Source organism: Lampris incognitus, chromosome 2 (genome assembly GCF_029633865.1).
Source record: "Lampris incognitus isolate fLamInc1 chromosome 2, fLamInc1.hap2, whole genome shotgun sequence".
In the NCBI taxonomy this organism is placed as follows: Eukaryota; Metazoa; Chordata; class Actinopteri; order Lampriformes; family Lampridae; genus Lampris; species Lampris incognitus.
Window position 1 is genome coordinate 139560088 of NC_079212.1, and position 72089 is coordinate 139632176.

A 72089-nucleotide genomic window follows, 5' to 3' on the forward strand; every position below is an offset into this window, starting at 1 on the left:
CTCCCCGCATTCCACACGACGACACCAAAAACACAGCCAACATTAGGCGAGGCCGCCGTCAGCCCGCCCTCATTATCGGAACTGGCGGTCTGCATGGGCTAGCAGTTAGCTTAGCCTGCCCCGCTTCCGTGTCCTGTCAGGCCGCCCTCGGTGTTTCCCCCTCGGGTACAGCTCCAGGCAGGCCCGTGCTCCCTGGACCCACAGGACAGCAGACCAGGTTCCCCTAGCCGATCCAGCGCCAGCTCTCCCAGCCATCAAACCAAGACACAAACTTAGACGCAGACGTGGACTAATACACTGCATGGACGGTACTGGGTGAACATAAGTTCACACCACCATCTTCCCACACCGGTACTGGGTGAGGATGCTGCAAACGTGAATTTGTGCTGCGAAAGCGGTGTCAAAAGAGGTGTCGAAAGGGACCACTAACCACAGAAATGTTTGGTAATAGTATGATGACACAGGCGTGTATTGTAAACAGTAAACTTGCGTAGTTAGCGGATTGGTAAATCATGAAAAAGAATCGAGGCCAGCCAGGAGTCGCACCAAGAACCTGCTGTAGAGACCGGCCTTCCAAGCCCCTGCAACCCACTTCAACCGGCCTTCCACCCGTTCCTCCGACTCTCACCTCCCAGATCTGCATACTTGGCTCTCTTCCTTTCTTGCGCCTCCTCCACAAATAGTTTTCCCTTGAGTGTATATCACAAGTGTGGACTGTAGTTTTGGCAGCGTGGTGGTGCAGTGGTTAGCGCGGTCAACTCACAGCAACATGGTCCTGGGTTCGAGCCCCACGTAGTCCAATCTTGGGGTGTCGTCCCGGGTCGCCCTCTGTGTGGAGTTTGCATGTTCTCCTCGTGTCTGTGTGGGTTTCCTCCGGGTGCTCCGGTTTCCTCCCACAGTCCAAAGACAGGTAGGTCAGGTGAATCGGCCGTACTAAATTGCCCCTAGGTGTGAATGTGTCCGCCCTGTGATGGACTGGCGGCCTGTCCAGGGTGTCTCCCCACCTGCCGCCCAATGACTGCTGGGATAGGCTCCAGCATCCCTGCGCCCCTGAGAGCAGGATAAGCGGTTTGGATAATGGATGGAGGAAAAATATACATTTACAGTTAGTGTGACATTTTTCATAAAGACATAAATACAAATGTGAACTAAATATTTACCTTTTTTCACATATCAGCGGATCTCCCATCATGTGAAGAGTCCACATCACATGATGTAAGGATCCATTTCCCTTTTTTAAATGAACACTTCCATGTTCGTAAACAGGATCGGGGCTATGTTGGCTGTGCTCTGATTAATAGTGTTCATTGCTGTTGTCAAAAGTTCCAAAATTATCTTTCATTTAAGGATTCTGTTGGGCCTGACAATATTGGGGGGGGGGGGGTTATGGAGCCATGCAGGACTTGTCAGAGTTTCTGCTGGTTGGCCTCAGAGACCGCCGCCTCGCCTTGACTGGAGAGGAGAGCGCCCAGATCACCACCCCGGGGCAGGCGTCGGGGGAGTATGACGAGAAGAAGACCGTTTACCCACCACGTCACCAAACCCCCCTAAAACAGGGGCGATTTAGGGCCACCAAGAAGATCGTAGCACCAGGTGTGGCGAGCACCAAAAGCTATATGATACATTCAGCAAACATAGAGGCTTGATTATATATATTATATATACTAGAAGAACCCCGCTACAATGTAGCGGTTTGGTTCTCCACCCCTCTAAATCTCCCTCCTCTTCATCCTGCCAGCTAACCGCCTTCCCCCTGCCCCTAAACCCCCCCCCCACTCCAACTCCCTCCCCACAAATGCTCAGAATCACCTGAAATGCCGAGAAAAGTGGTTTTTAGCCATTTTTAGAAAAATGCATATTTTGCATATTTATGCATAATTTTAATTTTCTGGGATTTTTCCCTTACTCTCTGGAGCAATACCTACCACCTCCAAAAAGAACTAGGATCATAAATGCTTTAGTTTTCGGTCCCGCTATCTACACTAACTAACTAACTAACACACACACACACTAACACCACACACACACACTAACACCACACACACACACATTATGAAAATATGGGAGTTTATATATATATATATGTGTGTGTGTGTGTGTGTGTGTGTGTGTGTGTGTGTGTGTATAAAAGGTTAAAATAACTGGAACTGGCTGAAAAATCATCTCCAGCTTGATCAGTTAAGTTCATTAAAGGATCCCCATTAGCTGACGTCTTGACGACCCGCTTATCTTCCTGGGATACAAAACACATTACAGAAGACATCCAGTAGCAGTTTAAACAATAACAAACAAAGGTTTGCGAGATGTGGGTATGTGTCCTGGGCGCTGCACTGCTGAATTCAATTCAATTCAGTTCAAAACTTTAATGCAGATTCAGGGTCCATAACAGACAGAGACAAATAGGTGAAAGACAAACCCCAAGACAATACACTGAGTAAACACAATAAAATAACATAAATGGAACAAGTCAGTCTTATAAGGAGGCAGCTGTACCAGCGGCCCCACTGCCGGGATTGGTAGCGTGTGGCACTGAGACTTAAGTTAGTCAAACTGTTGATGATTACATTATCAGGGTCACTGAGCCGGCAAATAAATTTATACATGAGATTTCTTAGAAGAGCCTGAAAGGTACTGACTCCTGCAGCCACAAACACTTCACTTGCACTACACCATCCATCCAGCCATTATCCGAACCGCTTAACCTGGTCTCAGGGTCGCGGGGATGCTGGAGCCTATCCCAGCAGTCATTGGGCGGCAGGTGGGGAGACACTCTGGACTCCTATCTAGGTCTTTTTAGTAGTATTCTCATAGCATCATTATAAGCTACTCGAAGCCTCTGTTTTTTGTAGTTTGACCACAGGTGTGCAGTATAGAGTGTTGTACAATATGTAGTCTGACCACAGGTGTGCAGTATAGAGTGGTGTACAATATGTAGTCTGACCACAGGTGTGCAGTATAGAGTGGTGTACAATATATAGTTTGACCACAGGTGTGCAGTATAGAGTGGTGTACAATATGTAGTCTGACCACAGGTGTGCAGTATAAAGTGGTGTACAATATGTAGTCTGACCACAGGTGTGCAGTATAAAGTGGTGTACAATATGTAGTATGACCACAGGTGTGCAGTATAGAGTGGTGTACAATATGTAGTCTGACCACAGGTGTGCAGTATAGAGTGGTGTACAATATGTAGTCTGACCACAGGTGTGCAGTATAGAGTGGTGTACAATATGTAGTCTGACCACAGGTGTGCAGTATAGAGTGGTGTACAATATGTAGTCTGACCACAGGTGTGCAGTATAAAGTGGTGTACAATATGTAGTCTGACCACAGGTGTGCAGTATAAAGTGGTGTACAATATGTAGTCTGACCACAGGTGTGCAGTATAGAGTGGTGTACAATATGTAGTTTGACCACAGGTGTGCAGTATAAAGTGGTGTACAATATGTAGTTTGACCACAGGGGGCAGTATAGAGTAGTGTACAATATGCTCTGGACAGAGACATCTTCACACTAACTGAACACGTGCCAAACTTGCGTGACAGAGTGTGTGCTTGCGCATACATCATGCAACATTGCCTATAAATATCATCATCGTCTGTCATTTGTTCAGTAATATAGTGCCCAAGATATTTCACCTTATTACACACCCCAAGATTATTATCAGACCATTTAAAACCAGGAAGTTTTAGATGATTGACCTCTTTGGTTCTGCAGATCATGACAACACTCTTACTAGCATTGCATTTGACATCGTGCTCCACACCGTACACACAACATATATCAAGGAGCTGCTGGAGACCAGCACTACAGGGCCTAAGGATGACAAGGTCATCTCCATACATAATATGGTTCACCAAGGTATTACCCATCATGCACCCAGTGTTACAGGCTTTCAGCTGCTTGGACAAATCATCAATATAGAGATTGTAGAGAACTGGGGACAGAATTCCCCCTTGTCTGACACCACTGCTAACCCCAAATGGGGCTGAAACACTAGTACCCCATTTCACTCGCATAGTCTGGCGGGCATCCCAATAAGCCAGGATTCTCACAGCGTATTTGGGGACCCCCTCTTTGACTCAATTTAACAAACAACTTCCTATGATTAACACGATCAGAAGCTTTAGAAGCATTAATAAAACACATAAGAACCGATGAGTTTTGGCCTCCGTATTTGTTAATATGAACGAATGAATGAGTGAATGAATGACCCGTCCAGGGGGGTCACCCTGGCCCGACGACTTCACTTGTGAAACAAATCTCTATATAATATAATGACAACGTACAATAGGAATGAGTCTTGTCTTTGGTGTTTTCTGAGTCTTGTCATTCCAGCTGTTAATTGGCTGGTTTCAACTCGTTGGTATACATACAGAATAATACGGGAAGCAAGACGGGACCGTAGCCTCAAGTGCAAAAATCGAAGGGAAGAGACGCCTGTCTCACGAGGTAAATCCAACAAAGTAGGACACTTCTGGACGAGCCGGTGACTCTATATACCTCTAGCAACAACGGATAAGCGGTCTCACTGCGGTGTCCTACCAAAGCTGCAAAGTGAGCTGATCGGTGTCACGATTATCTGCCTTCTCCCTCACGGCCACTAGAGGGCATCGGTGATCTTTAAAAATCCCATTTATTTATTTTTTGCTTTTGATCTACTTTTTTTTTTTTTTTTTAAATTCATAGCCAACCATCGCCAAAAGGATCCCTTGTGCTACCCAATTTCACAGCTTCGATTTTTTTTCTTAATCCTCCATCACACCTCGGTCCGCAAAATTCAGCGCAGAGGACAAAAGAAACCCAAACGTTTGCAGCCCAGGTCAGAAAGGTGCGGGGCAACGTTTCAATATAGGGGGATGTAAAGAGAAGTGATTTGCCTTATCGACCTCAACCGCTCCTCACAGTGTCATCGCAAGAGGACAGGAGGGCAGGCTGGTGGGTAGCCAAGTTTGAAAATTAGCCACAGCCCTATTTTGCAAGGAAAAAAAAAATATTGTTTTGTTGTTGTTGGGATATATTTTTGTATGCTACTCCGATTCGTCATAACTCGTCCCGGTGTTCGGGGGTCCGCATTTGTCGCATCTATGGAATAGAAGAAGCGCTGCTGCAGCTCGGGGAAGATCGGCTGAAGGTGCGCACTGCCGCCAGGACGCACGCATCCATCCATCCATCCATCCGTCCATCACCTATATAAAGCAAACCTGCGTTTCGGCGGTGCTGTTATTACAGGCAACCCATCATGTGGATTATTTTGAGCTTGGTTTTGACGGCGACCTACATCGACGGTGGCCGGGGATGCCAGCTGCCCCACGACTGGAGACCGCAGACAGAAGCGTGCCGCGCCGAGCTGGCCGAGATCATAGTGTTCGCCAAAGTGCTCGCCTTGCACAAGGACTCGTACAGCGTCTACAACTACTTGCCCTGGCAGTACGACACGGACCTGTTCTTCTCTGCAGAAATCGAGCTCTTGTGTGACCAGGCATGGGGCAGCATGCTGGAGGTGCCGGCGGGCTCCAGGTTCAACGTGACCGGCCTGGGCTACTTCCCCTGTTTCTCCTACAGTGTCACCGAGAACAACTCCTACTACTTCTTTCTAAGGTAACGACACGCCGACGTCTTCCACAGATAAGGCCGGACGTCCGCAGTCTGAACCCGCTCAGGGGCGATGCGCCGCTCGATTGCTCGAGTTCTGGGTCTGTTGAAAAACTTGCACAAAAAACGAAATCCGTCAAATGTGCTCCCTGATAGTACCAGGCTTGACGATATGTTAAAGGTCTTTATGCAGATGTGTCGACATTAATTGACGACCGAGACTATCTGCATGCCCATCTGCGGTGTCAGAATTGTCTTCGTGGCTAACGAGATATACCCACGACAGAAAGGCTGCAGCCAGCTATCACAAAAGAAGAGAGGGACACGACAGGATAGAGGAACGTGAAATGTATATCAAGGTGGCTTGAAAATCGGGGCTGAGAGCAGGTTCTCACACGCACACACACGCACACTGTCCCAGTAACAGGCCCACATAGTAGTGGAAGGGACTTTTAAAGGCATCGGTGATAAAAATAATAATAATAATTAAAAAAAAAACGAAACCAAGCAGGCAGAGTAGGCAGTTGTAGATTTATGGAGCAAATATCAACGCTAAGCCTCCTCCCGTATACGAGAAGCAGATGGGGGAGCGAGGCCGCTCGCGCCGGGATAGACGCTCGTAAGTTATCTCAGGTGTCCGTATCTGCAGGCTGCTTGCGGAATGCGAAACCGAGCGTTGCTGCAGAGGAGCGTGTGTGGGGAATTGGTTTTACCTGGACGCGTGAAGGCTGAAACGCGAGGTCGAAAACGACACACACACACATTTATTTCGCTATTCATTAAAGGTGCGTTTTCCAAGCACATCCATCATCATTGCACCCCCCCTCCCCCTCCCCCCCCCCAGCCATCAGTTGGGTATTGAACCCCTGCTCCTCAGAAGTGGCTTAATTCTATTTATTTACTTCTTCGGCTCCGTGCGGAGCCGTGTGTCTCGGCACGGTTCGGTTCGGCTGGGCACGGACATGGACTTCGGCCGACATTTTGTGCCTCTGATCAAAACGCATCGCCGCGCCGCTTACTTCCAGGACCACAATTTGAAGCCTGTAAGGACTTAAAGATGTGGGTGACCTCATGTGCTGTGACGAGGCGCACCACGTAGGAAAGAGCCGCGGGGCGCTGCTCTGCAGACGGGCGGGAGGAGGTGGCGGAGGGTTTCTAGCAGAGGTAGTCGTATAAGCGCGGGGGGCGGGCGGCGGCGGCGGCGGCGGCTCGGGACATTGGTCTCGGGGAATTCGTGGACTTGGCGCTGCGCTGTACGGAGTCCCTCGGGTCAGATGGACGCTAACCCTTTACAGGACACTTTCCGCACATGCGCTCTGCGGGTCTGTGCGTATTGGCCTCGGCGTGGGGACAGGTACGGCGCGGTTGCGCAGGAAGACCCCGGCTGCATTCCGGCAGAGCGTAATTACAGAGCAGGGCGCTTGCGAAGAATTTACACCCACGGCAACTAACGGCGGGTAGACCAGGGGGATCGAACGCGCGCCGACAGGCCAAAACCGGTGTTTCTCACGCTTCCCTGCCCCCCCCCACCCCCACCCCCACCCCCAGCAGATTAGCAGACGGATAAGGCCCTCTCCCCAGAACCTTGAGGCAGACGGCGGGCGGCTCACCGGCATGCGGGTGTGCAGCAGCGGTGCCAAGAACAAAAAATAATATCAGTGTTTGGCTAGAGCGCGCGCGCGCACACACGCGCGCGTGTGCGTGTGTGCGCGCGCGCGCACGCACAAGGCCCGCGAGGCAGCTGCAGAGGATGCAGGATGCGCCGCGATAAAATCAGTGCCGTTCAACAACAACACGCCCGTGGATTTCTTTGTCTATTCAGTGTGTAGTGGTTGTGATGCTGGGGGGGGGGAGAAGAAGAAGAAGAAGAAGAAGAAACCCCCCTCCCCCCGTCTGGGGTTTGGAGTTGGGGGGTCAAATTCCCCGAAATCACTCGTAAAGGGGCTCGATTAAAAACACAGACGTTCTGCTGCTTAAAGCGGTAAAAGCAAACCCACCCCACCCCCACCCCACCCCCACCCCACCCCCATCCCCCAAATAAGCCCAATGTAAGACGATAAAAAATGCCGTGTTTTTTTTTTTATTGGCTTACATAAAACCCGGAGAGGAGGCCCTCGTGTCACGCCAGCCGCTGCTGGACGGCGAAAAACAACGACTGGCCGGACTCACGCCTCCAGACGCTTTTGGGACTTCACCCCGGAGAGACCCAATCATAAACCTTTCACAGGCGAGCTCGGAATTCGGTTGTTGTTGTTGTTGCTGTTGTTGCTGCTGCTGCTGAGCGGTCTCCAGAACACGTTCTCGTCCCGGTCTCCGGCAGATTTCCGTTTCCTGTAACGGTGACCCCCGCAATCTTGCCCGAGAACAACACGTCCTCCCCCAAAATCAATCACGTGCATCAGCTCCCAGGGCGGGACGAGACGGAGCTAAGCACGGGGGGAGCGAGGCGGCTCTGCGTCCTCCCCTGGGACCTTTAAATTAAACACAACAGTCTGGGCGTGTGTGTGTGTTTTGTTTTGTTTTTCTTCTTCTTCTTCTTCCTCTGCTTTCTATGCGACCCCAGATAGCAAAACAGCTGTGGCCCGGACCCGTCCCGCACCCGACACTTTCATCCGGCCCACGTACCGCGTGGAATGATGGGCGCTTGCGCGGCCCGCTCCTGTTTGCCAGATTTGGGTCGGAACCGAGCCATAGCAATGCCGCACGTGCCACGTATTTGCTGAAGGTGGCCCATATTTGTTTTGGGATATTTGGGCCATATTCACCATTTACCCCACGGGCCACTTCAGGGTCACATCCAGATGACATGTTGGCCCCAGAGCACCGCATCTTTGCCCCAAAAAAAGGCCCACATGTGATTTGGTATATTTGGGCCATATTTGCTGTTATACATGTGGGCCACTTCAGGCTCACATCCATTTTGTCAGGGCCAGAAGAAGGCCGTCAGTGCCGCATCACCGCCCGAAGTGGCCCACATCCGGATGCTGTCTGGCCTGGGACGTTAAAATCTACGAAAACTCCAGCCGTCGTCTCGTCCCTTCGTGGAGATCAACGTCGATGTCGGAAGAAAGCGATGTGGAAGGCAAACGGCGGCGGAGTCTAAGCAGGCCCCCGCCACCGAAGAGGGCTCAAACCGCTACACGTTAACACATCACAGCCGAGGAAATCTGGTTCTTCGGACACATGAGATATACATCCAGCCTCTAAAAATAACATCGGTGAAACCATCTGTAGTAGTGTGGTCTGCACTGGGGGGCGGGGGGGGGTGAGGTGGGGGGGGAGATGTTTGTTCCCGCTGAAGATGTTGGCTGAGGCGGACCCTAAAACACACTCCGCGGGGGTCTGCTGCAGTCTCAAAAACCTTGTAGCCCGTCATAGTTGTGTGCAGTGTGGGGCCAGACTACTACATGACTACATGTGGGAGTTATCTCCCACTGCCGCCGGATCACATTTAATACGGTAGTCTGGTTCGGTTACTTTTCTGTTACAGCAATTCGTGAACCCCGCCAACGGACGTAAACCACCAGAGGCTGCAGGCTCTTCCTCTGGATCCACGGCTCTCCCTGAACCTCCGAGTCGATGCGCGGCCTCTGACCCCTCCCCCCCCGCCCTCCCCCCGCTGCCACAGCAAAAGCATCAATCTTTCTCGTGCACTCTCTCAATATCCCAGAAGCTCGAGCAACATTCATACGTGCACATGCAGGCAGTTGCTCACCCATGCACACAAAACTGCTTTTTTCTATACTCGTGAGGACCCCCCCCCCACATTGACTACATCCATTCCCTATAGCCCCTTACCCTAGCCTCAACCGTCAGAACTCCATAGTACCCCAACCTTAACCTAATCCTAATTCGAACCTAAACCTGAAACCAAAGTCTTAAACCCAAAATAGACAGACCCTTTAAAGAAGTGAGAACCAGCCAACATGACCTCACTTTGCAAATATGTGCTCACTGCTGTGGTTAAACATTCAAATTGGACCTCACGAATATGCACGCACGCACACACACGCACACACACACACACACACACACACACACACACACACACACACACACACACACACACACACGTGTATGCACACACATGCATGCAGGCACACGCGCGCGCACATAAAACACACCATTTCTGATGGACAGGGATGATCAAGCTTTTGATGTCCCTCATGGGACACAAGATGGAATCCAGATGCACGGAAAACATGCTGCTGCAGTTACTTCCTCCTCCTCCGCGCGCTTCGCACAGACGGAGGAGATATGAGCCCCGCGGAGTCTGTCCCTGTGTCCCGTAACTCGCTGATTTGACCTTGTCCACTTTGGGCTTCAATTAAACTTTTCGAGAACATTCCGGGTGCATCAACTCTGCATGTGTATGGGGAAGAAGCCAGAGGGTTTGTCTTTTCTTTTCTTTGCTATGTTCATACAGTCCTCCCAGGCAAAGTCGTTATTTCCCATGGCTTACACATCTCTCGAACGATGCGAAGATATCAGGGTACGTATTTAAGCCCCGGTGGGAGTTGAATTGCCTCCCCTTTGCCCTCCTCTTATATAGTATTTTTTTTTTTTTTTGCTTTCTCAAGGTCCACCTCTGGTTAAGCACCGCCATCTTTCACTACGGTAATGCTTGATATACGGGGAGACGTTTCAGTTCGTCCTACAAAAAACTTGTTTCACGTAAACGCGCGCGCGCACACACACACACACACACACACACGCACACACACGCAAGCGAGGGAAGTTACTTTCAGGCTGCCACATGTTAACTGGCTGGCTGCTTGTAATTATAGAATAACTCCAATCTGCCTGCTTAAGTCTGCACACAGTCATCAACATGAAGAAACCCATCCACCCTGCAGACGCAGATGCAGACACAGATGCAGACACACACACAAACAAGTTGGTTCATCGAGACTTATCAGCTTATTTGTAATATATCAATCCGAGGTAAGAGATGCATCTAAATTTCGTGGCTGTAGAACAAGACGCAGCCAAAACCCATTCGGATTTCCTGCACTTGAGCTCGTGGTTCATTAAACACACGCGTGACCATCAGCAAGGCCTCATGTTGAGCAGCCGAGGCCTGAGATAAGTTTGCAGGCCTTACGTGCAGTACGGAAGACAGCGATGAAATACATCGATCTTCTTTTGCAGCCTGCAGGCAAGCAGGACTCCGGGAAATTCAGTGCAAAATACATCTGCAGAATTATTCATAACACGTTTGTCTACATGCAAGCGTCATCGTTATTCCACTTCTGTGCCATTAGTGTCATTAGTAGCGCCCTATAAACCCGAACGAAGAAAACACACAGGCGGTGACAGCAAAACAAGTCCGGCAAAACATTTCACAGATAATGGTGACTTGTTGATATGGGAACAAACATAGAGGCAACACGGTTTCCTTATCAGTGAGCATCGGGTAGAATGTGCAGAAGGGCAATAAAACGCTCCGCTCACTCCACAACAGCGAGGCAGGCCACAGCGATGGGCTGCAAATCACCCGGCGTGCAGGAAACCTCAGCAAGTTACAAAGGGGAGCTTGCTGCTACAGTGACGTAGCTGTATCTGCATGACGATACTGGATGTGTTTTTAATTTTGTGGGGGGGGGGGGCGAATTTTCCCCTAAACATGCGGCCAATTTTGCTTTGTGCTCCAAATGTCCTACGTATTTCAGTGTAGTGACTATTTGTCGAAATATCTCCCCGTCTACAACAATGTTAGATGTCTGTGTGCAAATCTTTGTTCGTTTTGTAACCGGTTATTTTCTTGCCCGGTGCGGGATTCGATACGAGGTGTACTGCACCACAAGGCGACATCACTAACCGCTCTACTAATAAGACCCGTTAGCTAGGGGCTAACGTGTCTTATTAGTAGTTTACAGTTTGTTTGTCAGTTAACGGCCGTTTTGTTTTGTTTTATTTATTTATTTAGGACCCCCCCCCCCAACCTTCCGAATTGTACTTGGCCAATTACCCCACTCTGCCGAGCCGGTCGCTACCAGAGCCCTAGAAAGAGAGAGAGTTACGGGTCAGAACGCGAGAGGGCCACGTGGTTCATGTAGCCGCCGAAGAGTTCCAAACGAAGCTTGGTGGGTCATTTAAATGAACTGCTGACACGTTAGCCCCTAGCTAACGGGTCTGACCCTTTAGCCGAGCGGTTAGTGACGGCGCCTTGTGGTGCAGTATATCCCGTATCGAATCCCGCAGCGGGCAAGAAAATAACCGGTTACACTACTAACCAATATTTTCAGATTTTTACATTTATATATAGAAATAGATGTATTCCAACGTGACACATACTCTATGCGCATGTGTAGGCATTGACGAGCTGTCACGCTTTCAATTACATCGTTAATTTGATTCAAACGTGCTCGTAAAATGGTCACCGTTAAAATGTCAACCGCAGCTTCTTACCAGTAAATTAACCTTTAATTAATGCGAGAAACACGCCTTCGCCATAGAAATCCGCACTGTTTGGAGCTATCCGGGGCTCCCATGATCCGCCATTGCTGTTAAATAATCGGCCCATTGACGTCCACGGAGTTGACGTAACTCTCTCTTTCTCGGGCTCTGGGTCGCTAACCCTCCCGGTCGCTGCTCCGCCCCCTCTGCCGACCCGGGGAGGGCTGCGGACCACCACACGCCTCCTCCGATACACGTGGAGTCCCCCGCCGGCCGCTTCCTCTCACCTGACAGCGAGGGGTTTCGCCAGGCGGACGTAGCCCGTGGGAGGATCACGCTATTCCCCGCAGCCCCCCCGCCCGCGACTGACCAGACGAGACGCTAGAGGACTCCGAGTCCGGTGTCGGAAGATGGCGGCCTCACCCGGTACCGTCCATGCAGTGTCTTTGTCCACGTCTAAGATTTGTCTTCGTTTGATGGCTGGGAGGGAGGGGGGGGCAGGCTAAGCTAACCGGTTATTTTCTTGCCCGGTGCGGGATTCGTACGAGGTGTACTGCGCCACAAGGCGACATCACTAACCGCTCGGCTAAAGGGTCAGACCCGTTAGCTAGGGGCTAACGTGTCTTATTAGTTGCAGGCCGGCAGTTCCGACAACACCGAGGGCGGTTTGGCGACGGTCTGGCGTTGTTGACCGAGGTGTTTGGATGTCGTCGTGGGGAGTGCGGGGAGGTGTGTGGAGGGTGGCCGGCTGGGACGGCTTGGTCTGTTTCGTCCGGTGGGCCCGGGGAACCACGGCCCCTGCCTGGAGCCGCGCCCGAGCAGGAAACGCCCGAGGGCGGTCTGACAGGACGCGGAAGCGGGGCGGGCTAAGCTAACCGCTAGCCCGCGCAGACCGGCGGTTCTGACGTTCGTCCTGGCTGGCGTTCGCTCCCTTGCGCAGGGATTGCTTTTTGTTTAGTTTCGATATACTGTGTGTTAGTCTGGGTATGTGTGTTCTTGTGGTTTTTGGACGTGTTTTTGTCTTTGTGTCGTACCGCTGTGGGCTGGGGACGCCACTTCTCTTCATTTCATGTATGCAAATGCATGAAGCTAAATGGCAGTGTTCCCAGTGCAGCGGCCAGGACACGTACCCACATCCGGCTTCCCTCCCGCAGACACGGCCGGAGGTCACATGGGGGGATTGGAACCGGCGGTCCCCGTGTTGGTAGGCTGTGGTATAGACCGCCACGCTACCCCGGACGCCCCAAGGGTTGTTTTTATCTAGAAAAACAGGATAGAATTTGAAAGCCACATGTTGTACACAAGTGTGGAGAATGTGGAAAAGAATGGCTTCTTTTTCTGTCGCTGCCCCTTATTTCTCTACCTTACATGCAGCGGTCACATGGGACCAGGCCGTTGAAGTAATACTTGGGGTAGTATTGGTCGAGGATCAACGACCACACCGGGTTATAGGACTCAGGTTCAATCGTGGCTCAGTAGGCAGACGTAATAACCATACATGGTAGTGGTGTAACCATAATAACAGTCCGGGTAGTACATAACACCTAGTGTAGTTCCAGTGGCTATACATAGCATTATATCAGTGGTTCTCCACCTTTTTGGGGTCCTGGACCCCCTGCGTATTTTTGATCTACCCCGAGGACCCCTCCACCTGATCTTGGGGGGGGGGGGGGGTTGCAATTTGATAGAAACAGTAGAAACTGCATTTTAAATTGCATTATAGCATTTATTCACTCTTTGGGGCAAAAATAAGAGCTTTCAGTTGTAACTTAGATATAGTTAACAAAACAGAATTCTTATGCAGTAACTTTCAGATATATGTAACAAAACAGAATATGTATTCAGTAACTTTCAGATATATGTAACAACAGAATTTTTATGCAGTAACTTTTAACAATGCAAACGGGAGCGAGATCTCTTATTAAAATACAATAAATTACACTTGTGAAACAGATGTAATTAGAGAAAAGAGTCCTGTTACCCTTTATAGTTTAGGTAGATAAAGGTCTCAGTCACATTTGAGTAAAATAATCCTATTTCTATAAATGTCAGGATCTTTTTTTTAAAGATATTTTATTTTCACGGACCCCTTGCAATTACACCACGGACCACTAGGGGTCCGCGGACCCCCGGTTGAGAAACACTGCATTATATCACTACAGCCGTCAGGGCAGGAATCTGTCGCGGGGCCGTTGTTTAGGGAGTGTGACCATAAGGCTACCGTCGCTTGCCATTGGTTCCTTGTGGTTGTAGACACAGAAATTTACGCTTATTTTATTTTATTTTATTTTTCTTGCTGCAGCCGGTGTAAGCTGAACTTGAAATGCCGCATTTACTTGTCTCCATTTAAACATTATAGATGGAGTATCATTTTGTTTTTGTTTTAAGCAGCTCTGTGTTAACAGGCCCTGAATCATCCATTGTGTTTCTTGCAGTATTTTGTGGCTAACTTCAAGATTTTAATGAACAGTTGCTTTTGGCTCATCCCAGTTCGAAAAAAAGGAGAACAGTGCCAGTAACCTTGATATACCGAGTCTGCATTTTCCATCTGTGTCAACAGACGTGTTTTTTCACCGCTGACTTTCATTTTAATTCTTAAGGAAACACCTATGCTACAAGACACAGTTGGTCATTGGGGAAAAAAAAGATAGGCTCTATAACAAGGAGACAAATTGGGTGAAAGAGCTAAAGAAATAGGGTTGAGGATTACATCATTGCAAGTCATTAAACTCTCATAAATCCTCTTTCCAAACACACATCAGCTGACCATGTCTTTTTTCTCCTCTGTAGGATGGATGAGAACTACAGTATTATCCCTCATGGGGTTAACTTCCAGGACCCCATCTTCCCCGACACTGCAGACAACCACCGCATGTTCGCAAGCCTTTTCCAGTTTTCCAACTGCACACCCGGGACCCAGGTCCACAACTACGCCCCGGAGTGGGAGGCTCAGGAGGACAGTCGGGTATGAAGCCACATTAGCACCACCAAGCCAAGGCAAACGGCACAGTTTGGTACCTCTGTATTAATGAGAAGTCCAGCTATTGAGGACAACTCTTGCAAACCAGTGTAATGGAGAAATCATATGTATATTACCTGTATATAGTGAAAAGATATAGGGAAAAGAATGCATCAGTCCATAAAAATGCCTATAAGGCTGCTTCTGGCACATGAAAAATAGCTTTCAGCATTACACCCGATGGTCTTCAAAGGAAAACTATGACGATACCTGCAGGAGAAATATGCTCTCAGTGGTGCAAAGAGCATTCTGGGGCTGACTCAGACCAATAACTTATCATGTATAAGGGCCCTTAAGGCCGGCACTGCTACCCTGTTCAAAGCTAAGGGCATCACAGAGGTTAGATTCTGACATACCTGAGGTTTCTAAAATTTAAACCTTAATCCCTAGATTCATCCCTAATGCATACAACTGAGGGCCTGTCCATACTTTGCAAAACTCATTTGCAGCTAAACACCTAGGAGAAAACTCAAATGGCTATTCTTGAGTTAAAAAGTGTAAGTCTATTCTGTTGCCTACCAACACGGGGATCGCCGGTTCGAATCCCTGTGTTACCCCCGGCTTGGTCGGGCATCCCTACAGACACAATTGGCTGTGTCTGCGGGTGGGAAGCCGGATGTGGGTGTGTGGCCTGGTCGCTGCACTAGCACCTCCACTGGTCGGTCGGGGCGCCTGTTCGGGGGGGATGGGGACCTGGGGGGAATATCGTGATCCTCCCACGCACTACATCCCCCTGGCGAAACTCCTCTCTGTCAGGTGAAAAGAAGTGGCTGGCGACTCCACATGTATCGGAGGAGGCATGTGGTAGTCCGCAGCCCTCCCCGGATCGGCAGAGGGGGTGGAGCAGCAACCGGGAAGGCTCAGAGAGCGGGGGTGATTGGCCGGGTACAACTGGGGAGAAAACCAGGGTTGGGGAGGGGGGGTGTAATAGATTCCATTCCATTATTCAAGCTACTTATTGAGGTCGTGGGATGTTGGAGCCTATCCCAGCAGGCATGGGGCGGCAGGCAGGGAGACACCCCGGGCAGGCCGCCAGTCCATCACAGGGCAGTGTAATAGATCAGTTTGTGAAACGAACAAGTCCCACACCCCTACCTTCTCCATTTGAAAATATCAAAATTTTAATATCTTTGCATTTGAGTATTTTTTTCCTGTGCTAATAACTTTGTCTCCAATCATTTCCTGGCTCCTCTTAAAAGCGGTGTCGGTCATGGTAAAGAGAGTTAAGATATGGTTCATGTTTCAATTAATGGCCTGTGCTTTGGCCAGCTTTGTAATTAGAGTCACAGCGATGCAGTTAACTATCAGCGCTGCAGGGATTTAAGCTGGGTTTCTCACATCATTCGTATGATTAGGCTTCCTCTTTGCAAAAGAAAAACAGATTTGTTTTCGATAGCACTGCCCAACCATCAGCACAAACCCTGAGCTAAATGCTTACCAGAACATTTTGCGCCGCAAATATTGATTACGTATGACCTAAACAGATCCAACCATACATAGAACAGGCCCGTGTAATCTGCACATCACATCATGCAGCCTAACAGCAGTTCTATCAGCGATGAAAACTTTTTTTCCCAACCACATCTTTTCCCCATTGTTCTTGTTTTTGCGTCATATATATATATAAAAAATCATTTGCTTTGCCTTGCCATGAAAATCATTTCAATATACCCACTAAAACCCTAAACTCTATTGAAACTAATCTACTCCAAACTCCAATGAGTTGTTTTAATCGCATCTGAATGAATTAAAGGAATTGGTCAGCCTTTTTCTTTTTTCTTCTTGTAAAGTACAGGAGACATAGACCCTCATGTGTTTTTGCTCTCAAACATTCCCAGACATTCCTCTTCAAAGATGGGAATATGTTACAAGGCCAGGGCTCCGAGAATTGGACATAGTGCAAGAAGTTTCTAAATCTGATGTTTGGATTACATCAACGAAGAAGCATGAGCTCAATCAAAACGCTCAGAGTAATCCATCACGCACAATGTGTGCCTCTGGATAGATTTACTCAAGTAGACGCTTGGTGGACAAACTGCTGGAGCGCTGGATGAAATGACCAGGTTCTACAGTACACATGCCAAACGCAGAATTTCTCATCATTGTTGACTTGACCCAAAAATCAAGCTGAAGCCTTTTTTAGTGAGAGCTGCGTGGCTACGTAGTGGCAAGCACCGTCGCAAACTACCCCGGGTTTGATCCGAGTCCGTCTACGAGGACTTTGCGTGCTCCGTGTTCGGTCGGGGTTTTTCTTCCGAAATCCAAAGACGCGCGTGACTCAAAAGGGCCCATAGGTATGCCCGTGTGTAAGTGAGTGATTGTGGGTGTTTCGGCCCTGTGATGGACTGACGTTTCTTCCAGGGTCTTTCCTCCACCTTCCGTCCCAGCACCTGCTGGGCTCGGCTCCAGCCCATCACCACCTTGAATTGGATTAATGAATGAATAGGTGAAGCAATCAGACGAGACGTGTGCGGCGATGATTAGCGAGCTAGTCCTCTAGGTTATTGTTACTTCCATTCTTACCTGACACATGCTCTCTATTTGTAGTTTTCTTTTTTTTGGGGGGGGGGGTTTCCTCCCCCCTTTCCCTCACAATTGCACTTGTCTAATTACCCCACTCTTTCGAGGTGTCCCGGTCGCTGCTCCACCGCCTCCGCCGATTTGGGGAGGGCTGCAGACTACCACATGCCTCCTCCGATACATGTGGAGTCGCCAGCCGCTTCTTTTCACCTGACAGTGAGGAGTTTTGCCAGTGGGACATAGCGCGTGGGAGGCTCACGCTATTCCCCCCAGTTCCCCCTCCCCCCCGAACAGGCGCCCCAACCGACCAGAGGAGGCGCTAGTGCAGTGATCAGGACACATACCCACATCCCGCAGACACGGCCAATTGTGTCTGTAGGGACGCCCGACCAAGCTGGAGGTAACACGGGGGATTCAAACCGGCGATCCCCGTGTTGGTAGCCAACGAAATAGACCGCTACGCCACCCGGACGCCCTCCATTTGTATTTTTCTGTTCCTCAGCTGGAAGGTGTGAGTGATATTCATGCGGCAGGGAAGCTTTTCACTGGCAGAGGACGTCGATCGAGAGGCAGGGCCTCTAACTTGATGTCTGTGAGAAGTGGCTGATCAGATCTCAGTCTAGGCTCCAGACTTTTTCAAGGGTAATTACCCAAGTAATTGGCCACACTTGGTGGCCAGTCTGGTAAGACCCACGAGATGAGGAAATAGGAACCGAATATGGGTGTCTGCGTCTGCGTGAAAGTCACACCTGGCCCCGGCAGATAGGGAGAGGACCATTTTGCACTCTCCATTTTAGCTCGGTTCATTTGTAAATATCTGCACCTCAGCTTTGCCCTTCGCCGAGTATCAGCCCCTCACATCCACAAACCTCCCTGAAACACAGGTATAACAAACAACACACGTGAAAAACCGACGGCCAGTATTGCTGTAAGTAATATACAAAGCAGTGATGTTGGATGGGGGCCGGCTGCACATTTTTAACATTTCCACAAAACCCTCAGCTGTGGTTATCTGATGGCAGGGAATTTACATCAATGTTTCACTCTGGTCCATATGGAAGCGTTGGGATCTACAGAGGAAATCCACACTCGGGGTGGGGGGTGGGGGGTGGGGTGGGGGCACAGGTCCAAATATTCGAAAGCATCTGGGACTAATTTTTCACCTAAGAAGCGTCCGGCTCTTTCGGATACTCTTCTGGATCAAAGGTATTACGGATTTTAGGCACGTTCTTCACCTTGCAGGGCTGTGTTTCGCTGCAACAGAGGGAGCGTGTTGTATAACCACTTTCACTACTTTGCATTTGTGTCAGTTCCCACCCAGCGCTCCCATGTTTTATCTCCGCTTTTCAACAGTTGGCAAGTAAAGCCAATTACCCCAAAGAACAGACCATATAATGTGTGCTCCAACAGGTTTCCTCAGGGAGAAAACGACCATTTCATATATATTGCATGATAATTTACATTTAAAAAAAAAAAGTCTGCTACCACTCTTGCAGCCAAAGAAACAAAATTAAAAAAAAATAAATCTCTGCTCTTCTGGCTTACTCGTATGCAAACACTGGTACACGCTGAAAGACACATAAGCGGTTGGGACTGGCGGTCAAGCCGAAGAACATTCCAGAAGTGTTTTTAAGTTCAGCTAATGCCAAGAAAGTGTTGCTCCATTGATTACACCCATTCTGAAAGCGCTCCAACCATCCTGAAATGCCTCCCAATCTTATTGACACCCCGCCAAGTTATTTCAGTTTGGCGTCATGTTTCCCCAATATCTTTACATAGTGAGGCTGGACAACTTTTACTAATACTTCTTGAAAACTGCTGAAATGTATAAACACGGTTAAACTTACGGCGACATATTCTTTAAAATGAATATACATATATATATGTATGTATATATCCTTCAAGCTGTGTAAATGCTCCTTTATTTAGCTGTCGCTTGATTTATATTTGTCAGAAACCTCAGCTCTAGAACTGAGTTCAACATGGCGGCTCCTCGTTAGCGCTCATCCACTGTTTAATTCATTATTACACAATTATGTATCACCCTAACAATTTGGTAACACTTTATAACTACACAAATGAAGCATTAGTATTAGAAGTATTAGAAACTCCTGAGTTCCTCATTTGTAAAGCATTTGTAAAGCAAGACATGCACCAATGATTAGTGAGTTTTAATAGGTTTATAAATACTTATTAATACTGCAGTTCACGATTAATTCATGCACAAAATAGTTTGTTAATCATGTACTTACACTTTGTAAAGGCTCTTATGATGATCCTTTAGACTTGTGAGTCTCACACGGTACTGCCGGCCTTTCAATCTCATTTGTAAATGCTTTGTAAGACATATTAGTCGTGACTTTAGACGAGGTCATACAAAATACTTGACTAACAGCTAGTAACTACCTGAATCATTCCTGAATTGCAGCATTAATAAGTATTTATAAAACATCTAATTAACAACCTATCCATTGGTGCATGTCTTGCTTTACAAATGCTTTACAAATGATGATTTCAGTAGTTACTAATACTTAACCACTGCTTCATTTGTGTAGTTATTATAGCGTTACCAACAATTTAACTGTCAACGATACACAACGGAAGTGCTAGAATAGCTTTAATTAAGATTTAGACCTCTACTAAACGTTAACGTTTCAATCACTTTTCAGCCAGTTTTAGCCTCGACGGCACGTATAAGCTGTCTAAGCCGTCCAGTCTAGACGACGGCATCTAAGCGGAAACTTGGCTGAATGTGACTGAAAAGTTAAGTTTAGAAGCTGCCACCAAACCACTACCAAAACAAACACAATTACACATATTCTGGCACAATATATGGACTTTTATTAACTTTTCTTTCTTTTAATTTTTTTGATATCCCCCCCCCTTTTTCTCCCCAACTGTATCCGGCCAATTACCCCACTCTTCCGAGCCGTCCCGGTCGCTGCTCCACCCCCTCTGCTGATCCGGGGAGGGCTGCAGACTACCACGTGCCTCCTCCGATACATGTGGAGTCACCAGCCGCTTCTTTTCACCTGACAGTGAGGAGTTTCACCAGGGGGACGTAGCGCGTGGGAGGATCACGCTATTCCCCCCAGTTCCCCCTCCCCCCCGAACAGGCGCACCGACTGACCAGAGGAGGCGCTAGTGCAGCGACCAGGACACATACTCACATCCGGCTTCCCACCCGCAGACACGGCCAATTGTGTCTGTAGGGACGGGGATTCGAACCAGCGATTGCTGTGTTGGTAGGCAACGGAATAGACTGCTACGCTACCCAGACGCCTAAGTTTTTTTCTGTGGGTCTGCTAGTCTGCAACGATAACATTATGTTACCTGTCTGCAAAAATGATTTTCTCTCTCTCTCTCTCTCTCTCTCTCTCTCTCTCTCTCTCTCTCTCTCTCTCTCTCTCTCTCTCTCTCTCTCTCTCTCTCTCTCTCTCTCTCTCTCTCTCCAGCTTCTGTGCTCCACAGTGCAAAAGGCTCTCTTTGAGGAAGAGGAGCGGGTGAGGACTCTGTCTCAGAAGGTGCGTACTTTGGAGAAGGCCAACGGTCACCTGAGGGACAAGGTCAAGAACATGAAACGTCTCCTGCGCCAGGCCAGACGAGAAACCACAAAGGAGCAACAGACCCTCAGCCTCAAACAACTGTACGACCCAGATACCCCCCAAACCCACCCGGACCAAGACACCAAGCAGGACCAGAAGAGACCTCCGCTCAAAAAGGTCCTCGCCAAGAAGCTCAAGGACTAGATGGCTGCCAAGTTGATATTTAAAGGATAGTTCCATTGGGTCTCTTTTGTGGTTTTTGCCATCATGCATATCAGTTATGATGTAATTTTACATATCAATTCATATCATTTTATCCGCAGGCCTCATTTTAGACACTGCTAGACACAGCTTTACATGCCGGCAGCCATACCAACATGTACCCTGGTTCTGCTGGATGACAGAAGCTAAGCAGGTGTGGGCTTGGCTATTGCTTGGATGGGAGAACTCCCAGGAAAACTGAATTGCTGCTGGAGTGGTGTTGTTGGGCCAGTAGGGGGCAGTCTTCCCTCTGGTCCTAATAAAAACAACAAATAGCAAATCCCAATGCCCCAGTGCAGTGACGGGGACACTATGCTGTAGGAGATGCTGTCCTTCGGATGAGACATGAAAACGAGGTCCTGACTCACTGTGGTCATCAAAGATCCTATGGCACTTATTGCAGAGAATAGGGGGTCCCCTGTGTCCTGGCAAATTCTCCACCTGGCTCTCTCCATCTGGCCACCTAATCATCCCCCGTGTAATTGGCTCAATGATTCCTTCCTCTCCACCTCAAGCTGATGTGTGGTGAGCGTTCTGGTGCAAAATGGCTGCCGTGCATCACCCAGGTGGGTGCTGCACATTGGTGGTGGTTGAGGTGAGTTTCCCCCTTCAATGTGAGGCGCTTCGAGCGTCTAGATAAAGTCCTATATAAATGTAATCCATTACATTATTACAATGGCTTCTCATGGGGCAAATGAACACAAGCCAGCACAAACCGGACCTTTCACCAGACTCCTCTCCCCCCAAAAAAGACCCCGAATTTCTCAATTAGACTTTGTGCATGATTTCCATTATGTATGACTTCTCAGTTGTGCAAGGCAGGTAGTTTATTGATGCTGTGTGGCAAGTACAGTTTGCATATTCCTGCAAGTTGAACCAGGAAGTAGCTCCGCAGCGGGGTGGACCATTATTGATTTTACTGGACGTTTCAGTTACCTGTTAGCCTTCACTTTCATTTTCACTCCCAGATACGTAGTTCAGATAAATGGGTTAACTTTGACTTGTTTAAAACACGTCTGTTTCTTGTGTTCAGTCGTCCCATAAGACAACGTTGTAAAGCTGAGTCCACCGGTGGTCCCGTATCCAAAATGAAGCCGGTGAGTAAAATATAACCGATACACCTGATGGCAAAAAAAAAAAAAACCCCTACAAAATAAGACCCAGGTTGTAAAAAAAGGGAATTGTCCTTAAACTCCCTCCCTCTATCTGCCATCCATAGTATAGTAGACATCGCGTACTGTGTGTGAAGAGATGTGAGACGTGAAGGTAAAGCAGAGAGAATGGGGAGTTTGTCTGTCATACAAAGCAAAGGGATGGGCATCACTGCAGCAAAACCAGCATGCCGTTAATTTTTTTTTTACAAAAACATAACTTGCGTTGGTTTGTGCGCCCTGCAGTGGGAAAACTCAAAGCACCTTGATTCGTTAGATCACTTCCACTGGGCCACTACTCCTGTTGCACCCCCACAGAGTGTTCCAGTGCCATTTCATCAGAACCGCGCCGAGAAGACTTTCAGCCACAAACAATCTATTCGCGTCTTTCGACCGACTCCTTCATACTCCCCGAAGCGGTCGTTCGTTTGACATGCGCCATTTTCTGCCCCCGCCCGCCCGCCCGCCCGCCGAGCCGAACCCCAAGTTCACTCAGAAGGATGCACCGTAGCCCTCTCACCGCAGTTAAGATCAGTTCAGTTAAGTGAAAGCAAAGGATGTACTCACCTCCGACTCGCTGGCTCCATCTCCTCAGCCACCCCGTACAGTCAGTGCCGTGACTTTATATCTCGCTGTCGTTACGTTATCGTCACAGCCGTCCTCCCCCTACCGCCACGCCGTTACGCTTTGTGTTCTCCACCTCAGCTTTTACCGCTGACCCTCAGTAAAATCAATGGTAATTCGAACCGCGTACATTTTTTAGGTATTGTGCCACATAAAACTCATAGCCGGCAGATGGAGCGTATGATTTATTGGTACAATATGTGAATGATGTCAAAGCGTTTGAAAAATTGGAACATTCTTTTGTAAATTATTGTTTTGCTGCTGTGCTGGACACACTAATAAATTGTATGTAGGAGTTATGATTTAGCCGTATTTCTAACCGGGGAAAATTATTGTTACCAAAAATCCCCCCACTAGTGTTTTAAATAGGCACGGTTTATAGTTCTCAACTGGTAATTGTCAGAAATTGAAATTATTCGATGTGTCAGATTTAACTCCGCCACCCGCAGGAACATTAGAAATAAGTACAAGTGTGGTTTTATTGTGAAAAAAAAAATTGTCTCTTTGCATTTCGTATTTAGCGAGTTACAGGGGAGGGCTTCTGCTGTGTACTGGGGGTAAAGTGTGGAAGGTATGGGGCCCGGCGTCACATCTTGTACGAGGCCCTGTAGCAATTACCAACAGGGCCTTCCACGGCGAGGCAATCGTGTTGTTTTTAAAAGTCCAGCTGTTTTTCATTTACGTGTTTAATCCTCACCCAGAGAACGCCATCCCCAACGTTTAAGCGAGACTCTTTTGAAAATCTGGGAAACTTCATCCTAAAAGGGTCGTGAAACGTGTTCCCATTTTCTGAGTAGTTGGCCATAACAGCTAGTGAATGAACATGTAGTTTTGTTTTTTTGTTTTTTTTGTTTTGTTGTCTATTTGAAAAACAGGGTGCTGAGCACTCGTCAAGTGCAACCGCTATCCAGTGAGCCTGGCATGCTACAGGATTAGGCCTTTCAGTATTGGAAATATACGTTTTCTCTTACTTTAAATTCTAGATATCTCTGCCATTGTTATTTTGCTTTCTTTGAATAATAATGATCTTGTTTGCTTTGTCCATATTCCTTTTTATTATGATAACAATAAAAGATACATTTTTACATAACTTTGTATGTTCTCCTAGTATTCTTCTATGTAATCACAACCTTGTCATGTGTGAGAAGGCCCCCCCCTCCTCCCCCCCCCAATCGTATCCAGCCAATTACCCCACTCTTCCTGAGCTGTCCCGGTCGCTGCTCCACCCCCTCTGCTGATCCTGGGAGATCTGCGATCTATCACGTCTCCTCTGATACATGTGGAGTCGCCAGCCGCTTCTTTTCACCTGACAGTGAGGAGTTTCCCCAAGGGGATTTAGCGCGTGGGAGGATCACGCTATTCCTCCCAGTTCCCCCTCCGCCCTGATGAACAGGCGACCCGACCGACCAGAGGAGGCGCTAGTTGTGTCTGTAAGGACGCCTGACCCAGCCGCAGGTAACACGGGGATTCGAACCGGTGATCCCCGTGTTGGTGGGCAACGAAATAGACCGCTACGCTACCCGGACGCCTGATGTGTGAGAAGTTTGCATGACCCAGTGACCTTGGGAGCCAAGTTGTGGATGTGGTTTTCATGGGGTCACCTAAGGCAAACATGGCTTTGTCTTGAGAGTCCAGACCAAAAGTGATTGAACCGATTAAGACGAGTCACAGAGGATGAGGGGAAACTTTGGCAGAAACTCCTGGAGGCAGGCCAGAGAGTTTTACTCGTCGGCGAGAGCCTATTGACCCAATATCTCCGCGGGGCACTTAGATACCTTAAGAAGCAACACGGGGCCACCGCCTTGTGTGTTCAACATTTTCCAGACTTCCTTAAAAACCACGCAGTGTCCAGAATAAACACCATACTTAAACACAAGGGAGCTCATAAGTGGAGCTGATCCCGAAGCATGTCAAACTGAAGGTCGCCTTTGTAGCGCTTTCATCTGACCCCAAGCCTCATGTTCTAGACAAGAGAGCGGCTTAGCTGTCCGTGGATCAGCAGCTGGTAAACCCTCAAGTTAACCAGGATGTTTTGGAAATGTCTGCTGGAAATGTCTGCCCAGAGAAATTCCCCTTTTCCTTTGGCAACCAACTTCTCTCACATCCTGGAGGAGGTTGGAGATACGCGCTAAATCGGTTATGTTAGGGGGTCGAGGCTTGTTGCCTCATTTTTGGCAGTAAGTCAAGCCCGGTTAAGGTATCGAGATGATCCAGTTCAGTGATCTAAGGATCGCATTATTTCTGTTTGAGGATGATACCGTCAGTTTAGCTTATTGAGTCACAATCTCCAGTGTAGTGACAATTTACTGATGGTGGTGACATCATGGCTGGCTTGAAGGTCAGTACCTTCACATCTGAGAACATGGTTCTCTAGCAGGTAGTTTGTTTGCTCCCTTCAGATGGTACATTAGGAGTTTTCCCCAACTGGGGGAGTTAAGGTATCTGGAGACCTTAACGGTGTGGTCCAATGACAAATGTCCGATCGCAGTGTATTTTTTGACAGAAGGGTTGTTAATGTTAAGTTTCTCAAAATATTAGAACTGCTGTTGTGAAAATACGACTAGATTCCATCGAGAAAGTCCCGGTTGTCAGCATAATTAAACCGTTTCGGAGAGCTAGTCTGATTCTGGCGATGAATTAAACCAGCTAATACTGACTTTATTGGACAATCAGTGAATTGTCATCATCAGTTAGTTGGTCTGTTTTGAATAGTTGTCCAGCAACGTCATGCGAGTTAGCAAGCTGGCTAGCTATCAATGAGGAGTTTTGTGAACTCAACTTACTGAGAATTGGCCGTACTCAAGAGAAAGCTCCAAGACAGTCATAACAAATCAAATGATGTTTCTGAAGCTGGGGAAAACACACACACTGCTAACATTAATATTCCGCAGTAAAACTTGTCTGACTGAATTAAAATCATTTGACTGAATCTATAATCAAAAGGGATTTTGCTAGAGGCCGCTTGATAGGCGACTGCGGTGCTAAAAAAAAAGGTGCTGAGTGACACTAAAAAAATTCTGAATACAAGTCCAGTTTGTTTCAACCTTCGGTAGCTGTACGTTATGATACTGCAGGTACAAGTTGTACGGATTAAGTTTCTCATCAGGGGAATGGGGCTCACCCCCTCTGTGAATGGCTCAAAGGAGCTCAGCGAGCCTAGAGGATCTGGGGTAGTGACCCATTTTAGTGAAAGAAGTCAGTAGAGGTGACTTGGCAAACTAGTAAGGACACCAGCTGGGTGCTCCCTTAAAGGTACACAGGTTGGTTTTGGGGGGATGCAAGTGGATGTCGGATCCCCCCGTCAAACAAAACGACAAAAACCAACCCATTGTAAAACCGCCATCCCCCCCCTTTCCATCCTATTTGGGTTAAAGACACTGTCAGCTATTATTAATTTACTTTCTATCCCTATTAGAGATTTGCTTGGCTGCATCAGGACTTCTCCCTATCAAAAAAGTGAAAAGAAAGACGTGTCCTCAAAGTCTAAATGACCATTGTTATGGAAACTGGTTTTATGCTGTTGTTAGTAACAATTTTTTTCCGATCACTATATCCCTTTCTTAACACATAAAAAATCCCCCCAATTTGACATGCAGCATGTGTTATTTTGGCTTGAAATTCATGGTGTGTGGAATATAATGTTCTGAGGACATTGTAGTGAATAAATATCATAATAAAATGAAATTTCATCACAGTCGAAGTATGAATTACTGAAAACATTATGCCGTTATAAACAAGGGAAATCTAATCACAGAACTAAACCGTGACATGTTTCGTTTCTGAACTCCCACATAATCTCCAAATACATTTGGTGTTAGCAACTCTTTTTAAGAATATGAAGGCCTACTGCCAGAACCGGTCCTAACCTCCCTGGGGCCCTAAGCAAAATTCTGCTAAGGCCCCCCCCACCTGACCCGTGACCATGTAAACGTTCGCCATTTCTTTCCACCTTGCATTAGTCCAGAGTTGTAACTAAACCTTGTCTGAGATGCTAGATCATCATTAGTCGGTTTTCCATCCAAATGTATTCCAGATTTTAACCGAATTTTCAGTAAATCGGCAAAAGAAAATGCGAATTTATGCGCATTCCCATCAGTGGCGCCCCCAAGGGGTGGCCAGGGGTGGCCACGGCCACCCTGATACTATCCCTGGCCCCCCCGCTGGCCCCCCCAGCCACGAGTCGCATATGCAGAATGTGCTTCTGATTATGCATAATATGCTTCTATCTGATATATCTTACATTAGGTGCTGTTCATTTAAATCAATAATGTATATTTTTCTTAACTCTCATATTGACAGTTTTCAACTAGCCTATACAGTATACTGCAACAGCAGCACAGAATTCCCCAAATTCAGTCATGGCTTTTGGTTTTGGTGTGCCACCCCAAGATTTTCAGTGGCCCCATTTGCCCCCCCCCCATGAAAAATTTCTGGGGGCGCCACTGATTTCCATCCGCTACTGTTATGCGCCTATTAGGAGTTGGTTTCCAGAGATAAGCATTAGGTGGCGCTAATTCTCCAGTCAGGGGCCATTATAGCGCTGCAGAAGATGAGGGCGCGACGAGATGACGTAATTGAAAGAGCGCCAGTCACACCTCAAACGAAGGAAAACAAACGTAATGGGAAGCTTGGTGACAGAGAACACGCTGAGACGACGTTGCATTTGTAGGAGTACAGATAGTGGTTAGTTTAAAAAAAAATATCTTACATCGAATTTACCCTGCTAAAGAAGTATTTTAAAGATTTAAGCTAAATATGGATTATACTTGTGTTTTTTGTAATTCAGATAGAGAAACTATATTTCATTTGTTTTTTTTTCACTGTGCCCGTTCAAAGGTATTTTGGATTAATATGCAAGACTTTATGAATGGAAAAAATGGGTACGAATGTACAGATTAATGTATTTGATGTGCTTACTGTGCTTATCTCACTCGGGACAGTTTGGCCTATCGGTGGTGAGGGAGGCGGGGTTAGAGATGCGTGCAAGAGGAGGCGAGTAGGACCAGCCGGGGACTAAAATGTCCTTGGACGTATCTTCACCTTTTCCAGGGATACTGGACTGATGGAGCAGATATAGAGGACTCTTTAATGCAACAGTAGGTGGCGATAATGCTCCACCTGGTTGCGATTCACCATTAATCCAGAAAAAGAAGAAGAAGAAAAAGAAGAAGAAGAAGAAGAAGAGGCGGGGACTAAAAAAAGGCTGCGGTATGACGAATACGGTCCACGGCGCTGAATACGGTTTGGCTGCTAAGCGACGCGTGAGTAGTAAGTAGAGGGGTTTCGGACCAAGGCCCACAGAGTGTTGGTCCAGACGGGAGGCTAGCGGTGTAGCAGCTAGCAGCGCAACAGTGCAGCAGGCCGGGTGGCGGACCGACGCAGAGGGCGGTAGTGTAGGCCTTCTACAGGGAGGTCAAATTAAGTCACTTGTCGAACGGAAGTCGACGTAGCTATAATACTCTTTAACCCGGTAATAAATAATTGCCTGTGGAGCATGACACATCCGACCACGTCGTGATTGTCACGATTACAGAAACGGGAGAATAAAAGCGTAGTTAACGTCGGCTGCTAATAGGCTAGTAAGAATCATGCTAGTAAGCTAGTAAAGAATCATGCTATTAGGCTAGTAAGAATCATGCTAGTAGGCTAGTAAGGAATCATGCTAGTAGACTAGTAAGAATCATGCTAGTAGGCTAGTAAGGAATCATGCTAGTAGGTTACTAAGAATCAGGCTAGTAGGCTAGTAAGGAATCAGGCTAGTTGGCTAGTAAGGAATCATGCTAGTAGGTTAGTAAGAATCAGGCTAGTAGGCTAGTAAGGAATCATGTTAGTAGGTTAGTAAGGAATCATACTAGTAGGCTAGTAAGGAATCAGGCTAGTAGGCTAGTAAGGAATCAGGCTAGTTGGCTAGTAAGAATCATGCTAGTAGGCTAGTAAGGAATCAGGCTAGTTGGCTAGTAAGAATCATGCTAGTAGGCTAGTAAGGAATCATGCTAGTAGGTTAGTAAGAATCAGGCTAGTAGGCTAGTAAGGAATCAGGCTAGTTGGCTATTAAGAATCATGCTAGTAGGCTAGTAAGGAATCATGCTAGTAGGTTAGTAAGAATCAGGCTAGTAGGCTAGTAAGGAATCAGGCTAGTTGGCTAGTAAGAATCATGCTAGTAGGCTAGTAAGGAATCAGGCTAGTAGGTTAGTAAGAATCAGGCTAGTAGGCTAGTAAGGAATCAGGCTAGTTGGCTAGTAAGAATCATGCTAGTAGGCTAGTAAGGAATCATGCTAGTAGGTTAGTAAGGAATCATGCTAGTAGGCTAGTAAGGAATCAGGCTAGTTGGCTAGTAAGAATCATGCTAGTAGGCTAGTAAGGAATCATGCTAGTAGGTTAGTAAGAATCAGGCTAGTAGGCTAGTAAGGAATCAGGCTAGTTGGCTATTAAGAATCATGCTAGTAGGCTAGTAAGGAATCATGCTAGTAGGTTAGTAAGAATCAGGCTAGTAGGCTAGTAAGGAATCAGGCTAGTTGGCTAGTAAGAATCATGCTAGTAGGCTAGTAAGGAATCAGGCTAGTAGGTTAGTAAGAATCAGGCTAGTAGGCTAGTAAGGAATCAGGCTAGTTGGCTAGTAAGAATCATGCTAGTAGGCTAGTAAGGAATCAGGCTAGTAGGTTAGTAAGGAATCATGCTAGTAGGTTAGTAAGAATCAGGCTAGTTGGCTAGTAAGAATCATGCTAGTAGGCTAGTAAGGAATCATGCTAGTAGGTTAGTAAGGAATCATAGCTAGCGCTAATCGGAGCGGGAGACGGACGTAAACCGTCTCGCGAGCACGTGCTTGCAGCGTAGAGGAGCCGTGAGTGTACCAGGAGCCGCTAGCAGAGTCCCTGCCATCCAGACCAGACGTCATCTCAGCGACCCATCCTGCTGTACATGGTGTGAGTTACCTGCCCTACGCGGCCTGGCATTTGGATTTTTGTTTTTAATTTTTATCCTCATCAGAAACTGAGGTAAGTTTTCCTTTTCCTAATCTAAATGTGAACTGGGAATTTGAGGGAAGACCACCATCACAACTAAGACTGATTTGTACTAGTGAGCGGAGACCTGCTGAGAAGATCCGCAGGAACTGTGTGTAAAAAAAACAACAACCCCGTAACCGAATTAATTTAGTATTGGACACTTTAGGGGCTGTTTGCATGTTCTTTCCAACTTTGGTTAATTTAGTGAAAGTGAGTTTTTTGTAAACAGAGATTGTTTTTGGTTGCCGATAATTCATTGAAAGTGGAAGTGGGTTTGTAAACCAGCTTTGTGTGATTGGGAAACTGTCAAACTATTTTGTTTTACTAAAACGTGCTTCACCTGTCATAGGTTTATGGTTTATTTATACGTTTTGTGGAGTTGCTGCTGCCCTGGAGTAGCGGCGCCCCACCTATCTAGCTAGGTATAGGGAGGGGAGGGATGGTGCTAACCAAAGGTTCAAGTCCATACCTGTGATGGCTCATATAGGGTCAGAGAGCCAAGCCAGATAGGTAAAAACACAGTCTGTCATAGGTACTGGGGCTAATTGTACTAGGGGGCACAGACCTAGATCTGGCGTTCTTCTAGTAGATGTCCGGGGCAGGCCTATACTAATTACACCCCTACATAGTGGGGCTCCTTCCCCGCTATACATTCCTCATTGGTCCACACATGCCTGATGTTTTCGTCTACCATCATTTTTCATATCCTGAGTGGAGTGGAAGCTCGAGTGACATTTAAGTCATCCTTTTTGCGATATTTCGAGTTTTTTGAATTTTCACCTTTTCGCTCAGGTTTTATGCGCAAATTGAAAATGTGCCTAAAAACAGGTGGATGGAAATGCAGCTGTTGTCTTGTTTTGAAATTATGTGCACCTATGAGGAGTGCCATCACAACCATATATTGTCTGTCTGGACTGATCCCCACAGAGGTTGCTGCTGGAACGGAGAAATGTCTGGCTGACTCCTTCCCGAGTCACGCCCCCTCCGGCTGAAGCTCCGAATATTCACTGTTGGTTACTACTGAAGCTTCGGAGCCTAACAATTGGTATTCGGGACAGCCCTATTTGGGAACTCGAGCAACTGACCATCTAGTATTAAACCTTTTACTTATTACATTTATTACATTTAAGTGAACTGGATCGTCAGAGGTTTTAGAAGTGCTGTGCAGTGTAAACACTTAGTCGATTCCCTTCTTAGCCAGTTCAGAAAGACCGAGTATGTCAAGGGGGGGACATATTAAATCCACAGATTATCACCTCCCCAAGAGCTACAAAAACAGGGCCTCATATTCAGACTTGATAACCTCCCAGGCCAGGAAGCTTTCAGCATGTAAATCAAATAAATTTGTTTTATATTAAGCAGAACTGTAAAAGTCTTGTTTTTTCCAGCCTCACTTGGGGAGAAATTGTGGCAAAAATCATGGAAGATAAATGAATCAGTCAAATGTTTTTCCCCTTTGCTCAAATCCATGGGAACGTGGGGTTTGGCATTAAAATGTCTAAGTGGCTTCATGCGTCGAGTCTGAAACATTATCTATCAAGCTGAAAGCAGACTAGACTCAAAGCATAGTGGAAAAGCATTCAATAATTTGAAATACTATCCTCTGTAGGGAGAAAAAGCATTGCCTTCATTTAACGTTTTGGTAGGACAAAGATAAGATTATGATACATTTAACGAATAGGTAAGCGAACAAGTGGACGCCTTTCAGTCTTGGTCACAATTTAGGTATATCTGCAAACAGATTGACAGCTGTCATATGATCAGGTGCAAATGTTGTAGAAACCTGTACTTGGTTGGTGGAACGATAACATGGAAAAACCGGGACAAAACTAGTCTAAAGATCCAGAAATGTTACATACATGTGCACAATTCAGTGAACATGAGTATATTTAAAATGTGAAGCATCAACGACGTAGTGTACAAACATCAAAAACTGTTGAGTTTTTTTTTTTTTAACCTAAGTCTGTGCCATATTACTCTGTGTTAACCGGACTAATCTGGAAAAGTATTTGAAGTTTTTTTTTTTCCTAATAGTTTCAGTACTTTAGTCAGATGTAATTCTTTGTTTGTATTCCCAGATGTGGATAAATGCATTTCACCGAGTCTCCCAAAGTTTCGCCTTCTCTAGCTCATTTAATTTGAACTCTAATTTCAAAATAGATGTGACTAATTCAGAACAAAACGTGCAATTTGAAAAGTATGTCGTAAGGATAATGAATCAAAGGGAATTTTAAGCATATTCTTCACAGGGGTGAGTCAACTCAAAACCACGAATGTCTGCTTCCCACGGGATTATACACGCTTTCTGGCATTTACAATATTATCGATGCCATACAATGCCGATAAATCGCAGTTTTCAGAGAAAATGGTGCAAATTCAAAAGCACTGTCAGACCTGTGAATAAACCGGCCCATTTTTGGCCCTTTCCCCTTGAGCTTTTGTTCAGTTTGGGCATAGCTGGAAAAGAGCAAATGTCCGTTTCAGATGTGAAATAGTCTTGGCAGTCTGTATTTTCAACACCAGGAGAGAACTCAACCAAATTTCTTCCATATGGTGCATTGTCCCGTTAAATCAAGGCAAGGAGAGATGGAGTTACATGACAAGAAGAGAAACGGAAAAGATGGTGAAATTTTAAAACGCATTTTACCGTCCGTAGCCATTTTGCATTTTATAGAAACGGCACCTTTGTCTGAAATGCTGTACGAGTGGATGCGTGCAGGGGGACGTTTACAAGCCTTCTCTCAACATACTGTTTGACCTCTCAAGTACGGACAGAAAGTGTTGCGCAATACAGCTTTCCATACCCCTCCCCCCCGCCCCTCACCCGTCTTCTAGTCTTCACCTCTTTCTTTCCCCTCTGAAACTTTTGAAAGGGGACAACCTTGTCTGTAGCCTCCTGTCAGAGTTCCATGGAGTTAAGCCAAAGATGATATACACACACTGCTCAATCAACATAAACCACCATGCATGGCCCCAAACTGCAAAACAGATGTCAGATAATATGGCAGCACAGTGGTGGTCCTCTCTACGGAGACTCTGGCCTAATTGTCAACATGTTTATTTGTCTTCTTCAGCTTTGTGTTTTTTGGGATGTCATTGCTTTGTCTGGTCACTCCAGATTATTTATAAGTTTGTTCCACCCTGACGTTTTTGATAACGGAGAAAGTCTGATAATCTATATTTATATATATATATATATATATATATCCATCCATCGGAAATATTGGCATTTTCATCAGTTGTTTCGATTTTATTCTGGCTGTTGAAGGTAGTCATTTATTTAGGCGCTGCTTTCGACTCCCTGCATTCAGGAATCCGGCATCTATATGCACATACTGTCTGAACCGTCTTTACTCCTATCTGTCTCTGTTGATAATCACTTGGATATGCATGTGGAAAACTGATGTTTCCTTTAAGGCCCAGAAGCCTAGCACTTCATGTTTTCAATTAGTCACCCCTATTATTAAAAAAACAAAACAAAAACAGAAGACATTCAACACAGCAACAGTCTTTGGCAAAACAACAGGATCTTGCTTCATTCTTTTATAAATAAAAGCAAGCAGCTTGGATTCCTCTGATTTATTTAAAAAAGAAAAAAAAAAGGATCATGAATGCAGTGATGTATGCACAGTGTAATCCGTAATTCACCGTGTCCATAAGTCAATTTTCTAAATACATCTTGCATTGGTTTGTGAATAAAGTTTGAAGATGGGGGGGACTTTCCCATTCGACAGACACGCTTTCCTTAGAGGGGTCTGCACTTAAAAAAAAAAAAACCCCAAAAACCCAGCTCTCCAAAGCTGTCGTACCCCGAGGAGTCGAACCCCGCTCAGTAGTGATATTACCCAAGACCCGCAGGAGCTCGGCTCTGTGTCGGGTAGAAATGTTTCTTTTCATGTCTTCATGCTCCCCCAGCTGCTCTATGGTGAGGAGTGGGGGATTTTTCATGGCTGTCTGTCTGTGTCGGTTTTTACTAAGGATGACTGATGTGTGTTTTGCGTCCTTGGAGACTTTTGCCGTGATCACAATACCATACCCTCACCCTCAGCTCATACTGTAAGTTAAATATCGAAAACCAAGAGACGGAAATACATCAATACATACCTTGGCAGAGTAAGTGCTTTGAGCTCAGTGACCCCATTTACACTAGGGTTGGGCGATCGTCTCTGTTTTCATATTGTCTAATTGTGGCTACTCAAGATCGGCGATCTAATTCCCAGGGGGCGGCGGGAGTGGGTGGGTGGGTGGGTGGGGTTACGTCACAGCACGCCAGTTAAATGCCAGCATGGATGACTTATTTCAAATATCGGTGGGTCTGTGCTTGGTGCGATGATATCACAGATTCATATTCTGCTTAACCTTATCTTATCTTTAATATCACAATCCAGATCATATCCATAACGTAACCTACCCTTATGGAGCGCAGAGAAAAGTTTTGGTGAGCAGGCATATAGAGAGCGGCGATGCGACGTGTCGGATCCACGGAAGAGGCGGCAAACTGTCTTTAGGCATGCTCAATAATCCAGGTAAGAAAATCAAAGAAAGTTGAATCAGTTCATCTGGATACAACGTTCATTGAGAGAAACGTTTCATCACTCATCTAAGTGACCTCCAGTCTAAACTGACTGCAGGTATCCCCACCCTTATAAACAATATAGTGGCATAACAACTGAAAACGATCAGTTTCATGTGCAAATATGGGGGTGACCATTAACTAGAGTTACAATGGCCATGTGTACTATTCCCAGAGGATTTGAAATGCTTGCATTCACAGCATTGTAAGATGGCGACATTGTATATGGTCTAAGAGTACATCTGTTGCCAGGCGCGCGGGAAGATTTATTCACCCGGCCCGTTGTGGTGAAGAGGGAGCTGAGCCAGAAGGCAAAGCTCTCAATTTACCAGTCAATCTTCATTCCAACCCTCACCTATGGTCATGAACTTTGGGTAGTGACCGAAAGGATGAGATCGCGGCTACAAGCGGCTGAAATGAGTTTCCTCCGTAGGGTGTCTGGGTTCAGCCTTAGCGATAGGGTGAGGAGCTCGGCCATCGGGAGGGAGTTTGGAGTAGAGCCGCTGCTCCTTCGTGTCGAAAGAAACCAGTTGAGGTGGTTCGGGCATCTGATTAGGATGCCTCCTGGGCGCCTTCCTTTGGAGGTTTTCCAGGCATGTCCAACTGGGAGAAGACCCCGGAGTAGACCCAGAACTTGCTGGAGGGACTACATGTCCAATCTGGCCTGGGAATGCCTTGGGATCCCCCAGGAGGAGCTGGAGGGCATTGCTGGGGAGAGGGACATCTGGAGTGCCCTACTTAGCTTGTTGCCACCGTGACCCGACCTTGGAGAAGTGGCTGATGATGAGATTAGATGAGAGAGACCCGTGCCCCATCCATCGCACGACCCCAGCAGTGCTCTTTTATTCACACCGGCCAGAATGGACCAATACTGACAACAACGTAATGAGTGCGTCCCCCCCATGTCCCAAGTGGCGACATCAGTCACGGTCATACAGCCAGTTAGTAAACGGTCTCCTACTTAGTCTCAGTCGAACCCCCAAAACAACAACACAAGAATAACCACAGCATGGACACCACATCATTAAAACACAATTTTAAATCAAACGTTAACAGTCCCATCAGCCATTGTACTCCCCCAGCGCAGAACCACCGACAGTCAGAGCGACCACCTCCCCTGGTCGCTACAGTATGACGTCATTGTTTTGTTTGTAAGGTCTGTGTGTGTGTAGCAGATTTGGACCTGTGATGGCTTGGCGGCCTGTCCAGGGTGTCTCCCTGCCTGCCACCCAATGACTGCTTGGGTAGGCTCCAGCATCCCCGCGACCCTGAGCAGGATAAGCAGTTTGGATAGTGGATGGATGGAGGTTTACTCACATTATTATTAAAAGTGTACATTCCACGCAGCCTTAGCCCACTGTTTAAAATAAAGGTATGTTTTATTTGTTTGCAGTTGTAAGTTAGGAAGTTAGGCATACTGTTGGGTCTAAGGCTGTTACACAGCCACTACTAGGGTGGGGTGGGGGGCTGCAGCCCACCCCCCTTCCCACGCTAATGTCTGTCGCCATCGAGTTGAATTCGTGTAGTCTGAACCCGGCATTACTTTATGGGCTGTGACACAGACAGGTGCGCTCTGTAATAACCATATAGTGCTGGAGGGGACTGGTTCACATTGATGGTAATGGTAAAACCTTGGGCAATGACGCATAGTGGAGAAATCAGGTTTCACTATTGGTTTGGCTTTTCTAGAAAGAACTGTCCCTGTTCCCAATTTTTTGACGAGACTGGCTAAAGTGTAAGTGTTACCATAAACTGTGGTTACACTTCAATGTCGGACCGAAAATGAAACTCCCAATATTTTCTAGCAACACTTATGACTCTAATCGTCAAGTATTTTGTAATGCCTCATACGACTAAAAAGAAATTAAAGTATGAAGGTAGTATTCAGTTTTTCCTCCTTTTAAAAGAGCGATCCCTAGTCCGCCTTCTCTCAGCTGATGTTTTTTTTTCGATACACATGATGTCATCAGACAGACACTCATTTACATACAGCCAATCAGAACAAATCATGAAAAATGAAACCCCACCCACTCTTACCACCAACCCTTGCTTGTACTTGTCACTCAAAGATCAGGTCATGAATACAAGTGAGAACTAGACCAATCCCTCACCATTCTTGAATCAACATAGAACATTTGTGGATAAAGGTAAAGTAAGGACAATATTGGCCATTTATAAATTAAAAACATGTGGCTGAATGTTTTAATTATGCGGTCTTCAAGGTTTGTAGACATGAAAAGTTAACTCTGATGAATGATTTTGATCTGACTTTTGAGTTTATGTGTATGAATGGTGGTTAGGGCTCCATGTGACTGCATGGGCATTCTTGTGAGTAATTTTCCTATTTATACATGTATTTGTGGGTGACTGTAATGATAATAGATTACATTAATATAGCGCTTTATTACATTACATTACAGTCATTTAGCTGAGACTTTTATCCAAAGCGACTTACAATAAGTGCATTTAACGTAGGAAATCAGGAGAACTACTAGTCATCAGAGGTCATAAGTGCATCTTCTCTCTAAACAAGCATCTAAGAGCAAAACCAGTGCTAAAGTAAAAGTGCAAGAAAGAGATTTTTTTTTTTTAATGAGTGAATGCAATGAGTGCTAAGGGCAAGTAACAGGGTAGTAGTTCTTGAAGAGGTGAGTTTTCAAACTGCGCCGAAAGATGGGCAGCGACTCCGCTGTCCTGACATCAGTGGGGAGTTCATTCCACCACTGTGGGGCCAGGACAGAAAAGAGCCGTGACCGGGTCGATCGGCAGCAGAGCGAAGAGGTCGGGCGGGGGTGTAAGGCTTGACCATGGCCTGGAGATAGGAAGGAGCTGTTCTTTCCACTGCCTTGTAGGCTAGCACCAGAGTCTTAAACTGGATGTGAGCAGCTGCTGGGAGTTGTGTGGGAGAACTTAGGGTGGTTTAACACCAGACGAGCTGCAGCTTTATCTAACTCCAACTGGAGTTAGATAAAGTTGGTTATCTACAAACTAACTAGTATCTAGTAGTAAGCAGTAGTAGTTAGTTTATCTAACTAGTTAGTAGTTGGTTATCTAACTCCAACTGGGGGGAGACCCCAGGGTAGCCCCAGAACTCACTGGAGGGACTACATGTCCAGTCTGGCCTGGGAACACCTTGGGATCCCCCTGGAGGAGCTGGAGGGCGTTGCTGGGGAGAGGGATGTCTGGAGTTCCCTACTTAGCTTGCTGCCACCGCAGCTCAACCCCAGAGAAGCAGCTGATGATGAGATGAGATGAGACAGCGCTTTATCTAGACACCCAAAGCGCTTCACATTGAAGGGGGTAACTCACCTCAACCACCACCAATGTGTAGCACCCACCTGGGTGATGCACGGCAGCCATTTTGCACCAAAACACTCACCACACATCAGCTTGAGGTGAAAAAGGAGGAATCGTTGAGCCAATTACACGGGGGGGATGATTATGTGGCCAGATGGAGAGAGCCAGGTTGGGAATTCTGCCAGGATACCGGGGAACCCCCTACTGTTTGCGATAAGTGCCATGGGAATTTTTAATGACCAGAGAGTCAAGACCTCGGTTTAACGTCTCATCCAAAGGACAGGACTGTAGGACAACCAGATGTTTTTCCGCCTTTGTTTCTCTTTCGTTGTTATCATTTTCCCCCAAAGGTGAACTGGTGTGGATATCACCTTCTCTTGACAGCCCCCACTTCCCCCGTCGCCATCTCTCCTCCCTCTTTTCCCTCTTTTCCCTTTCCCTCTCCACTGTACTCCTTTGCGCTCCCATCATTGTGCTCATGTAATTTTTTTCTTCTTCTTCGTTTTGGTTGCCGACACAGTCCGCAAAACAAACATCAGGAATGTTACTTCATGTGTTTGCTGTTAGCGGTGAAAAACAGTTTTTACGTCCAATGGTGTTGACTTTGGGGAAATCGGGTTTATGTTCCCATATTTTCCACCGCTGATGTTTACAGTGCTCTTAAACGCCTGTTCAGAGGTCGACGGTTTTCTGTGATGCATGTGAAGTTGTACTGTAGCTCTGAAAGAGGAGCGTTGGACTGTGAGATGTTCTTTGAAAAGCCCCCATCGTTGACCAGCTCCCTCATAAATGCATGCTGGGTAATCTCTGGTTTTGGAACTGGCAGTGGGCTGAGTGGAATGGACTTCTAATGGGCCCAGAACTTCAGACCAGTTAGACAAAGACACATCCAAATGATGTTGAGTGTTAAGGGGGGTAGGAATTTGTGGGGAGACCAAAATGTGGGTGAATGTAAGCGGTGATTAATTGTGGCAACGTTTAGTCCTAACCGGAAGGGGCTTTTTTTGCAATCGCATCCTTAGTCCAAAATAGTCTGAATAAATGTTGTTGTTCTTTCAAACTTGGTCTTCTCCGTCCAATACGTGGCGTTTTCGCTGGTTTTATGAGTTCGCCAACGTGATCCCGTTGCTGGCTCTGTTTGTTGCCTGAGTCAGCAGAGTGGTTTTAAAGCTCTGCCAACTGTGCATTTTAGAAAAGTGCATTTTGGGAAAGCTGCGGAAGTTTACGTGGACGTGGTTGTGTTTTGAGTGCATCCATGTGTGTCATCCCAAGTTCAGCGTGGTCATCGGAGAACGACGAGGACGAGTGTGTGTCTGTACCCAACGGGCTAAATGACCTCGGGTGACCCATGGAATCGCATACGCTCCTTCCACTTTGATGGTTTGTTCCAGCAGAGTTCATGGGCCTGGTCCTATTCAAGACGGTCAAAGGTCTAACGAAAACTCCCGTCAATCTAATTCCTTCAGTCTGTCCATCACTTTCCATGTTCTCCTCATAACAGTAACCTATGTTCTCCTCATAACAGTAACCTCATTCTTTCGAATTGGCCGGATCGGAGATTCTAAAGTCAGGAAGGTTTTGTTCACGACCGATTTTTGGCAAAACCACCAGCACCAGCCATTCTTTTGAAAAAAAAAAAAGGTCAGTTTTCAAACGTACTACTAATGCAAATAACATGTATGTCAAGTTTCTGGATGGGTTTGGCCACCTTAATTGTAGGCAGAAACCAGACAGTGGAAAATTAATGGCTCCCCATATAACGTCACAGTGTTTCTCTAATTTTTTATGCTCTCTCACACAAAGACAAGTTCATGCGCACACGCACACACATACATATGCACAGACACACTTTATTAATTCCAGCCTCAACAATTTTGTTGAATTATTCCAGTTGCATTAGACGTGTCAACAAACACAGAGCAGTATATGCAGACCAATGGCACAGTTACAATACAGAAGTGCTGCTGATTGATTTTAAAGTAATTGGCTAAATTACCAAACACACACACACACACACACACACTTCCCTCTCTGTATGATCACTGAGATATTTGCTTTATATCTAAGTTTGGCGTTTGTTTTGGATACAATGTCAGGTAACTTCATAGCATCATGGCCAACTGTTTTCTTGGGACCAAAAAAGGGAAAAACAGACAAAAATCATTAATGAGCAAGAGTTTCCTATTGGGAGCTGTCCATTTTTCCTGGTTCCTCTGGCACTTTTGGGATCAGATTGTTCTGGGAGTCAAACCAGGACTGTTGAGCTCAGCTGTTATGTGATCTGGAGTCAAAGACCCTGTGGAACCGAAGGAGCGGCGGTGGAGCGGTGAGAGACTATGTAGTTATAACAGTACCCCGAAAACAAATTCCTCTGGCCCCGGAGAACGATGTGCCATTTGCGAGGCAGTTTCATTTATTTTGCATGACTCATAGTGGGACAGTCTATGTTAAATTTTTATTCTCAGCCAAGACCATAACACCTCATGCACAGTGCAATTTTAAGTTGTAAGGTTCAGAAACAATCAAAAACTAACAAATCAAAATAAACACATAATCAAGTTTTTCAACAAAGGACAAATTATATATATATATATATATAAAATTTTTTTTTACCCCACCCCCCTTTCTCCCCAATTGTACCTGGCCAATTACCCCACTCTCTGAGCTGTCCCGGTCGCTACTCCACCCCCTCTGCCGATCCCGGGAGGGCTGCGTACTACCACATGCCTCCTCCGATACATGTGGAGTCGCCAGCCTCTTCTTTTCACCTGACAGTGAGGTGTTTCACCAGGGGGGGCATAGCACGTGGGAGGATCATGCTATTTCCCCCAATTCCCCCTCCCCCCTGAACAGGCGCCCCGACCAACCAGAGGAGGCACTAGTGTAGCGACCAGGGCACATACCCACCTGCAGACACGGCCAGTTGTGTCTAGGGACGCCCGACCAAGCTGAAGGTAATATGGGGATTCGAACAGGCGATCCCCACAAAATACATTTTGAGGAATTCAGTGGGTGGTACCTGAACATTTCAACATGTCATTTAGTGGTATACAGTAGAAGACGGACTAGCTTTGCCCAAATATAGTTGACCGGATGTGTCCCCAGTCTCTGGAGCATCGCGTTGACCTCCACGAGTGCCTTTTCTCTCCCATTATACGTCCATCTCTCCTTCATCTGTCTCGTTTTTTTTTTTATCCTTTATTTACTACCCTTTTTCAGCAGCACCCTGCTACACATTCACACAGCTCAACACGTTCACACCTGGGAGCTGCCCAGTACAGCCACAGCCTTAACTGGTGGCCACTGAGCAGCTCCACTGGAGCAGTTGGCTGGGGGGGTTAAGTGCCTTGCGCAAGGGCACATCAGCCATAGGTATTGAGGGAGGGGAGAGTGCCAGGCATCGAAGCGGCGATCTTCCGGTCACAAGCCCACTTCTCTAACCTTAGACCAAGGTTGCCCCAGTGAAGAAAAACAGATCACAAATTTCTCTTATTCTCTCTTTTTCATGAAGTTGAACATTGTGCTCTCCGGGACCAAGGCACAGTAGGTTTCACCCATGAATTTATCAGTTGGACTGATATGCAGTAAGTATGGTAAGACCATGATGGTGCGTATAGTTCCTGAAGCAAGAGGGGGGGAAATAAATTAAAAGGGTTTGAAACCAAGGTGTAAGACTGATTTCAGATATTCAGAGTGGTTCAGACCACATTCAAAAATTGCACAAAACCGCACTTGTTAAAAATAGGTAGGACAGACAAGACAGCGAGGCCACAGTCGGTCCCATAGATTCTGCAAGCAGCTCCTGATGATGACAGTTAAAAAAAAAAAAAACAGTTCCTGCACATTTCAAAACCTTAATTAAACACAAAAACCGAGACACTTTTTTGTTTAAAGGCGACGCAAATGTTCCACGCCTGAACTTTTCCAAGCACTTTCCCGTAGAGTTTCAGAAACCCAAATATACACACAAACACCGGGTACATAAGGCGTGCGCCATATGGTAGCGTTCCACCTTTGGGGTGTAAAACAGTGGCTAGCTGAGAGAGAAAGCTGTGGGATGCAGGCGATTTGTATCCAAGTCCAAATTTGCAAGATTTTTTTTCTTCCTCCAACATAAGCACTCTTTTGAGTATACCAGCCTGACTGGCACACGTTGATGGACAGCTTGGACGTAATGGCCGTAATGGACCCAGAACGCCAGATAGCACTGACAGATAGAGGCACAATAGACTCCTGATGACAGATTGTGTGGGCAGTGTGTGTGTGTGCTCGCTCGTACGCCTCACACACATTATATTCCCTTCACTTCCAAGTACCCCAGAAGCCTTAACTCAACACTTTGACATAAGGTGAAGCAGACAACCTTGAATAATAAACCTTTCTAAGACAAATTTGATTCGAGAAGTGCTTTTCACTTAAAGAACCCCTTGGAAAAGAAAAAAATACTAGTCTATCATCTTCAGTGAATGACCATTATGAATTATCTTCATTGTGAATTCACATTTCTTGCACGAATTAGTTTGTTTCACGAGTGGATTGCACGGATGAACTAGCTTCATCATGAATCATCGTCGTCATGAATTATCTTCAAACATTATGAATTATCTTCAAATTTATTGCTTTTTACAGTCATGCCAAAAGCACCACCTTGTCTGTTGGTGGTACAAATCTTAGTACCTCCTGTGCAGCAGTGCCAGACAGACAGAAAACAAAGAGAGTACTATGACTGTAAGGCCTTAAATCTACGTCGGGTTTTCAGCGTTTAAAGAAAAGTAAGAAATTACTCATCTGGACTTAACTACTGTACATTTGAAAACGTTTCGCCGATAATCTGAGCGGTTCCTTCAGTTCTGATGTAATGTAGGGAAATCTCAGAATAATATGCTATGGAGATGTCACTCTTCTTAGTGTATGAGGACCTAGTTGAAGACATCAGCTCAGAAGACAGTTGACTTATAAAACAATACGGTGGCATAGTGACCATTTTGCTTATAAGGGTGGGGATACCTGCAGTCAGCTGAGCCTGAGGAGGTCCCTTAGATGAGTGAGAAAAGGTTTCTCTCAATAAGTGTTGTGTCCAGATGAACTGATTCAACCTTCTGTGATTTCCTGACCTGGATTATTGAGCAGGCATCAAGACATATTGCACAATTGTTACTTTGAGCTTTAGCTTTAGATAGAAATCTTTGCAAAAAAAAAAAAAGGAGAAGTCTCCCATAGCGGGATACTAGTGCTACCTATGGTTTATGCCATATGGTATACTTATTGTATTTGTGTTGTGTTGACTTGTATTGTATTTAGATTGGTTATTTATTGAGTAGTGTTTTCAATTTCTGTAAAATCACTTTTGAGTTCTCATGTTGAGCTTTTAAGAGAAGGGATGCTCCAAAGCTGTTTATACCCTATATAAAGAGGAAGCCAACTATTTACTGTTAACTATTAATTATTATTGTTGTTATTAACTATTAACTGTTAACTATTTACTGTTTTGCAAAAAAAAGTATAGTTAAAGCAGCCATGTACAAATGATTTGACTTGGTTGGATACTTTGATATAAAGAACCAGAAAAAACAAACATTTCATTGAAATACAAAGGCCCTGTGATGGCCTGGTGGCCTGTCCAGGGTGTCCCCCCGCCGCCCAGTGACTGCTGGGATAGGCTCCAGCATCCCCCGGGACCATGAGAGCAGGATAAGCGGTTTGGATAATGGATGGATAAAGAGGACGCTGCCTACCTAACTTAAAAGTGCGGCCTCAACTGTCTCATTACTTAAAGTCAGCCCAGAGATAGCCCCTTGAAATGGACTGGCATGCTCTAGCTTCCTGGTTCAACAAAAGACTACAAATGACAAGGGCTCAAGCAGGCTGTCACTCAAACCCGGGACGGTCCCCTTCAGACAAGTTGTTCTGAATTAGCAGTAGTAGCTTGCTAGCTGTGCAGTAATGTACATCTTATTATTTAGCCAACTAAATCAAGTCTTGAAGACATTTCCGTCCCCAACAGTAACGTTGCATGTTTACTGAATAAAAAGTCCAGTTGCCTTCAACACGCTACAAATAAGGGGATTTTGTGACTTTTGGTTGTCTTGTTTGGGAAAACAAATATTCTCTAACATGAACAACAATGGTAGTAGCTTAGTTAGCGACACTTACTCATTAGACAGATCTCTTCCTAATCTCGTAGATCTGTTTCACCAGTGCCAGCTGATTTTGGGGATCAGAAAAAAAAAAGTCTCCAAAACATCCCTAGGTTATAACTGATCTTGAAAACCAGGGTGTGTAGTTATGTACACGTCTCCTCCTCACCCATTTCTCACTGCACTGGTGAAAGAAAGAATTGTGTCCGGGCCCATTCATGACAGCAAACACTTTCCATCTCAGTTGGCGTTGGGGTCTGTACCACAGAGACACAACCAGTTGTCATTCTCCTGAAGCGGCGCCATGATGGCTTCTTTTTGTTCTCCAGCAGGAGCCAGAGCTGCCGACTCACACACATCTTTGCCTTATCTCCTCCGCGGTGTATTCGGGCTCGAAATGGTCGCCTTCAATGTCCGACTTAATTAAAACGGATGAAACGTGTCCTCATCCAGTGTATAATCCTCCAGATTTTTCAGGGACGCGGTTTCTCAGTCTCCGCCCCCTTCGCCTTTAGGAGGAGGTAGCTGGAAAGTCAACCGTATCACCCGTTGTAGTTCTTCAAATCAGAGAAAAGGTCGAGGTATGCGTCATAGTAATGCAAACCTCAACCAAAATCAATGTTTGGCCCTACAAACATGCATGTTCATGACTTGAGTGATCAAGTTTGGAGTGACTGAGTGATCAAGATACACGATTGGGCTGCTGGATCATGTGACAGATGACATCACTGAAGTTACACGATTGGTCAGCTGACATTTTACTTATTTTTTCCAACACAAACGAACATAAGGAATATTTTAAGTTTGCGTTATTGTTGTGTTTATAGCATTTTTTTAAACCAGTTTTTAGGGTTTTATCGTTTCCTTTATGCACTGGTAACGTCAGAGCAAGCCGCTTTATGGCAACAACAACGAGAAGATATTGGTATGTTTTCATTAATATTTAGATCTGTTACATCTTTTGAAATCCCCTAAAATGAAAGAAAGTTGCTGCAGTATTCACCCGAAACAGAGTCAATAAAAGATTTTAGCTATTCAGCTCCATTGACTCCCATCCATTGTGGGCTCTCGCGCACCTCCCCTACCGCCTATGTAGTAATGCATTAATCTTTTTGAAGAAGGGGGTTAATAGGAAATGGGCAGGCTCTCCGTAAACTGGCTCTGGAGAAGCTCAGTATGGTTTGACACGTTATTCTAAATTAGCTCGCTGTTTTGCATCGGAGCCTCCCTTTAAATAGAGACGACTGGAAACCGCATTCAGAGCCTACCTTGCCTCCATGTTGTGACATATTTCCAAGTAAGACAAGATATTAGGCAGGACAGATTGATGGAAGGGATATGATTGGATCATTCAGGACGGTGCAAAACATTTTATGACATCATTGGTTGGAATTCTGCTCGCATCTTTCAGCACTTCCCTCCTTTGTGATCCATGCAATTTCACTCCTATAATTTTGAATCAGTCCCTCGTTCTTAGTTCAACCACATAATTTCTACTCTGTCCGCTGTCTCCTGAAGGAGCCAGACCACCAGACTTCCTGCTCCCTCCGCTGTTCTCCTCTCCGGCTAGACCGCAAGGGCCTAAATCCCCCAAGAACTCGGTACAGGGAAGGAAGCCAGCTGTGATATTAACGTTGATGATAAATCTATCAAACAACGAAAACTATTTCATGTCATCTATACTTGCAAAAGTGACCCTTGGAAAAAAAAAGTTCTTTCCTATTCTCATTAACATTTCATTTTCGTCTGTACATTTGAAGGCAGAGAGAGAGAGAGAGAGAGAGAGACAGAGAGAGAGAATGCGTGTATAATGTTACTGGGGGAAAGTATCAAGCAGCTAAGTGTATATTTGAAATTGTCAAGACATGTAGATTAATGAACGGTGCAACTGTACCGTTGAGATTCTTTATATCCCACCGACCTTGTACAGTTTATCCCATGTTTGCATTGGAGAGGGCGAATGTAGACTACCGAGCAGTCAAATAAATGGGGAGCTGCCGTTTATTAGCGTGTCCTGGGTTGTGGACAAGTAAACATTGTAGACACGGTAAGGGGACTCTGGTTAACGTGTGTGTGTGTGTTTCTTTATAAAATTGCACATAATGTGACTATTAAACGTAATTTGCAGTGAAAACAAGATACGTACAGAGGGTGAAGGTGGATGCTGCGTTCGGTAGCTATGCAACGGGGCAGCTATCTAAAGGAGCTGCCCTACCAGGGAGCCCAAGCTCATAAAGCCATGTGATTGACAGGTACTTGTTCTCGCTGAGAAGTCTGAAATACTTCAGCGTGTACTGTACAGTAGTAATGGGCGGCACGGTGGCGCAGTGGTTAGCGCTGTGTCGCCTCACAGCAAGAAGGTCCTGGGTTCGAACCCCGGGGTTTTCCGACCTCGGGGGTCATCCCGGGTCGTCGTCTGTGTGGAGTTCGCATGTTCTCCCCGTGTCTGCGGTGGGGTTTCTCTGGGTGCTGTGGTTTCCCCCACCATAAAAAAGACGTGCATGTTAGGGTTAGGGCGGCACGGTGGCGCAGTGGTTAGCGCGGTCGCCTCACAGCAAGAAGGTCCTGGGTTCGAGCCCCGGGGTAGTCCAACCTTGGTGGGTCATCCCGGGTCGTCCTCTGTGTGGAGTTTGCATGTTCTCCCCGTGTCTGCGTGGGTTTCCTCCGGGGGCTCTGGTTTCCTCCCTCAGTCCAAAGACATGTAGGTCAGGTGAATTGGCGGTACTAAATTGTCCCTAGGATGTGTGTGTGTGTGCGTGCCCTGTGATGGCCTTTCCAGGGTGTCTCCCTGCCTGCCGCCCAATGGCTGCTGGGATAGTCTCCAGCATCCCCGCGACCCTGAGAGCAGGATAAGCGGTTAAGACAATGGATGGATGGATATTAGGGTTAGTACTCCTGTCTGTGCCCCTGATCGAGGCATGGTAAGACGAACTGGAGCTGGTCCCCGGGTTGCTGCCCACTGCTCCTAGCTACACAGCTAGGACGGTTTAAATGCAGAGAAATGGTTAATGATGCAACATGTACGTTGCAGCAACTTATTGAAACGATGGAACACAGTCCGGGCGGTTTGAATCAAAGTAAGCAGAAGTGGAGTTTATTGTGTTGGCAGTGGTGTGGCACTCCATCTGCAAGCTGCAAAGCAATTCGGTGGGCAGCGTGCTGAGGATAGTGTCATGTCATCAGCTAATCCAGTACATGTGGCTGGCGGTGTTCAGCTGTGCCCTGCTAAAACTGGCTTCGCCATGATGTGGAAGCCTGTGACCCTCCTGATGAACTCGACTGGACACGCAATGCATAGACAGGGATTTTAATTTACACTTCACTTACAAATGCATTTCAAGCACAAGTCATGGGCTTTGATACTGAGCAATAATCAATATTCCACAATCCATGATGCATTGCATCTATTTAGGGTGCTGTAGACCAAAATAGCATTTTACAAAAAGAGTTTACAAATATTCATTTGTACAATATAACTTTCCGCACTACAAGGTCGTTCTCTACAAGCGGTCCACAAAAAGTCAAAGAAGAGGGAGCAAATTCAAACACAACTTTGAGGAGGAGAAACGTTCAAATAAATGATCTTTAATCGTGGGCTGAGTCCTTATAACGGGAAACCATGGATGAGTAAGGCTCTGGAAAACGGCGCACACCTCGGTAAAATGTTTATACAAAATGTTTGCAGTATACGATAACAGTGCTGTTTTCTGCAACAGCTGTGGATCAATACAAGTACACACCTGTATACACACACCTGTTGGAAAGATAAAGAAATGGCACATCAACCGTTTCACCTCCCCTTAACAAAGATATTGTGCTCTGAAATTGTTGGGGTAGAGTTTGGTTGGGTGATTTTTCTCTTTATTTGCAGTTGCTAACAGGAAAGAGGTAACACAACCCAAATGCTGACTAGTTCTGTGCTTCTGTGGCTTTGCGGTGATGTAACAGGGCAATTTCAATATAATTGCATCATTATTTAGTCAAGTCTCACTTGCGCCATAGTAGTTGAATAGGAAAGGCTTGTGTTGTTTTTCTTCTTTTAAAGATATTTGAGTTGCTCATTAGAAAAGGAAAAGTCAAATTAGCAAAAATAGATTGTCCTGAAGCGAATGTGAGGGCCAGCTGAACGCTAACTTGAAACGCCTGGCATTTCATAAAAAGCACCGATAAAGAAGGCTTCATGCTACGAAAAGAAGGCGGCTTAGCAGGAAGACGGGAATAAAAGGAAAAGAAAATGAATTCTTTGCGGCTCCTAGAATGTATTGTTGTTAATTGTGTAATCATCCAGTGTTGATGAAAAGATCCAGAGTGTTACTGCAGCAAGTGGTTGTCAGAGAGCCACCACTACCAGCAGGTGATGAATCTAAATGTGGAAGGGTGCAAAGGAAGTATGGTAGATAAGGTAGAAAGACAAAGAAAGGAGGAAACCCAAGTAAGTTATGGATGTATAAGAGATCTATGATGTCACAAATATGATATACAGATTTATTTTTCTGGATTTTCCCCCCCATTTTTCTCCCCAATTGTACTTGGCCAGTTACCCCACTCTTCCGAGCCGTCCCGGTTTGCTGCTTCACCCCCTCTGCCGATCCGGGGAGGGCTGCAGACTACCACATGTCTCCTCAGATACACGTGGAGTCACCAGCTGCTTCTTTTCACCTGACAGTGAGGAGTTTTACCAGGGGGTCGTAGCGCGTGGGAGGATCACGCTATTCCCCCCCAGTTCCCCCTCACCCCCAAACAGGCACCCCGACCGACCAGAGGAGGCGCTAGTGTAGCGACCAGGACACATACCCACACCCGGCTTCCCACCCGCAGACACGGCCAATTGTGTCTGTAGGGACACCCCACCCAAGCCGGAGGTAACACAGGGATTCGAACAGGCGATCCCCGTGTTGGTAGGCAACGGAATAGGCCGCTATGCCACCCGGACGCCCTTGATATACTGATTTTTGTGACGTCATAACCTGTCAACTCGTCGATCCGTTTTACTTCATCCACTACTGCACCGCTACTGTGACATGGTCTATGCACAAAGCCCGAATTACACTGGAAGTCAACTAGTATTGACCACAGCCAGAGAGATGTTAGGCCCTGTTTACACCTGGAATTAAAATGTGTCTTGGGTGATCCGATCACAAGTGGACAGCTCTAAGTGCAGGTGTGAATGCACGCAAGACACATTGAGGTCGCATTGAGAGCCGATCGCTCAGACCACATTCAGAGGAGGTCTGGGCCGCATATGGCCACATTCCTTTAGCCGTGTGTACGTAAATGTGTCCAGGGCCACATTGAAGGGCCACCTACTCAACTGATGTCTTCTATGTAAGCGGAAGTATTTCCTTATTCGTGTGCCTACGGCGTCATATTCAAGTGTGAAACAACTTGGTGCACAACTTCTGAAAATTTCGAAAAGCCCATAGAGCTACATTTACATGTGTCAAACATCTTGGACGATTTGGTTTGCCTGGAACATGCCAAGGAATAGATCTAGTCTGTATTGTTTTGATTTTCTCCCACGTGTCAGGGTCTTTGCAGACTTATTCTTCTTTTGATTACCGACAGACTAGACACGAGAAATGCATTACTGCCTCCCTCCAGTAATGCAAACGGAAGTGATGTTATGGGTTTATTTGCATATAGAGCGGGGAAGCGAGAGCCGATCACAAGTGGTCATTCGAGACGCATGTGGAGGTGCAAATGCCAGGTGTGAACCGAGGCACTTACAGCCGTCCACTTGTGATCGGATCACCCAAGACGCATGTTAATGCCAGGTATAAACAGCCTCTGAGATGAGGTGATAATTGCGTCACAAACTGCTTTCGCTGGAGCTTTTCACTTTTTATAGCGCCAGTCCAGCTAAGGGTGAATATTCCACCAGTCTTGCGTTTGGGGGGGAGGGGGGGATTAAGTATTTCCAGAAGCATAGAAAAATATTTTAAAGAATAAGTTGAATAAAAGCACATGCGCCTTGAAGCAGCTGCACAGTTTAGAGTGAGAAATGGATTTCCTGGGTCACAGCATGAGGGAGCAGTGAGACGGCGGAGACTTGGAAGAAAGAGACGAAGAAGTGCGAGAAAGAACAACATCGGCTTTCAGCTGGGCCCACGGATCACTTTTTATGTGCTTTAATTTGGCTTTAATCGCTCCGGCGTTCGTCTTTCGGATTATGTGGCGTCTGTATTTTTTTTAAAAAAAAAAGAAAGAAAAGCAAATCAAAATTTCTGATTCCGGTTAGCTGAGCAAACGGGAGACCCGAGCACGTCCCAACACCTATTGTGTCCTCAGTGTGCGGATACGTCGCAGCGCGGACATCTTGGTTGACGAAGCGCAGGCAGTTTTGTCAAACGTCAGGGGGTCCAGTTACCAAAACTCGGCCGGGAATCAGAATTCCTGTCGGCGTGCCGTACGAGCAGAAGACGAACGGCGGATCGTGAAAACACCATTACTCGTGTAAACTACTAATAAGACACGTTAGCCCCTAGCTAACGGGTCTGACCCTTTAGCCGAGCGGTAAGTGATGTCGCGTACACCCCGTATCGAATCCCGCACCGGGCAAGAAAATAACCGGTTACATTGGTGGCAGCGGTGGGATCCGGAAGTGTGCAGATCCTCAGAAGCCTCTTCGGAGCGCGGGAATGACAAAGCGTGAGGGTGCGCTTCCGGGGAGGGTGACGACTGTAAACTACTGATAAAACACGTTAGCCCCTAGCTAACGAGTCTGACCCTTTAGCCGAGCGGTTAGCGATGTCGCCCTGTGGTGCAGCACACCCCGTATCGAATCCCGCACCGGGCAAGAAAATAACCGGTTACACTCGTTTTTCTTTTTGGTTTTTTTCCCCCACCATCGCACCGTTAATCTCCCTCGCCGTGACTCTTGTCAGCGTGGCTGCGGTGAAGAAGATAGTAAATAAAGGCCGCTCTCTTGCCCAAGCCTCCCTATCTTTGTGCGGATATTCAATCACCACGATAAATTTATGAGGCACATTAAAAAAACAAAACTTCAACTCACTCTGAAGAACAACTAGGCTTGTTACTGTAAACTACTAACAAGACACGTTAGCCCCTAGCTAACGGGTCTGACCCTTTAGCCGAGCGGTTAGCGATGTCGCCTTGTGGCGCAGCACACACCGTATCGAATCCCGCACCGGGCAAGATAATAACCGGTTACGTTACTGCTGATCTGTGCTACACGTATTAACTGCCCCGAAATACACTACGACGCCGATCCAACACAAACGCAAGAATAAAGCTCAAAGTACGTCTGGAAGCCACACCTTTTAATTTGCTTTAATCCACTGAAACGCGATCGCAGCGTGCGCTGGCCTCGCGACGAGCGGAAACGCCCCCCTCGGCGGGACTCGCGCGACGTGTAAAACGTGTCACGAGTTCCGCTTCGCCGCTCACCCTTTGAAAACCGCATCGTGCAAACGTGCACAACCGGGACCAGGGTTCACACTTTAGTGACGAAGAAGAGATAAAACGACGAGGCGGCAAAGCGTGGCCGTCTCAGGGATCAGCCGCTGGTTTGGCGGAGAGAGGGGTAACAAGTAGTAGTGTGGTGTCCCCATACAGCATCACGCTGGAAGACGTCCACCGCCTTACGTCATTTTCAAACGGGGGGGGGGCTATTGAGTTTATTGTCGAAGAAGAAGAAGAAATGGCAACTGTGAGTCATAAAATGCACGAGTGACTCAACCGGATGGAGAAAGCTGGCTATGGTCGCCTCCGTTACTGCAGGATGGGGCATAATAGCGCCTGCAAGACCAGCGCTAGAAAACCTGAATAAATCCAGTCGACCATCTACACAAAGAAGTTCGACAAGTTGTCTTACTCCGAAAAGTTACGTTTTGAGACTAAAAGTGAAGGAAATGACCAACATTGCCGTCACGTGTTGTTGTTGTTGTTGTACATGTGTGTATTCGCCCACGTTCATGTAGCTTATTTTGTGTTCGAACTTCCGCTTCCTTTCCCCAGCGTCGACCTCGGTGAACGGCCGACACGCGCGCAGGGGAGCCCCGACGCGTGAACATGGCCGACACACGTGGCGGACGTGAGGGCGAGGTGAGACGCGAGACATGTTCTCCAACCTGTCCCATTGGCGATTTCTGCCAATCCACCTCGTCCTGGACCTGAGGTAAGCCCTTAAGATGTCCGGTCAGATTTAAGCATCTGTTGTGGGTGAATGTTGATGGAAAAGCACAACACAAAACAAAACCAATACAGAATGTATTCGAAGACCTCATATCACAACACACGAACAGCCCGAATTTAAAGTAAAAACCAAGTCTTTCTACGTGGGACGTAAAGATCTTCCCACGATGTGGGGGTCCTCCCTGTACAGAATGGGTTCGGTGGACAATAGTTAAGGGAGACGTTTCATTTTCGGCTCATCTGGGAGGAATGAAACGGCAGTACTGCGTTCGTACCCCGGTCTCTCTCGGTGACACTGCAGTCTTTGAGTAGGGGACTCAAGTTTAAATAATCAGAAAGCTGCATTGTACTTAAAGCTGCGTTACTGAAGTATAACACAAAACAACGACAAAAATAAGGATACCCAACGCCCCGGGAACAGCACAGAAGTAGAGAAGCATCTTTTCAGAGGCTGCAAAGAAAATGTCCCATTTTGCACTGTATCTCCTAAAGGCACCATAGACAGATACATATACATACATATATATCCATATATGTATACACATATGTATATATGTACACATACACATGTATATGTGTATACACACATATGCATATATGTACATATACATATGAATATATATATACACACATATGTATATATGTACACCTACACACATGTATACACATATATGTATATATGTACATATATATATGAATATATGTATACACATGTATATATGTACACCTACACACGTATATATGTATACACATATATGTATATATGTACATATACATATGAATATATGTATACACATATGTATATATGTACACCCACACGCACATATATGTATATGTATATATGTATGCAGTATGTATATAAGGAGGTTCAGGGTTTAGGAAGAGAGAAGGGGAAGCCTCTGTTTCGAAAGCCCAACTACAAAACGCGAACGCCTCATCGCCACAAATAAAAGGCTACATAGCAGATGGGGCGAGAGTTCGTTCCGGAAAAACAAAAGAAGAAGATGTTTCCCCTCCTGGCTGTCTTCGCAGCGCCACTTGCCGATGCGCCGCACGGCTCTGCCTGCACTTGACAGTACAAATGTAAAGGTTGGACTCGAACGTAGCCTAGCTTACTGAAAACGTGTACTGCCACCGGGAAGTGGCCCTTCTTCTTATCAAGCGCCTAAGATGCGAGAAATGGAGGCCTACGCCATCTAACGCCATGTCGTTTTGTTTTTTTAAAGAAAATGTTTAAAAGCAGGTTTGGGGAGGACTGTCCAGAACATGCTGCTGGCGTTAGTGGACTTCTCAAGGTCCAGAGAAACAGGTTTATGAGGACGGGAGATATAAACATAGAAATGAAGACAAACAATGACATTAAAAAAAAAAAAGAACAGAAGAAAAACCCCTTCCAAGAAGAAATGCTGTCATGCTCCTACACAAACAATACCCATGATGCATCTGGGGGAAGAGGGAGGTATATTTCCTCTTCATCCTGTTTGCTGTAACTCTCTCCAGTCTCTCCCCCACCATCAGCCCAGTCTGTAAAAGAAGAGACCTCCTCGGATGCATCCGCAGCATCAAGTCTCTCTCTCTCTCTCTCTCTCTAATTCACATTACTTCCCCCTGCCAAGACTGGATACGCTTACCACCCCCTGCAGGCCAGAGGTGGGAATGACACCGTATTCCTAAACGGACGTGGGGGAGGGGGAGTTGATGCCTCTGGTTCCACCCAGGGGTTAAAATTGGAAATTCACTGGGATAGATCAGATGGGTCGGCGGGCCAGGGATCAGACCCGGCTGGTGGGCTGACAGTGGTAGGTGTGGTTGTTTGATAGAGGGTCTCGCTCCGCCCCGCCATCCACACCCTGGGAACAGCAACCCTCACAAGGGGACTCTGTATGAGAGAGAGAGAGATAGACAATGTGTGTGTGTGTGTGAAAGAGAGAGAGAGACAATGGGTGTGAGAGAGTGAGAGAATGAGTATGTGTGAGAGAGGGTGAGAGAACGTGTGAGGGAGAGAGACAATGGGTGAGAGAGAGAACGTGTGTGTGAGAGGGAGAGAGAGACAATGGGTGAGAGAGAGGGTGAGACAGAGACAAGGTGAGAGAGAATGGATGTGAGAGAGAGAGGGGGGGGGACGTCAGAGAGCTGAAATATTTTCATTCAACGTCCACACATGCTCAGTAACCCAGGGAATCACAGGAAGTTGAATCGGTTCATCTGGACGCAACATTGTGTCCAGATGAACCGATTCAACTTCCTGTGATTTCCATTTAACACTTCTTCCATCCTTTCTTCCTGCTTTTCTTTCTGTCTTTGCCTTCCATTCCACCGCCGCAGCCACAGCTCTGTCAACTGCAGTGTGTACTACTATAGTGTGTATTGCAGTATGTACGGCAGTGTGTACTACTATAGTGTGTACTGCAGTATGTACTACAGTGTGTACTGCAGTGTGTATGGCAGTGTGTACGGCAGTGTGTGCTACAGTAGGGCGTCAGCTGTGTTGATGAAGTGAGGGTTAACCTTCATCACATCATCTCTACAGTGTGTCTGTTGTGGTATGTTGCGGGGGTAACACTCCACCAGCCGACGCCACACAAAGCTGTGCAAAGACGGCTAACCGCCACGCCGCCCTGGTACAACACAATGGAGCCTATTTCAATACAGCCCAGGAAAGGGAGCTGCAGACCAGGAAGTACCGGCTGCAGTCTCCACATATCCATGGACTGCCTACCTGTGATGTCACTGACGGACACCTTCCCACACAAGTTCGGTGGTGTTACAGAGACGCACAACAGGACCGCTACCGGTCATTATGGCTGCTAGGGAGCGCTAGCCCTGCAACATGTACACACAGAGATCATGACGCAATCCTGCTGCGTCCCGCTAAAGTCTGGTGAACCTCATGTCAGATGGCGCGGCTGCAGAGAAGCGATGTGATCTGGACACACACTGCAGCGGGTACATGTGTTGTGTTGATGTTCTGCAGAGAAGCGATGTGATCTGGACACACACTGCAGCGGGTACATGTGTTGTGTTGATGTTCTGCAGAGAAGCGATGTGATCTGGACACACTGCAGCGGGTACATGTGTTGTGTTGATGTTCTGCAGAGAAGCGATGTGATCTGGACACACACTGCAGCGGGTACATGTGTTGTGTTGATGTTCTGCAGAGAAGCGATGTGACCTGGACACACACTGCAGCGGGTACATGTGTTGTGTTGATGTTCTGCAGAGAAGCGATGTGACCTGGACACACACTGCAGCGGGTACATGTGTTGTGTTGATGTTCTGCAGAGAAGCGATGTGATCTGGACACACACTGCAGCGGGTACATGTGTTGTGTTGATGTTCTGCAGAGAAGCGATGTGATCTGGACACACTGCAGCGGGTACATGTGTTGTGTTGATGTTCTGCAGAGAAGCGATGTGACCTGGACACACACTGCAGCGGGTACATGTGTTGTGTTGATGTTCTGCAGAGAAGCGATGTGACCTGGACACACACTGCAGCGGGTACATGTGTTGTGTTGATGTTCTGCAGAGAAGCGATGTGATCTGGACACACACTGCAGCGGGTACATGTGTTGTGTTGATGTTCTGCAGAGAAGCGATGTGATCTGGACACACACTGCAGCGGGTACATGTGTTGTGTTGATGTTCTGGTCCGTGGGAGAGAAGGGCCTCCATGAAGTGTGTATAAAGTACAGCTTTGTGTGACTGTATTGAATGAATGTGTATTTCTGTTAACTGCATATGGATTTACAGGAGGATCTTAAGGGAAATTACTAGTCCAGCATTGTCTGTGTGTGTGTGTGTGTGTGTGTGTGTGTGTGTGTGTGTGTGTGTGTAGTAGTAGTAGTAGTAGGGAGTAGTCTGGGGTGTGTGTTTGTGTACATGCATGTGTGAGTGTGTGTTTGCGTGCATGGATGTGTGTGTGTGTTTGCGTGCATGTGTTTGAATTTGTGCGCGTGTGTGTATTTGTGTACATACATGCGTGTGTGTGTATGCGTTTGCGTGTGTGTGTGTGCGTACATGCACGTGTGTGTGTGAGGTGAACTGGAAACCAATGAAGTGCGTGTTTGCGTGCGTGCGTGCATGTGTCTAAGTGTGTAGTAGGGAGTTATGTGAAGTGTGTGTAGTAGGGAGCAGTGTGTGTGTGTAGTAGGGAGCTGTGTGTGTGTGTAAGTGTGTAGTAGGAAGTTATGTGAAGTGTGTGTGTAGTAGGTAGCTGTGTGTGTAGTAGGTAGCTGTGTGTGTAGTAGGTAGCTGTGTGTGTGTGTGTGTAGTAGGGAGCTGTGTGTGTGTGTGTGTAAGTGTGTGTGTAGTAGGTAGCTGTGTGTGTGTGTGTGTGTGTGTAGTAGGGAGCTGTGTGTGTGTGTGTGTAAGTGTGTAGTAAGGAGTTATGTGAAGTGTGTGTGTAGTAGGTAGCTGTGTGTGTGTGTGTAGTAGGGAGCTGTGTGTGTGTGTGTGTGTAGTAGGTAGCTGTGTGTGTGTGTGTGTGTAGTAGGTAGCTGTGTGTGTGCGTAGTAGGTAGCTGTGTGTGTGTGTGTGTGTGTGTGTGTAGTAGGGAGCAGTGTGTGTGTAGCAGGGAGCTGTGTGTGTGTGTGTGTGTGTGTGTAGTAGGGAGCAGTGTGTGTGTGTTGTAGGTAGCTGTGTGTGTGTGTGTGTGTGTGTGTGTGTGTAGTAGGGAGCAGTGTGTGTGTGTGTGTAGTAGGGAGCAGTGTGTGTGTAGCAGGGAGCTGTGTGTGTGTGTGTGTGTGTAGTAGGGAGCAGTGTGTGTGTGTTGTAGGTAGCTGTGTGTGTGTGTGTGTGTGTAGTAGGGAGCAGTGTGTGTGTGTGTGTGTGTGTGTGTGTGTAGTAGGGAGCAGTGTGTGTGTGTGTAGTAGGGAGCAGTGTGTGTGTGTGTGTGTGTGTGTGTGTGTGTAGTAGGGAGCAGTGTGTGTGTGTGTGTGTGTAGTAGGGAGCAGTGTGTGAGTGTGTAGTAGGGAGTTATGTGAAGTGTGTGTGTAGTAGGTAGCTGTGTGTGTGTGTGTGTGTGTGTAGTAGGGAGCAGTGTGTGTGTAGCAGGGAGCTGTGTGTGTGTGTGTGTAGTAGGGAGAAGTGTGTGTGTGTTGTAGGTAGCTGTGTGTGTGTGTGTGTAGTAGGGAGCAGTGTGTGTAGCAGTGTGTGTGTGTGTGTGTAGCAGGGAGCAGTGTGTGTGTGTGTGTGTGTGTAGCAGGGAGGAATGCTTGATAAGGAAGTTATGCACTAATGAGAAGGCAGATGGAAATTCTCTCGCAGCGTTTACTAACAAATAGGAGGCCGCAGGATTTATTAGAAATAATACCAACTGTCCATGCAGGCATTTTTTCCACTGTGCCTGGTTCTGTGTGTGTGTGTGTGTGCACATGTGTGTGTGTGTGTGTGTGTGCACATGTGTGTGTGTGTGTGTGAGAGATGAGCTGGAAACTCGTGAGGAAAACGTAGCTTGTGCTTGATGGTTAACAGCTGTGCCCGTTAGCAAGGCACTGTGGGTGTTGGGGTCTGCGTGCTACCTGCGTCCTGGCCGGGCTCTTCGGGCAGCAGGTGAGCGGCACTGGTCCCTTCGTGACTTGTGCCGAGCTGGAGACGTCGCATGTGGCGCACCACCGCCGTGGCGTTGAACGCTTGCTGTTGGTGGAACAGAGATTAAGAACTCCCCAGACGAGTCGGGGGTAGGACCTCGTCCGTCTGAGACGGAGACGTCCAAGGCAAGCGCTCGGGTTCGCAGAAACAACAGAAACAAAACCATCGCTAAAGATAACACCGCTCCGCCGTTCGACATTCATTACTGACACACATGACGAGCGCCGCGGTTCCAAGTTGGAACGCGGCTAAATTTCCTTGGCTTGGCCCGCTTTCATTCCACAAGGTCTCATTTTCCTCAATCATGTCATCCTCCCCAGTGGCCTCCACTCCCAACAAGCTCAAATAAACACGTTGCGACACTGAAATAATCACAATCCAGGAAAACATCCTCCGTCTCGCCTGCCTCGCAGCCGCCCGTGTACGCCGAGCAGGGGCGCGGCCGGCAGAAACGGGGCCCGGGTGCTGAAATACATGGGAGTTTTTTTTTTTTTTAGCGCGTCCTAGCTGTGTAAGCTAGGAGCCGTCCTAGCTTACACAGCTAGGACGGCTCCTAGCTTACACAGCTAGGACGGCTCCTAGCTTACACAGCTAGGAGCCGTCCTAGCTGTGTAAGCTAGGAGCGGCGGGCAGCCGCCGGGCAGCGCCCGGGGACCAACTCCGGTTCGTCTTGCCAGTATTAACCCTTAACACGCGTGTCTTTTTGACGGCGGGGGAACCCCGGAGAAAACCCACTGTAGACATGAGGAGAACATGCAAACTCCACACAGAATGACCCCCCCCCCCCCAGGTTGGACTACCCCGGGGTTCGAACCCAGGACCTTCTTGCTGTGAGGCGACAGCGCTAACCGCTGGGCCACCGTGCTGCCCAAAAGTGCACATGATGCTTAATTTAACGGCGTGCACGCTGAATTATGAATGAATACAGTTCTATGCTGGGGAAAAATGTAAAAACTGCACAATTGCAATCCTGATGAACGCACACTGTGAGTTGTGTTATGCACGCTCATAGGGGACAAAAGGGAATCCCGTTTACCTTGTGTATACAAACAAGGGCTGCAAATAAGGATCATTTTCATTATCAGTTAACGTCCATCCATTACCTTTCATCCTGCTCTCAGGGTGGCGGGGATGCTGGAGCTTATCCCAGCAGTCATTGGGCGGCAGGCGGGGAGACACCCTGGACAGGCCGCCAGGCCATCACAGGGCCGACATACATGCACACATTCACACCTAGGGACAATTTAGTACGGCCCGATCACCTGGCCTGCATGTCTTTGGACTGTGGGAGGAAACCCACGCAGACACGGGGAGAACATGAAAACTCCACACAGAGGACGTCCCGGGACGACCCCCGAGGTTGGACTACCCCGGGGCTCGAACCCAGGACCTTCGTGCTGCGATTAACTTGTCTTTTTTCATTCTATTTATCAACTAATCTTTTAGTCTCTAAGATGGTTAAAACGATGATAAATGTCCAGAGTGACGTCTTAAACCTCAGCAGCGAAGTCTTCCTCTCTTACTTTTACAACCCCCGAATCGGCAAAAGGCAAGCGAATCTGACCATTTGCGAAGGTTCAGCCAGGAAACGTTTTGGTATCGTCACTTGAGAAATGACTAAAATGACCGATTGGTGACCAGAATTGCAGTCGATTGAATAGCTGATCAATTAACCGATCAGTAGTTTTAGCATTAACGAAGAGCGTGGCAACTCGTAACTACGTATGTTTTGACTCACTCTCCACTTGCTTTTGGCGAAATTCTTCTTGATCTGAGCGCTGACGGATTCGTGGATGTTCTTGTCGAGGGCGGTGTCCCCAGCAATCCTGATGGGCAGAGGAGCAGAGGGAGGAAGTCACATACGGCCGCCGTCTGTAGTGTGTGTGTGTGTGTGTGTGTGATGATGGACTACCAGGGATGCTGTGGATGGAGCCTGTTCTCAGGTATAACTGTATAACAGGTATTTTGCTATCTCGGTTAAGAACAACGAGGACCCAGCACCTGAAACTTCTCACAAAATGGGGTCTGAAGCATCTGAGGGGAGTGTTATTTGAAAAGAAGCTCTGAGCCCTTTCTCGTTTGCAATGGTGATGGGACAGGCTGACGGACGAGATCAGGCAGGAGTCTCCATGGACTATGATGCTTTGCGAACGACATTGTGATCTGTAGCGAGAGTAGGGAGGAGGTTGAGGAGAACCTGGAGAGGTGGAGGTATGAAAGGCAGTAGGAGCAAGACGGGGTACCTATGCGTGAATGAGAGGGAGGACAGTGGAATGGTGAGGATGCGAGGAGTGGAGGGGACGAAGGCGTACGAGTTCAAATACTTGGGGGTCAACTGTCCAAAGTAACGGGGAGCGTGGAAGAGAGGTGAAGAAGAGAGCGCAGGCAGGGTGGAGTGGGTGGAGAAGAGTGTCAGGAGTGATTTGTGACAGAAGGGTACCAGCAAGAGTTAAAGGGAAGGTCTACAAGATGGTAGTGAGACCAGCTATGTTGTATGGTTTGGAGACAGTGGCACTGATGAAAAGACAGGAGGTGCAGCTGGAGGTGGCAGAGATGAAGATGCTAAGATTTTCATTGGGGGTGATGAAGAAGGACAGGATTAGGAACGAGTATATTAGAGGGCCAGCTCAGGTTGGACGGTTTGGAGACAAAGCAAGAGAGGCAAGATTGAGGTGGCTTGGACATGTGTGGAGGAGAGATGCTGGGTATATTGGGAGAAGGATGCTGAATATGGAGCTGCCAGGGAAGAGGAGAAGAGGAAGGCTAAAGAGGAGGTTTATGGATGTGGTGAGGGAGGACATGCAGGTGGCTGGTGTGACAGTGGAAGACACAGAGGACAGGAAGAGATGGAGACGGATGATCCGCTGTGGCGACCCCTAACTGGAGCAGCCGAAAGTGGTAGTAGTAGTAGTATAATTGGAAAACCAGTTTTGGTTTGATATTGTGCTTTACATTACCAAACCTCAGTTTGATTCTGAAACATGGCGTATCTATCTATCTATCGGTCGGTCCGTCGGTCGGTCGGTCGGTCCGTCGGTCCGTCGGTCCGTCGGTCGGTCCGTCCGTCCGTCCGTCCGTCTGTCTATAAGGCTCTATAAGCCTCCTATGAACCCTGTCCCAGCATGCTTACGCTTACTGACCACACTTTGCAGCTATGTATTGCAGAAGAAATAAGGCAGTGAGAATGGCTGTTATCTCTCTCTCTCTCTCTCTCTCTCTCTCTCTCTCTCTCTCTCTCTCTCTCTCTCTATCACTGCACTGTTGGCTGAGGGTGGAAAGTGCAGATCAAATTAGCACCCTGGGAGGGACTGTGTTTGTGAATGGAGGGATGCTGGGGAACGGGGTGAATCATTTATTTCTCTCTCTCTCTCTCACTAGCGCTCAGCAACCCCTCCTGATAATTACTGGCCATGTGGAAGGAGCCTAATACTGACAGTATGATAACAGCACAGACCAGCCACAACAAGGAGAGGACCCCTCCTGTTGGACTAACACTGTGTGTGTGTGTGTGTGTGTGTGTGTGTGTGTGTGTGTGTGTGTGTGTGTGTGTGTGTGTCTCTACCAGGGATGCTGCAGAGCCTGTTCACAGGTATAACGGATCCTTGGGTCTTTCTCCATCAGGTGTACGATGAAGTCTTTGGCTGTTCAACAAGCACAGACAGACAAGTGATAATGATTGACACAGTTATCCAACCAATCAGCACTGGGCAGTCGTCTCCACTTCCTCCGGCATCTGACGCTGCTCTGTTGATAACCCATGAAGAGCAACAGATGGCTTTTTTTTTTTTAAATTTCCCCCCATTTTCTCCTCAGTTGTACTTGGCCGATTACCTCCACTCTTCCGAGCCGTCCCGGTCGCTGCTCCACCCCCCTCTGCTGATCCGGGGAGGGCTGCAGACTACCACATGCCTCCTCCGATACATGTGGAGTCGCCAGCCGCTTCTTTTCACCTGACAGTGAGGAGTTTCACCAGGGGGACATGCATGGGAGGATCACGCTATTACCCCCCCCCCCCACTGAACAGGGGCCCCGGCCGACCAGAGGAGGCGCTAGTGCAGCGACCAGGACACATACCCACATCCGGCTTCCCACCCGCAGACACGGCCAACTGTGTCTGTAGGGACGCCCGACCAAGCCGGAGGTAACACGGGGATTCAAACCAGCGATCCCTGTGCTGGTAGGCAACGGAGTAGACCACCACGCTAATCGGACGCCCAACAGAGGGCATGTTTTGATGCGACATACAGTACATAACGCTGGACATAGCTAAAAGACAGGGATGTGGTGGAGAAGTGTGTCTGGGTAAACTTTAAACCAGATTATCCATTAATATCCAAGAGAGATTACTGATTTGTGTTGAATTCCAGGAGTTCGCCAGTCTTGTCTGAGGTACTCTGGATAAAATCCTCCACCAGACGGTAAATATTATGAGACCTGGTCAGGTTTTTCTTCGATCTAAACATCACGCCATGCATGTATCGTGCATCACAGTCTGGACCATGACTGTGCAGCTAAATACACGGACGGGTTTGTGATGCGCGAAGAATCTCGTCTTACCCGAATCGGAGATGTCGTCCCAGTACGGAGAGTCAAACTCGTATTCCGCCTTGAGGATCTGCTCGAACAGTTTGGCATCGTTTTCGTCATAAAACGGAGGGTAGCCGCACAACCTGGGACAGACGGGACCACATCAGATGTTTTCCCGGACACACTACTTGTCTCAGCGGCACCAACAGGGAGGTTAACATAGGAATAAATGTGATGCAGTATAGCCAGAAAATCAGATATTCATACATCCATAAATGATACCAAACGTGGTGGATTTTTCGTTCTTTATTAAAGTGGATCTCCTTATGAGATTGTACTATCCTGTGTTGGACTCCCATGTAGGGAAAAGTGTTAAGAGGAAACACAACCGGATGCAAGGAAAGTGAGTTTACTTCAATGGGGAAAAATGCAGAAATGTTTGCACTCGGTTAATTTGTGCTTCAGGAAAAAACAAAAAAAATCACTGACATGACCGCCATCCATTTACTCACAGTATATATGCAATGACTCCGATAGACCAGCAGTCCACGGCCTTACTGTAGGGTTTCTGAGCCAGGACCTCGGGGGCTGGAAAACAAGACTCATCATTTACCAGGCACCACAGGTACGGTAAACAGCGAGCTATTTCATCACACATCCGTTATCCAAACCGCTTATCCTGCTCTCAGGGTCGCGGGGTCGCTGGAGCCTATCCCAGCGGTCATTGGGCGGCAGGCGGGGAGACACCCTGGACAGGCGGTCAGACCATCACACACATTCACACCTAGGGACAATTTAGTATGGCTGATTCGCCTGACCTACATGTCTTTGGACTGTGGGAGGAAACCCACACAGACACCCGAAGAACATGCAAACTCCACACAGAGGACGACCCGAGATGACCCACCAAGGTTGGACTACCCCGGGGCTCGAACCCAGGACCTTCTCGCTGTGAGGTGACCTCGCTAACCGCTGTGCCACCGTGCCGCCCAAATTAAACATTTTGAACAAGAATTCAGGGAATAATTTACGAGACCTCTCGTAAACCGGTGTTTGTTTACTGGAACACCCCCCCGCCCTTTTCACACATGGTCCGTCCCATGTGCCAGTTTTACATAATAAGGAAACAAACACTTAGGCAGGCAAGGATGTCCGTCCTCAGTCTGCCATTCATTATTTACAAGGCTCAGCGAAAAATACCCGGATTTTTTGTTTCCACGGATCCAAAAGTTGTTCCTGTTCGTGGGAGGTTACGTAACAGTGCCCTCTCGGGGCGCAATTCGGCATGCTGGATGGCTTTGAAAAATAAAAACTGAAAACGCTGAGCTTTGGTTATTTACAGATGCACATCCACCTCGTCTCCAGGCTGGCCTCCATCTTACCAGCAACCCCTGCAGAACCCCCGCGGTTTCCAGCGTGGGCCAAGATCCTGTACAACGCCGAACGCATATCTGCTACCAGTGTACACGGTCACCGACTGTCCTTCCGCCGGTTTGCAAGTCCGGCTTAATGCAAGCAGCTCATCTGCCCGTGCAGACAAATGACCCATTACACATCTGACCGCAAAACCAGGGCTCGGTGCTCTCACGGGGATTTAAAATCAGTCAAAAACGACGCGTATGTTTATTTTACAATCTTCCCTGTTCCACTAACTCGCTCATTTCGGTTTCCCCGCAGCTCGCCATACCACGCCTGCATGGCGTTATCGCTGAAAAGTATCACGCGGAAGTGTCCGGATGGCGCGAGGGCGTTAAATCACCCTGAATTTCCGAAACAAAGCACCCGACAGAATCCTTGAACCCGTCGGACACACGTCCCAAGTAAACTTACGTGACCACGGGGAGGTCATGTTACACCTTCACTCCTGTAAACTACTGCGTGACAAGAGCAAAGCAGTCCCCTTTCCCAAAGCCTCTTGCGCTGCCCTGTGACGCCCGCCGGCGCCTCGCTACTCACCCACGTATCCCGGAGTCCCGCACGCGGTGGACATGACGCTGCCGGACGCCTCGATCTTGGACAGGCCGAAGTCACTGATCATGATCTTGGAGTCCTCGTCCATGCTGTAGTACAGCAGGTTCTCGGGCTGAAACGACACAGGGCGACGGGGGAGAAAGAGGCGTGAGCACGGCACATGTGCACATACATGAGGATGCAAGGACTCGGGCGACTAGACGATGCTGAGAGGAGCAAACATGGTTGCTTCGGTTTCTGTCACATCCGTCGCGGTGTGGAAGAACAGGAAGGAGTGGCACCGCTTCACCACTTGTGTGCAACGTTTAACCTGAAAAGCGCCATTTGTAGAGAGTTCATCACTCCAGCATTGATGAAGTGAATTTCCATCCATCCATCCATCCATCCATCCATCCATCCATCCATCCATCCATCCATTATCCAAACCGCTTATCCTGCTCTCAGGGTCACGGGATGCTGGAGCCTATCCCAGCAGTCATTGGGCGGCAGGCGGGGAGACACCCTGGACAGGCTGCCAGGCCATCACAGGGCCAACACACACAACACACTCACACATAGGGACAATTTAGTACGGCCAATTCACCTGACCTACATGTCTTTGGACTGTGGGAGGGAACTGGAGCACCCGGAGGAAACCCACGCAGACACGGGGAGAACATGCAAACTCCACACAGAGGACGACCCGGGACGACCTCCAAGGCTGGACTACCCCGAGGCTCGAACCCAGGACCTTCTTGCTGTGAGGCGACCGCGCTAACCACTGCGCCACCGTGCCGTGTCATGAAATCAGATTAAATTATTTTATTTATAATATTTCATCATAAGGTAATAATATTATTTGTCAAATACACTAGACCAGCCATGAAATAGTCTTCGAGATCTTGCCAGGTTTTGTTTTCGATCAAGCTTTCCAAGTTTTAGCCCAACATGACTGACTAGCTTTGTGTTGCGTCCTTTGAATATGCCCCCCCCCCCCCATTTTCTCCCCAATTGTATCCAGCCAACTCCCCCACTCTTCCGAGAAAACGCCCTGCTGGTCGTCAGTTTCACCAGTATCCTGCTCTCGTTTAGATGACAAGTCTTTTATGGTCTGCTCCAATTTCCCTTCATAGTTTGGGGTCTTTCAGCGGCCCACCCTCCCCCCCCCAACCTTTCACCTAACGTCTCCGACCCCAGACGAACCTTGAGGTCGCGGTGGACGATGCCCATGTCGTGCAGGTATTTTACTGCATCCAGGATCTGTTGGATGAGCTTACTGGCGTCCTTCTCCGTGTAGAAGCCCTTCTCTATGATGCGGTCAAACAGCTCCCCGCCAGAAACCCTGAAGGAAGAGAAGGACCCGGCGATTTAATGACGAGTTTGCTCAACGTATACAATGGAAAAGAGGAACAAAAAAATAAATAAAAAAATGAAGATAAAGGATGAGGCCGGACACGGAGACGGTCATAAAGGCCTGCAGGGAGACCTCGCTTTAACCGTGTGACCGCTGGTTTCCTACGTCGCCTTGTTAAAGGGCCAAAAACAACAGCGTGGGGAACGAGCCGGATTTGGGGAGGGGAGGTCCTGAGTAACCGGGAAAGATGGTGGGAGAGGGTCTGAACGCCATGAGAGGAGAAAACGGGACAGATTGCCATAGCAAGAGGCGCTTAAGAGACCGAGCGTGTGTATTTGTGTATGGCGGAGGTGCTTTTGTGTGTTTACATGAACTCTGTAAAATAACAGATCGTGTAATATATGGAGGGTTGTATAGGCAATGTAGTCATAATGGATGACATAACTAAGCAAACACGTGGTGTTATTACCCCATCGAGGCAGATGGGGTAATAATACTGAAAGGGGGAGATCCAGTCTGATCTTCAGATGCTCGATCTGCACGGCAAAGCAGAAATAAAGATGTTTAGCTGCACCGCAGCATTTCGTTGTGGTGGGAGGGACAATGAAATGCAAATTGCAGTTAGAGCTACACTATCAGTATGGTTATACGAGGCTACACATCATCTGGGATTTTGGCCATTGTGATCTCGTTATATAGTAGCTTTAAGCTGCAGTAACTAACTGGCTGTGGGCCAATAGATGTGTGTGCAGATGGGTGGATTTCTTTTTTTTTTTCTTTTTTTTTTTTGTGTGTCCACTTTCAAATTCTTGATCATGTCTCCAAAGTTGCAAACAGCATCTTTAAATGCCGCCTTTCCCCGGTCTCAAAGGCTGCGACACGATGAAGCGATGCACTTTTCTGAACTCATTTAACTATCAGTCCTTCCGGCTGAGTTACATGAATAATGAATGCCTTTACCTACTTGGTCATCACAGCCATGTTATGAACTAATGACCATTTCTCAAAAAAAGAAAAAAAAATATTGTGTGTGAATATCTTCAGAAATCAGCAATATTCATGCCCAAGATATCGTCACATGTAGAGCTATTTGGTCAGCATTATTGCAGTATTTGATTTCAGCAATAATGTCCCAGCTTTAACCGCAGTAACCGTGTGCCCTCTTCATTCAGCCTGTCGTTAAACCGAACGGCCGCTAGAGGGAGTCCTCACCCTGTCTACAGAGCCTCCGTATAGCGCTAATGGAGATTAAGGTTGACCATAAGGTGGGGTGTGCGGGCAGTGTAGCCCCCAACTGAACACGCATTTGCATAACGAATCATTCGGCAGAGGGAGAGGAAGAGTTGATCTTTCTTTTTATTTACCACCTTTTATTTACCCCACTTCATGTAAGTGAGGCGGACAACAACCTGACCCCGCGTCGCCAGGCCCGTCTGCTGGACACAGCAGAGTGTGTGTGTGTGTGTGTGTGTGTGTGTGTGTGTCTGTGTGTCACGATGGAAACTCGTCTCAACTTCTGATCAGGTCGTTTCGTCACTCTAGTGGGAGACCAAACTAACGACCGTTTCTTGCATTTTAAACAAGCGGCATCTGAAACCCTGCCGTGTTAATTACCACAGCGGACAAACCAGCTTTAATTAACACCGTCGGAGGACCCGAACGGTTTTGTTTGTCTCCCTTCAGGCATAGTAACGAGGGCTGAGTTACTGTGGTCTTGTTAGCCGGAGGAAAGGGCTGACTCGGAGTGGGTAAACAGGGCGGGATTTATGCATGTGTCTGTAATAATTCATCACGAGGCCTCCGTGTGGAAAACACAAGGAGGGGGAAAACACCCCCTCTTCCCATTCCTGTTGTTCCTGCTCCTCACTGCACTCACTTGTTAGAACACTGATAATCACAGGCCTACCTCTCTCTCCCTCTGTCTCCCTCTCTCTCTCTCCCTCTCCCTCTCTCTTTCTTTTTCTCTCGCTCTCTCCCTTTCTCTCTTGCTCTCTCTCTCTTTCTCGCTCTCTGTCTGTCTGCCTCTCTCTCGCCCTGTCTCTCTCTCTCCCCTCTCTTTCTTTATCTCATGCTCTCTTGCTTTCTCTCCCTTTCTCCCTTTCTCTCTGTCTCACTCTTTTTCCTCTCTCCCTCCCTCACTCTCTCTCTCTCCCTTTCTCTCTCTTTCTCGCTGTCTGTCTGTCTGTCTGTCTGTCTGTCTCCCTCTCTCTGTCTCTCTCTTGCTCTCTCTCTCTCTGTCTCTCTCTTGCTCTCTCTCTCTCTCTTGCTCTCTGTCTCTCTCTCTCTCTGTCTCTCTGTCTCTCTCTTGCTCTCTCTCTCTCTCTCTTGCTCTCTGTCTCTCTCTCTCTCTCTCTTTCTCTCTCTCTCTGTCTCTCTCTTGCTCTCTCTCTCTCTCTCGCTTTCTCTCTCTCTCTCTTGCTCTCTCTCTGTCTCTCTCTCTCTCTCTTGCTCTCTCTCTCGCTCTGTCTGTCTGTGTGTCTCTCTCTCTCTCTCGCCCTGTCTCTCTGTCTCCCTCCCTCTCTCTCCCCTCTCTTTCTTTATCTCCTGCTCTCTCTCTTGCTCTCTCTCCCTTTCTCCCTTTCTCTCTCTCTGTCTCACTCTTTTTCCTCTCTCACTCTCTTTCTCTCTCCCTCACTCTTTCTCTCTCTTGCTTTCTCTCTCCCTAGCTCTCTCTTTCTCTCTCTCGCTTGCTCTCTCTCCCTCACTCTCTCTCTCTTGCTTTCTCTCTCCCTAGCTCTCTCTTTCTCTCTCTCCCTTTCTCTTTCTCGCTCTGTCTCTCTTTCTTGCACTCTTTTTCCTCTCTCTCTCTCACTCTCTCTTTCTCTCCCTCGCTCTCTCTCTCTTGCTTGCTCTCTCTCTCTCTCTCTCTCGCTCTCTCTCTCTCTCGCTCTCTCTCTCTCTCTCTCTCATTACTGTAGTTTAGCAGGGTGAGACGCTGACAAGCTGCAGGTGTGAGGGCGTACTCCCTGGTGGTTGTCACGAGGGAGCATGCCGATGTGTGTACTTGTTTCTGTGTGTGTGTGTGTGTGTGTGTGTGTGTGTGTGTGTGTGTGTGTGTGTGTGTGTGTGTACATGTGTACTTGTGTGGAACCATGTGACAAAGTGCAATTAATGGCATGCGACACGCGGCACATAGGGGGAGACGACAAGTAGGGAGCTTCAAATGACAGCGCACAAACACACGTCGCACAAACACAGATTGCACCCGAGTACTCACAGCTGCATAACTAGGTAGAGGTGGGATTTACTCTCAAAGATGTCTTCAAGTGAAACGATGTTGGCATGTTTGATCCTGTGGAGAGAGAGGGGGGGGGGGAGGGAGAGAGAGGGAGACAGGGAGGGAGGGAGAGAGAGAACAAAATGTCCAGTTAACAAAACAATAATGAACAAAGACATCCTCACCCTTGCCAAAACCGTGACATCACGGGTCACATCGCGGTCGGTGTCCTTACTCTTCTTCTTTGCACGCCATGGCGCACAGCTCAGCCGTGCTGCATCATTTGTCTGCAGCTTGCAAGGTGATTTGTGATTTCTTGGGACATTTTAGAGGGAGGGGGTGTCGCGGTGGCGCTTCCACCTCACCGCAGGACGGGCCTAGGTTCGGTTCTAGCCCACCAGTGTGGCGTTTGCTTGTTTGAATGCGTTTCATCTGGTGCTTTGCTTTCCTCACATAGTCACAAGACATGCATGCTAGGTCAACCGGAGTCTCTCAGTTGCCCACGCTGCAGATGTGTGTGTGTGTGTGTGTGGGGGGGGGGTCCTGTGATGGTCTGGTGACCAGTCCAGGGGGTCTCCCTGCCTTCCAGTTCATGCATGCTGGTCTAGACTACCCTGCGTTGGATTAAGCAGGTACAGATGACGGATAGAAAACGAAAGAAAGAAAGAAAGAAAAACAAAACAAACACAAATAAATTCCTTGGTTGAGTGTGGAACCCTTCCCTGCAAGACTGGGTTGGAAGACAAGTTTGAAGAATGCTCTCTCTCTCTCTCTCTCTCTCTCTCTCTCTCTCTCTCTCTCTCTCTCTCTCTCTCTCTCTCTGTCTGTCTGTCTGTCTGTCTGTCTCTCTCTGTGGTTATATGTAGCCCTTAACCGTCTGCAGAGTCAGTAACCCTGTGTGGTGACATGCAGCCCACTAATTGGCTGAACACCACTTTCTGCCACCGGCTGAAAACCTGTCGATGTGTTGATAGGGGCGAGCTGATGAGTCACCCGTGCTGGAGCCATGTTTTAATCCTCCGCCACTTGGTCGGAATGAGTGACCGCCTCCGTTTACTGTATGTACTTCCTGTTCCCCACTGAGAGACCGAGAAACACGGTTGCTAAACTACCGTACACCGGTGCGGAGAAGGAAAGGCTGTTACGCAGGAATCGTGTCTTGAAGGTTGAAGGTTTTGGTGGGGATTCAGAGAATTATCAATCTATTAAGAGAATGTATAGGCTTAAAGATTGGTGTGTTTAGGAGGGGGGGGTGGTTGCCTTGATTGACAGGTCTGTCTCCGGAGTGACTGACAGAACGTTCAGGTGTCTGAAGCAGGTCCCGCCTCAGCTCCATCTTGTTGCCAAAAATTGAGATTGTTCCGCCTCCGAAACCTGACAAGATGGCGGCGAAGTGTATCAACGCAAACTTGTGGCTTCAAAACGCCTCTTCAGACGCCTACGAGTGACATCACAGACGCCACATCCATGCTTTAATACAGTCTATGGTTCTATGGTTATTTTGACCGGTTTAGAGGAAGGTGGAATTAGGAGTGGCTCATTTAAGCAAAGACAATCACCTGTGTGTCCCCAACTTCCCAAATTTCTGTGAGCTTCCGTAGGCAGGGAGAAAACCCAGGAAACACACGACCAAGCTAATGTCTGATTTACACATTCAGATCAGAGCGAGGCGTGGAGAGGACCGAGCCATTCATGTTTAACGTGAAACTGTGAACTTTTAAACTGCACACAGAGGACGACCTGGGATGACCCATATCTCCATCCATCCATCCATCCATCCATCCATTACCCAAACCGCTTATCCAATTTAGCGCCGCGGGATGGATGCTAGAACCTATCCCGGCAGTCATTGGGTGGCAGGCAGGGAGACACGACAGGCCGCCAGTCCATCACAGGGGCCACACACACACACCCAAGGGACAATATTGCAGCGAATTCAGGGGGGGGGGCAACCACAGGAACTGCTGCGGCCGGGACGCGAACCCGTATCTCCCGCGCCGCGGGAGACATCGCTAACCGCTCGACTAAAGGGTCCGACCCGTTAACCAAGGACCAACGTGTCTATTTATCCATGCACGTTACAATATAGTACGGCCGATTCACCTGACCTACATGTCTTTGGACTGTGGGAGGAAACCGGAGCACCCGGAGGAAACCGACGTAGACACGGGGAGAACATGCAAACTCCACACAGAGGACGACCCCCAAGGGTGGACTACCCCGGGGTTCGAACCCAGGACCTACTTGCTGTGAGGCGACCGCGCTAACCACTGCTTTACCATGCCCAGTGTACTTTATTGTCCATTAGATTTACATAAAATTGAATATATATATATATATATGTGTCTGTATATATATATGGCCACTAGTAGCGCTGCTGAGCAAAGCAGGACCACATACCATAACAAAAGCACGTAACACAGAGGCGTAACGAGGGAGACGCTAGCTGGCTAACAAAATGCTAACTTGCTAACCAAGGTTTACAGCACTTTGTGACCCTCTATCAAGTCACTTTTTAATGGTTGTTCAAATATCCTGACAACAGAACTATAAAGATATGTCGATGAAAACACCTGTAATGTGTTGTACATTATGTTGAAACACCAAATGAATGATTACAGCGTCGACACTACGGAACGTTGGCTTTATAACATTGCTGACAATGGGGGGGGAGTCTTTCCCTGTTAACATGACGTGTAAGTATGTCAGCCATAACTGCAGATTAGGCTGTCAATCAAATGAAGGGGCGGGACCTTCCTCTCCAAGGTGCGCTCATCTTTCTAAATATTCACTATTGTAGCGAATTCAGGGGGCAACCACAGGAACTGCCGCAGCCGGGACGCGAACCCGGAGACATCGCTAACCGCGCTCGACTAAAGGGTCCGATAACGGGTCTACTTATTCGTGCACGTTACAGTATTAGGATTTTTCAAACATCTTTGCGGGTAATAACATTTGTCGTCACAGTCAGCGGGGTCTAACGACATACCCTACGTCTGTACGAGTGAAATTATCAACGTAACGTTAACCCGTGTTTGTTTACATGGAGGAGGGGGGGGGACGACAGATAATCAGGGTACACAAAACATCGGATCAATCAGTTTCGATGGTGGTGCCAAAATTTCAGAAATGCACGACTGACCACAGACAGTCGGATGGAACCAACGCCAA

General features: G+C 47.4%; 2 protein-coding genes across 2 annotated transcripts in view; one reads left to right on the forward strand and one right to left on the reverse strand.

Moving 5' to 3' along the window:
• The first annotated feature begins 4696 nt into the window (after nt 1-4696).
• Nucleotides 4697-24204, forward strand: ccdc3b (coiled-coil domain containing 3b). Its single transcript, XM_056274074.1, has 3 exons — nt 4697-5601; nt 14785-14959; nt 20989-24204. The coding sequence occupies exons 1-3, from the start codon at nt 5243-5245 to the stop codon at nt 21280-21282; spliced, it is 828 nt and encodes a 275-aa protein (XP_056130049.1). The 5' UTR covers nt 4697-5242; the 3' UTR covers nt 21283-24204.
• A 28893-nt stretch (nt 24205-53097) lies between these two features.
• Nucleotides 53098-72089, reverse strand: part of LOC130107198 (calcium/calmodulin-dependent protein kinase type 1-like) — an 86470-nt gene continuing 67478 nt past the window's right edge. The window contains exons 4-12 of the mRNA XM_056273667.1: nt 68919-68993; nt 65551-65689; nt 64354-64480; nt 62910-62985; nt 62428-62540; nt 61433-61511; nt 59609-59696; nt 57801-57915; nt 53098-54158 (exon numbers count right to left, since the gene is read on the reverse strand). Of these exons, the coding sequence (XP_056129642.1) occupies nt 54052-54158; nt 57801-57915; nt 59609-59696; nt 61433-61511; nt 62428-62540; nt 62910-62985; nt 64354-64480; nt 65551-65689; nt 68919-68993 (919 nt within the window). The 3' untranslated portion in view covers nt 53098-54051. The remainder of the gene's footprint in view (nt 54159-57800; nt 57916-59608; nt 59697-61432; nt 61512-62427; nt 62541-62909; nt 62986-64353; nt 64481-65550; nt 65690-68918; nt 68994-72089) is intronic.

What these genes read in the sequence shown, in the direction of transcription:
- ccdc3b (XM_056274074.1), top strand. Translation starts at nt 5,243, where the DNA reads ATGTGGATTATTTTGAGCTTGGTTTTGACGGCGACCTACATCGACGGT. An exon ending in TCCTACTACTTCTTTCTAAG is followed by an intron (nt 5,602 to 14,784) that starts GTAACGACACGC and finishes TCTCCTCTGTAG; the next exon opens with GATGGATGAGAACTACAGTA. An exon ending in AGGCTCAGGAGGACAGTCGG is followed by an intron (nt 14,960 to 20,988) that starts GTATGAAGCCAC and finishes CTCTCTCTCCAG; the next exon opens with CTTCTGTGCTCCACAGTGCA.